At 42.3% G+C, this 72,089-nt stretch overlaps 2 protein-coding genes across 3 annotated transcripts; one reads left to right on the forward strand and one right to left on the reverse strand.

Moving 5' to 3' along the window:
• Positions 1 to 15,117: 15,117 nt before the first annotated feature.
• Positions 15,118 to 22,967, reverse strand: MRPL36 (mitochondrial ribosomal protein L36). 2 transcript variants are annotated; one of them, XM_089776457.1, is made up of 2 exons: positions 22,848 to 22,967; positions 15,118 to 22,664 (listed from the first exon to the last, which is right to left on the reverse strand). In XM_089776457.1, exon 2 carries the CDS (start codon positions 22,659 to 22,661, stop codon positions 22,341 to 22,343), a length of 321 nt encoding a protein of 106 aa, XP_089632583.1. In that variant the 5' UTR covers positions 22,662 to 22,664; positions 22,848 to 22,967; the 3' UTR covers positions 15,118 to 22,340. The 2 variants fall into 2 exon arrangements, with proteins under 2 accessions (XP_089632583.1, XP_089632582.1); XM_089776456.1 differs by having other exon boundaries at positions 22,810 to 22,960.
• A 28-nt stretch (positions 22,968 to 22,995) lies between these two features.
• NDUFS6 (NADH:ubiquinone oxidoreductase subunit S6) lies at positions 22,996 to 38,874 on the forward strand. Its single transcript, XM_075921520.2, has 4 exons — positions 22,996 to 23,179; positions 26,693 to 26,746; positions 35,212 to 35,334; positions 38,726 to 38,874. Exons 1-4 carry the CDS (start codon positions 23,039 to 23,041, stop codon positions 38,792 to 38,794), a joined length of 387 nt encoding a protein of 128 aa, XP_075777635.1. The 5' UTR covers positions 22,996 to 23,038; the 3' UTR covers positions 38,795 to 38,874.
• Positions 38,875 to 72,089: the final 33,215 nt, after the last annotated feature.

Consider the following 72,089-nt stretch of genomic DNA (forward strand, 5'->3'; position numbering starts at 1 on the left):
GCCTTCAAATTTCCTTCTTCTTGTTGGAGCCATGATGGGATCTTTTCTACCACCCACTTACAGAACGTGGCTGTCCCCCTACCGGGCACCAGGGGGCGTGGCCGTTCGCCTGCCAGGCGCCAGGGGGCAGGGACACTTGCATGCCCGGGGGCGGCCCCCCCCCCATAGCCACGTGCCTAGGGCCGGTGCCCCCTCCAAGGGCTGCACGCCCAGGGCCGGCGCTCCCTGTGCCAAGCGCCGCGCGCCGGGGGCCGGCGCTCCCCCCGCCAAGCGCCGCGCGCCCGGGGCCGGCGCTCCCCCCGCCAAGCGCCGCGCGCCCGGGGCCGGCGCTCCCCCGCCAAGCGCCGCGCGCCCGGGGCCGGCGCTCCCCCGCCAAGCGCCGCGTGCCCGGGGCCGGCGCTCCCCCCGTCAAGCGCCGCGCGCCCGGGGCCGGCGCTCCCCCCGTCAAGCGCCGCGCGCCCGGGGCCGGCGCTCCCCCCGTCAAGCGCCACGCGCCCGGGGCCGGCGCTCCCCCCGTCAAGCGCCGCGCGCCCGGGGCCGGCGCTCCCCACGCCAAGCGCCGCGCGCCCGGGACCGGCGCTCCTCAGGCAAGTGCCGCGCACCCGGGGCCGGCGCTCCCCCCCCGCTGGCGCTCACCGTGCACCATGTGCCCGGGGCCAGCCCCAAGCACCGTGTCGGGGACCAGGTACATTCTATGCCCGGCGTATAACACGACCCCCGATTTTTGGGGGATGTTTTTTAGTGTAAAAAGTCGTGTTATACGCCGGAAAATACGGTACTATATGACCAGTTTGAGAATTACAAGTCAACAATTGTACAGTGCATACACTTTTTAAAGGGCTAATCATAGGGACAATTTGAACTGAGGTCAGCAGCAAAGTAGAGCAGGCAAACATTTGTTCTGAAAAACAATATGTGTTGGAGGTGGTTAAAATTTCAACTTCTTCCACATTATTATTTCTTCCACAACTGGGTATATTTGTGATACCATTAACATTGACCATATTAATCTCCACACCAATGAAAAGAATGTCTCCAATTGGAACAGTATAAACATACACATCTGTAGTTTAATTGCTGAAATGGTGCCAGAGTTTTCAGCACTCTGCACTGAGCTTTATGTATGCTAGAAACTATAGTTTGATTTGCTACACATGCCAAAAAAAATCTAAAATTGTCAGGCCAATGGTCTATCTAGCCCAGTATCCTGTCTTCCAACAGTGGCCAATGCCAGATGCTTCAGAGGGAATGTACAGTACAGGCATTCACTGAGTGATCCTTTAGCTATTGTCTACTCCCAGCTTCTAGCCATCCAGAGGCTAGGGACATCCAAAATATGGGGTTGTATCTCTGATGATCTTGGTTAATAGCCATCAATGGACCTGTTGTCTATGCACTTATCTAATTATTTTTGAACCGTTTTAGTTTTGGCCTTTACAATATCCCCTGACAATGATTCTCAGAAGTGATCCTCCAAAAACTTTAGCTCTGTCATGAAAGCCATTGAAATCCTAAATTCCCCATGCTGGAGGGTAAAAGAGTAAAATTTTCTCTGAGACCTCAGTTAGCTGCTCATGACTGAGGGAGAGAGGAAGAAAGGGCTCACAAAATTATTTCGCTTATAATCTCTTTCACACTCTGCCTTTTGCCCCCAGGGGCTGAAGGTGTGGGAAAACTCCAATGAGTAGTAGTGCTAGAATGCAGTACAATATAATATCATCACATCTTTGTTTTATAATATCAACAACTATAGCATTTTCATTACAGTAAACTTCCGATAATCCGGCACCTTTAGGACCCAGGGGGTGCCGGATTATTAGACATGCCGGACTATCGGAAGGGGGGGCTATGAGGGGGTCTAGGGTGGTGGGGGGGGGATGCCACCCGAGACCCCTCATAGCCCCCCCTTCTGATAGTCCGGCTTTGCTGCAGGCGTCCCCAATTCAGCCACTGCTGGTCAGTTTCTGCAGCAGCTGAATCGGGATGCGTGCGGCAGAGCAGCTGGGGTGCTGCCGGGTTGGTCCGGTAGCACCGCCTCTTGGCGCTGCGAGACCAACCTGGCAGCACCCCAGTTGCTCTTGGGGATGCCTAGGGCAGAGCAGCTGGGGTGCTGCTGGGTTGGTCCCGCAGTGTCAAGGGGCGGCACTACTGGACCTACCCGGCAGCACCCCAGCTGCTCTGCCCCAGGCGTCCTCAAGTCAGCCGCTGCTGAAACTGATCAGCAGCTGATTCCGGGAAGCCCGGGGCAGAGCAGTTCTGTCTCAGGCTTCCCAGAGTCAACCGCTGGTCAGTTTCAGCGGCGGCTGAATCGGGGACACCTGGGGTGCTGCCGGGTTGGTCCCGCAGCGCCAAGGGGCAGCACTATGGGACCTACCGGCAGCACCCCTGCTGCTCTGCCCCTGGCTTCTCCGATTCAGCCACTGGTCAGTTTCAGCAGCAGCTGAATTGGGGAAGCCAGTGGTAGAGCAGCTCCAATGGTCCAGCTGCCCGGAGCACTTCTGGGTTCCTGATGATGCCGGACCATCAGGAGTGCCGGACCATCAGATGCCGGACCAATGGAGTTTTACTGTACTAATCTCAAAGCACCCTATTAAGGAGGTCAGTACCATTATCCCCATTTTACAAACTAGGAAACTAAAGAAAGAGTGGGGAAATTACTCCTCCTTTGATTTTTCCAGCTAGGACAACTGTCAGTCTTCTTAACAAATTAGTTTATTTACCAGCATTAGTTCATGCTTTCGCATTAGTATACGTAAATCTAGGATACCGATTTGATTCCCCCCGCCCTTTGATACTATCTTGTCTGTCATTTATCCCTGCTATTACAGGTCATGCTCTCCCCAGATTCTGACCCTTCTCCCCAATCTCTAAGTTTTTCACTTTACCTGTGGTCTCTGGTCACTTGTCCCCATTAAAGCTAGTTTAAAGCCCTCCTCACTAAGTTAGCTTGATTGCAGTCAAATTTGCTCTTCCTCAATAGGTGGACCCCATCCTTTCTTAGCAGTCCTTTTTCCTATAGCAGCATCCCATGATCAAAGAAAAGTGATAGGGAATAGCCAGCATGGGTTTGTGAAGAACAAGTCATGCCAAACTAATCTGATAGCTTTCTTTGATAGGATAACGAGCCTTGTGGATAAGGGAGAAGTGGTGGATGTCATATACCTAGACTTTAGTAAGGCATTTGATACGGTCTCGCATGATATTCTTATTGATAAACTAGGCAAATATAACTTAGATAGGGCCACGATAAGGTGGGTGCATAATTGCCTGGATAACCGTAGTCAGAGAGTTGTTGTTAATGGTGCTAAATCCTGCTGGAAAGGGATAACAAGTGGAGTTCCGCAAGGGTCTGTTTTGGGACCCGTACTGTTCAATATCTTCATCAATGACGTAGATATTGGGATAGAGAGTACGCTTATTAAGTTTGCAGATGATACCAAACTGGGTGGGGTTGCAACTTCTTTGGAGGATAGGGACATAATTCAAAATGACCTTAGCAAGTTAGAGAAATGGTCAGAGGTAAACAGGATGAAGTTTAATAAAGAGAAATGCAAAGTGCTCTACTTAGAAAGGAACAATCAGTTCCATACATACAAGATGGGAAGCGACTGTCTAGGAAGGAGCATGGCGGAAAGGGATCTAGGGGTCATAGTGGACCACAAGTTGAATATGAGTCAACAGTGTGATGCTGTTGCAAAAAAAGCAAATATGATTCTAGGTTGTATCAACAGGTGTGTTGTAAGCAAAACTTGTGAAGTCATTCTGCCGCTCTACTCTGCACTAGTTAGGCCTCAGCTGGAGTACTGTGTCCAGTTCCGGGCGCCACATTTCAAGAAAGATGTGGAGAAATTGGAAAGGGTACAAAGAAGAGCGACAAGAATGATTAAAGGTCTAGAGAACATGACCTATGAAGCCTGGCGTCATGAATTGGGCTTGTTTAGTTTGGAAAAAAGAAGATTAAGGGGGGACATGATAGCGGTTTTCAAATATCTAAAAGGGTGTCACAAGGAGGAAGGAGAAAATTTGTTCCTCTTGGTTTCTGAGGACAGGACAAGGAGTAATGGGCTTAAAGTGCAGCAGGGGAGGTTTAGATTGGACATTAGGAAAAAATTCCTAACTGTCAGGGTGGTCAAATATTGGAATAAATTGCCAAGGGAGGTGGTGGAATCTCCCTCTCTGGAGATATTTAAGAACAGGTTAGATAGACATCTGTCAGGGATGGTGTAGACGGAGCTTGGTCCTGCCTTGAGGGCGGGGGGCTGGACTCGATGCCCTCTCGAGGTCCCTTCCAGTCCTATGATTCTATGAAAGAAGCTAAAAGTCTCCTGGTAACACCATCTTTGCAGCCAGGCATTCACCTCCAGGATGCATCTCTCTCTGTCTGGGCCCCTATCCTTAACCAGAAGGATCAAAGAGAACACCACTAGTGCTCCAAACTAGTTTACCTTTTCTCCCAGAGCCCTGTAGTCACTTCTGATTTGCTGAGGGTCATACCTTGCAGTATCATTAGTGTTCAGGGATGAGTAGCATGGAGTTGTAATCAAAGGGCTGGATGATCATTGACAATCCATCCATAACATCTTGGATGAACTGGCAGACAGCATATCTGCCGGGATGCTCTGTGCTTTCATCCCCCTCAGAAGACATTTTCCAACAACCACACTACCTTACATTTCCTCCTAGGAGTGGTGGCTGCAAAGTTCCAAGCCTAGAGGAAACACAGCTTCTCCTACTCTACTTTAGGAGGAGATTCCTCATCTCTTGTTGCCAGTGGTCGGTGGGTTGGGAGTAGGGGTAGAACACTATCTGCTGCCAGAAGTAACCACCTACCAGTGTCCTCCTTGTGACAGAACCATTTCCTCCCCCTCAGTAGTATGACAGCTGTCCTTTGTAGCCAGATAGCTTCCTCAGTCTTGGATATCTCCACACGAATACTCTAGAGGAATTCTTCATGGGCATCTCCTCCTGTAGGTCTCCCACCTGCTTTCTGAGAGATTCCACCAGCTGACACCTTTCTCATTGGATGCCTCCCCCAGCCTGGTTTTTGGTGAGAAGGAAATGTAGGCCACAATTTGCAAATCCACACCAGGAACTGGGTAGAAGCATCCATAGTTAAGTTGCCTGTCTGCATACAGGTGCATATGGTGGAGTCAGGAGCAGTGCTGGCAAAGGTGATGAGGCCTTTCCTAACCATAATGATTATTTTATGCCTCCATATTATAAACTCCCTCTCAAACTCCCCTGGTCATTGCCCCCTTATCTTGAAATAAGATGAGCAATTTGAGCTATGCAAATTTCATAGCTTATTTTGAGTTAATTTTGTAATAGCTTATTTCAAAATCTGGTGGTGTCTACATGTCGGAGTAGCACACCCGTTATTTTGAAAGCTATTCCAAAATAATGGGTGTGGTGTCAAGATGTAGAAAACACTATTTTGAAATAGCGCCACTGACTAGCAGCACCTTTAGCTCTGACCTTCTCTCTTAGGTTAGTCCTACTCCATCATTGACACACAGGGGAACAGTGATCACAAGGCTGATGGAGGCTGATCTAAGATGATCAAGGATGATCCCGAAGGCTCAGACAGTCCCCAGACGCACAATCCCAACTGACCCTGTAACTGAAATAACCTTAGGGTGTGTCTAGACTACATGCCTCCGTCGACGGAGGCATGTAGATTAGCCAGATCGGAAGAGGGAAATGAAGCCGCGATTAAAATAATCGCGGCTTCATTTACATTTAAATGGCTGCCCCGATCTGCCGATCAGCTGTTTGTCGGCAGATCGGGGCAGTCTGGACGCAATGCGCCGACAAAGAAGCCTTTCTTGATCGACACAGGTAAACCTGGTTTCACGAGGCATACCTGTGTCGATCAAGAAAGGCTTCTTTGTCGGCGCATCGCGTCCAGACTGCCCCGATCTGCCGACAAACAGCTGATCGGCAGATCGGGGCAGCCATTTAAATGTAAATGAAGCCGCGATTATTTTAATCGCGGCTTCATTTCCCTCTTCCGATCTGGCTAATCTACATGCCTCCGTCGACGGAGGCATGTAGTCTAGACACACCCTTAAAGAGAAAGAAAAACACAAATAGTCAAGCAAACTCACTCCCCCAAGTTTAGTTCTTGCACCTTGTTTGCTCAGCAGGAGGCTCTCCTTCTCCCCTTCTCAAACTTCCCTGTTGGCAGTCCCTTGTTCACTAGACCATGTCTCTGCTTCCTCTATAAGAAATGATCCCCAGCTTCCAGGACTGGCTTCTGTGCAGGCACAAGTGATGGGGTCACAGAGGGTTTCTGTGTCAGAACAATGGCAGACAACATACAGCGAGGGAGGGAGATAGAATGTGCAGTGCAGATGCAGGCTTTGTTTCCTGCTGGTCCTTGATGTCCAGGTCCCGTTTCCACTATGTCAGGGTTCCAAATTCTTACTAGGGATCTCCAAACCAGCAGTGCATGGGCAGGAACCCTTCAAATAACAAGAGTCACCGCACAGAAACATGTTATGTTCCCAGAGGTGGCAAGCACTGTGTAAGCCACTTCATATATGTGGTGCTTTAGAAACCAAGTTCAAGGGCTATTCAGTGTTATGTAGAACCACATAAACCTTGTGCTGGGATGATATAATGTATCTCACATCTGGGTTCTTGCAGCCCAAAGGAATAATCCTTATAATAGAAGCTACCTCTTCAGAATGGGAAAGATCAGACACTAGCATCTCACTGAAAGAAACAATACTTTAATAGTAAGAGTATACAAGGAAAAAACGTGACTCGAAAGACTCTTTGCCCCATAGTCCCCCCTGTACCAAAAATTAACGAGCTACTCCTGGGCCAGGAAAATCACTATAGATTTTCTCATTTGATAGGCAGATTTTATATTAGCACAGCCAACAACCTTATCTATACTCAACAATACATCCAGGATACATAAGGCACACACTGAACCCTGTGCTTATGGGTCAACCTATTCAATTCATCTGAAGTGAATGACATGCAGAAATCTCCCAAGTCTTTAGGGAAATGGGGGATGGAACCAACATCCCTAAAATACAGAAGCAGCAAATAACAAAACAAAAATAGAGACTACCAGAAGCCCAGCTAGTGCACACGGCACATAACAAACACAGCCTCACCCTTAGAAGTTCCCACAATCCTGAGAATGAACATGAAAATACCAAACAAGAGAATGACCCTATAGCCTGATGGTTAATGCACTCAAGTAGGAGAACTGAGGTCCAATCCCTCTGCACCAATGAATTTTACATTATATATCCACAGTGGAACAGCTTTAACAGAAGGGACTGAAGGAACCTCACCTCAGAATATCTCATAGCCCAGAGTTTAGGGATCTCATCCAAGAAATGGCAGATCCTTATTCAAATCCCCTTTCCTCTGCAGGTGGGAGAGGGAGAACTTGAAAAAGGTCTCCCACATCGCTAGTATCCTAACCATTTAAGCTAAAAGTTATAAGGGACCTCTCTCTCCAGGTCCCCTGCAATTTTGTGTAAGCTCATCTGTAGTGGCCCAGACATCTGTAGACACACTCTGAACTCTCATACCAGACCAGGGCCCACTGTAAATTAAGCAGTGGAATATCTATCTTTCCTCTTTTGTGAATTGCTCTGGGGCTCAGGCATCCAGACACCTGGGCTACGTCTACACTGGCCCCTTTCCCGAAAGGGGCATGCTAATTTTACAGGTCGTAATAGGGAAATCCACGGGGGATTTAAATATCCCCCGCGGCATTTAAATAAAAATGTCCACCGCTTTTTTCCGGCTTTTAGAAAAGCTGGAAAAGAGCGTCTAGACTGGCGCGATCCTCCGGAATAAAGCCCTTTTCCGGAGGATCTCTTATTCCTACTTGCCAGTCTAGACGCTCTTTTCCGGCTTTTCCCCAATCCGGAAAAAAAGCGGCGGCCATGTTTATTTAAATCCCGCGGGGGATATTTAAATCCCCCGCGGATTTCCCTATTCTGACTTGCCTGCTTTACATGCCTATTCTGTCTTATGTGGCCAGTCTAGACGTAGCCCTGGAGTGGATTTGCATTGCATATACTCAGAAGTAGAAACATAGACATGTAGGGAACTTTTACAGCAAAAGTTTAAACACCTAGTAAGTTTAGGCACCTACATGGTCAGCAGCAGTTGAGTGGGTCTTTGTGAATCCCAGTGGGATCCGATTCCGAGATTTAGGTGCAAAAGATAGCAGTTAAGTATCTAAATTCTTGTGAAAATCTAGCTCAATGTTTTTTAAAGTGTGCTCCGCAGCAGATGGAGGTGTGCCAAAGAGAGAACAGAATTCAAAACGGCAGCCCAAAAAGGGACAAGCCTCTTTTCTTTTTTTTTTCCCCTCAACAACTTTTCCCTGGGGGTTTTTTTTTTCCACAACAAAAAAATCCTTGGTGTTCCCCATAAAAATTTTTTAGTGTTCCTCAGTTTTTAAAAAGTTGAAGAAACATTGATCTAGCTGAACTGAACAGAATTCTTTGTCATTATTTTATTGGCTAAACCAATCAAGACAATAAATTGAAAAGAATTATCACTAATGTTACTGTGTTTACCATTAATAAGGCTATTGATATCAATGTTAATCCTTTAAATTAAACACACTATGATATTTTGAGGGCGTTATGAGTAATTTCTTTTCTTACACTTGGAAGAAAAAAGGATAAAAGCCTCAAAATGCAGCCACTAGTGAGAATGTTAAGGCAGGATAAGTTCCTGTTTAACTGGAGCAGGATTACTTATTAATACAAAAGTCATCAGAAGAAGCTGTTTATGAGTAAAGAGGCTCAGAATTTGGTATAGAAAGTCTGCTTCATGGGCTAATGTATTTGCCTATAAATAAAAGCAGTGACAGCTCCCCTGTCAGTACATGCTGATGGACGGTTCCTTTTTCTACCATTACAGCCTTGTGAATGTGGGAAAATTAATTTAAGTGGTAGTTAATTTCTAATGAATTCCATTCAAGCGGTTAATATGGTCCCTTGATGTTATGGTAACCTTCATGGATCATTGCATTATGTAAATAAATTCTACTTTATGCTGCTTTATTAAAAAAAGAAGATTGGCGAGTCTGACCAAATCTGTAATCTACCTACAGAAAAACTATAAAGAATTTACTAAAAAAATTGATTATTGTGAGTAAAGTAAATTTTCCCAAAATGTTCAACAAAGCAAATCATTTATCTTTTATCCTCACAGAGTAATTCATGCTTATGTAATATTGACAGTATTATCTGTATTTGGGGCTAAATCCTGCACCCGAATGTTGTCTGTATAAATGAGCCGTGAAGAAGGGATCACTATAGGGAAAGAAATCCTATTTCCAAAAACGGGCTCTTTAGTGCAACTGAACAGTTGAAGCACACACAGATTTTGGTCAGTGAGTCTGCACAGTCATGAATCACTAATCATACCTTGGCACTTCTCAGCTTCTCACTCATCGGGGCTGTGTCCGGACTCAAGGGTTTTTTCGAAAAAAAGTAGCCTTTTTACGAAAAAACTTCACTTGCGTCTAGACTACAGCCGCGTTCTTTTGAAATTAAATCGAAAGAACGCGGCTTTTCTTTCGACGACGGAAAACCTCATTTCACGAGGAAGAAAGACTTTTTTCGAAAGTGCTCTTTCGAAAAAAGGCGTTCTTGAATGCAAACAGGGCTTTTTCGAAAGAGAGCATCCAGACTGCCTGGGTGCTTTCTTTCGAAAAAGCGACTTGCTTTTTCGAAAGTACTGCTTGCAGTCTAGACGCTGTTTTTCAAAAGAGGCTTGCAGTCTAGACGTAGCCCTGGGGAGCAGCTGCTATAAAGTACTTGCCCTGCAAGGAGTGCAGAGAATGCATGTGTTCAATTAAGGTCTTCGTACCCCTGTGAGATCAGAGGAGAGGAGTCAGATTTGGTTCTTAAGGTGTCTATTGAAGTCAATGAGATTCTTTCCAATGACTTCAGTGAACATTAGATCAGGTCAGTAGCACATAACTGAAATGAAAAAGCTCTTTAATAATTAAGCAATTTATTGTACAATATTTCATTTGAAATGTTAATAGATTTCAGTGTTCAAATTCATGCGAATTTATGCCAGTATATGATTGTCAGTTTTTGGTTGGTTATGCCACACTTTTTGCTATCAGCATAGTGTATTATCTACCACACTAAAACCGTGGCATACACAGGCTAATTTGTCCTTTAATATGCATTAGCAGGCAGTGACTCAACACTAGGAAGGAATCTAGAGCTTATAGCAATGGGTTAACATGTTAAAATTACACCTTGCCTGTCTCCACTAGGAGTTTAACATGTACAGTGAGCCCTCGCTACTTCGCGGTTCGACCATCGCGGATTCACGACTTCGCGGAGGGGCTCCGGCGGGGGAGCAGCCCAGGCGCGCCTGGGATGCCCCCCCCGCCGGCTTCCCCCGAGGCTTTGAAAGCCGCGGAGGGGCTCCGGCGGGGGAGCAGCCCAGGCGCGCCTGGGATGCCCCCCCGCCGGCTTCCCCCGAGGCTTTGAAAGCCGCGGAGGGGCTCCGGCGGGGCTTTCAAAGCCTCGGGGGAAGCCGGCGGGGGGGCATCCCAGGCGCGCCTGGGCTGCTCCCCCGCCGGAGCCCCTCCGCGGCTTTCAAAGCCTCGGGGGAAGCCGGCGGGGGGGGCATCCCAGGCGCGCCTGGGCTGCTCCCCCGCCGGAGCCCCTCCGCGGCTTTCAAAGCCTACTTCGCGGATTTTCAGCTATCGCGGTCGGGTTTGGAACCTATCTACCGCGATAAACGAGGGTTCACTGTATTAGCTACTATTTGTTAAAAGTGCGCCTTTTTTTTCTAGTAAAGTCAAGGCCTTTTATATGTACAATAACTTAGACCATTTAAACAGGGGGAAAAAGAGTATCACTCTTTAGTTTCTAAAAAGCCATTAAGGTCACTAATCAATCCTGGAACAAGATGAGGTATTCATATAGCATGAGGATGATGAACTACTTTCCAGTCCATTATTAACTAAAGGGCATGTTCAACAATAACTATTAGGGACAAAACTTTTTAACTCAGCTAGCCCAGATGACCTGTGCCTAAGAGTCTTAAAAGAGCTGACTAAGGAGCTATGTGGCTACCTGTGTAATTCTTAATAAGTCTTGGAATCACAGAGAAAGTCCAAAAGACTTGAAAAGTTCTAATATTTTGCTAGTATTCAAAAATGACAAGCAGGATGACCTGAGTAGCTATAGGCTAGACATCAATCTTGGCCAAAAGCATGGAAAAACTGACCTGGGATTCAATTAGTAAAGAATTTATAAATGAAATATTTCAAACCTAGTTAATGTGCATTTATGGGAAATGGGTCTTGTCAAACAAATCTGATTTCATTTTTAAAGATTACCTATTTTGTTGATAAAGGCAATGATGTAAACATAACATACTTAGGCTATGTCTAGACTGCAGGAATGACTCTGCTGTTCTGAAAATAATGTCAGAAAAGCGGACACGTTTTTTTGGTATCCCTGTAAACCTCGTTTTACAAGGAAGAAGGGATGTTCCAAAAGAGGTTTTTTTCTGTAATTTGGCCCCATATAAATGGGCCAAATTTAGGAAAAGATTCTTTTGGAAGTAAATCGGAAAAAGATACGCAATTTGCTTACCGTAAATTGTGTTTCTTTTTCTGATTTATCTTTGTAGTGTAGACAGAGCCCTAGACTACTGTAGGATGCTTGATTTGGAACCTCATGATATAAGATTAAAATAGCTAACATTGTGTAATATCAGTTTTCTGATTAAAAAATCCTTTATTAAAACAGACTTAAGGTTGCCTAGTGACAAATTGTGCTGTCTCTGCTCTCAAACATCTGCAAACTAGAAAATAAAGAGTAAAGGTATATAAACTTAACTCTGCCCCATTGGAGCTGACAATAACAAATGGGAATTATCTGCATTCAGTGAAGTTGCATTCTCTGTGCTAGGTGTAGCTTTACTGAATGTTGTAGACTCACAAGGCAGAGCTTATAAGAGCTCCAAAACTTCTGATTATGCTACAGCCCCTAATTAAGGCAGAAAAGGAAACAGGAAATTGTCCATACAACTGAACTGTCTGCTGTCATGGAAATACAACCGTTTTTTAGAGAATAACCATGGCCTTCTTTTCTTAAACTTCAGCCAGTACTCCTCACTAAGGTCACATAATGGCTTTGTGCTACAATCTAAGAGTCAGATGATTCTCTTTCTGGTGGGCAGGAAATTAGCATGCACATCGTTTACTGAAATTATAATTTCCCAGTAGTACTGACAAGTTGCCAAGACTCTTAAAGAAGCCAGTGTGTGTTCAATGCTTAAGAAACTCACTATTTGTCTGACTAACAGGAAATTATGATCAATATCCTATCTCCCATTTTTTTGGGATGGTCATTGAGAAGTTTGTGTCAGGGCATCTCTTGTAGTTTTATTGTAAATTTTGTGATAGTTTCTTAATCCTCAGATCCTGGGGTTAATTATGTGAGATCCTAAGCTTCTGTTTTAACTGGAAAGGCTTATAACCCTCCTGGTGACAGAGATCTTGAAAACAAGATATCGGAAGGCTCAGACACCAGAAAATAATCCAAAATGTTTTTAAGATTCCATAATTTTTAAACCAAATGCTTTCATTGTGAACTCTTTTGTTGGCGACGCCACAGTTGAATAAAACAGCAGGAGATGGGGTAAAAACGATACTGATTCTGTTAGTTGATATTCATCTTCTAAGAATACCTCTGATAACGAGAGGCTAAGATTTTGTAATGGATAATTTTAGTAAAAATTAAGGTCATTTTATGGGCAGTAAACAAGCATTAATGGAAGCCTGAGACCTGTCCCTACCTTTCACTGAACCCCCCAACCCCCCCCCCAAAAACAAACAAAAAACCTGTTACAAAATGGGTGAGAGAGGGTCCAAAATCACTGCTGCTTCAGCTCTGGAATCACCCAGGCACTCACGGTGGCTCAGAGATTTAGGCTTCTCTGTCAGATAGTGCTGGCTTGACACTGTGGAGGCCCCTTGCTGTCCATCAAAGCTGGGAGCTTGGGGTGATCCTGCATCAGTGTGGAGCTCTGGAGCTGGCTCCTGTGAGCTGCAGGGTCCCTCCATGGCCCATGTCAACTGGGAGCTGCAGGAGCCACCTGCCACAGTGCCTGGGAGCTGCATGGTCAACCCTGCAGTGGCTTGGAGCTCTAGGGCTGATGGCTGAGAGCTCCAGCCCTGCCATCCTAGGGCTGAAGCAGAATCTCTCTCAGAGGTTTCTGGAAGTCACAAATTCTGTGACCTCCATCACATAAACTTAGTTTCAATAATGAGATTGTTAACTCATATGGACCTGCTCTTGAATGGCTCAGTTCACTTTCTGAGACAAACAAAAGGGTATTTGTGTACTATTGCTCCTCAGGCCAAAGTTCTGTCTCCCATGGGGTTCCATAAGAGCCAAGATTGTGATCTGTTCTGCTCAGTGTGTGTATATAGTACTGCTAGAAGGGCTAACGCAACACAGGCTGCAAGTTATTTCATATTTTGATTCCAAAAGATGTGAACAAATTGCAAAATGTCTACAGGAAAGTGACAAAACTGGCCATGTTCAGTTAAGACAAAGGGACGTGATAGTTTTCAAGTACATAAAAGGCTGTTGTAAGAAGGACAATAATCAATTGCTCTCTGTGTCTAATGAGAGTAGAAGTAGCATTAACTGACTTGGTCTGCAACATGGTTAGAAGTTAGGAAGTTAAGCCCGGGGAAAGCTAAGCACAAGGATAATTAAGCACTGGACCAGCTTACCTGGAGAGATTGAGATAGCTCAGTCACTGGAGGTTTTTAAGAACAGGTTAAGATTTTTGCTAGGGGTGGTCTAAATATACATGATCCTACCTGAGCATAGGTCAGATGGAGTGCGGGGATGGTTGTAGACTATGGGTGGGCAAATTCAGTCTGCAGAATTAGTCCCTGGCAGGTTCTCACCTCTATATTTACCTGCGCCTCTGCAGGTATTGAACGACTGCCTCTTTCGTTGGCTGTGGATCACTGTTCATGGCCAATGGGAGCAGCAGGAAACGGTGTCCCAATCCATAATGCTTCTCACCACTCCCATTGGCCAGGAATGGTGATCTGCAGCCAAGGAGAGCTGTGATCCCGATACATGAGGAGGTGCAGGTAAATATAGTGGCAGCAGCCTACCAGAGACTAACCCTGGTGGGCTACGGTTTTTTATTGCTCACCCCTGGTGTAGACTAAGGGTATATTTAGACTGCAAAGAAAAATCCACAGCAGTTAGTCTAAAAACCTAAGTCAACTGACATGGACTCTGTGGGCTGGGGTAGCAGGGCTAAAAATGGCTGGAGCTTGGGCTCTGAAACCTTCTTTGCTGAGTCTTGGGTGATGACTTTCACTAGCAATCTTACTGCTGGAAAAACACAGGCACTCAAGACCTAGGAAACTTGTATGGGCATCAGGCTGTTTAGGGCATGGCTATTAGTTGACTTTCTGGTCAAGGATTACAGCAGTGTTGTAAAATACGCAATTTTGAGCAACTATGCCATTCTCTAATTAGACGTATTTGAAACGAAAAGTAAAATGAGGATAGGTAAGAGAAGAGAGGAGGAGAGGCAAGAGAATAAATAAGGTAGGAAAGGAAAAAGAACAAACAAGACATGGCAGAGAAGACAAAGTCTCACATCCCAGCCGATATTTGGAATTTAGTCAGAGGTGGAAATTCCAGTGTCATCTAGGTGTCGTCTGGACTGATCAGGACAATGACTAGGATTAGGATGAAGGACTGTTCAGAGAGATCTCTCTTCTTTACTTAAGGATAGAATCTCATGGCAGACTGAAGGAAAAAGTCCTCGTGGCAGACAGAAAACCACGCCTGCAGTGTAACCTCAGCCTTAGGCTACTTATTGCTTCAAGTGCCTTTAAGGAAGTGAGGGTGATTCTCTTGTTGTGTGTTAGTTTTATTTAAACATTTTTCTGAGTGTTATTTTAACAGGTAAGTTAATCTCTTACATTCATAACTCTCATGTAGTTTATCACTGTGTGATAGTATGAAAAACAATTAGGTTAACTAGGTAAGTATCTAGGCAGTTAGGAAGCATTACATATTGCATACAATAAATTTGATACACTCAGAATCTTTTTTACCTTTTATTCATTAAAGCAATGAGTTACTCGTTTGCTATAACAGTGGTTTTAAATGCTTGATTGAAATATAGTGATGAAATTCATATTTAGGTTGTATAACATTATTTCTCTTGCGTTTTATAAAACACATTTTAAGAATATGACATTTTTAATGTAAAAGACATGAACCTAATGAGAACAGGATATGAACAAATTAAAGAGAAAAAGTTATTTAACAGAATGTAAACCACAAAAACTTTATAATTTATATTTGTCTGTAGTTAGTAAAATAAGCAATTCGTTAAACAATAAATATCCTAAGAGGTGGATAATTTACAGTGGTGTAGTGAGGAGGGTGGGAGGGGGAGGGAGAGTTGCCCCCAGGTGTCACTCCAGTGGGGCGCCAATTTAGTCCTCCTCAACTCCCCGTCATCCCTCTGCTTGCCTGCTCCTCCTCTGTCCGCTGCCGCTGGCTGGAGCCGCCTCCTCCCCACCCCCCAGCCTGACCCTCCTCCACCTCTGTCAGAGGGTTATTGTGTGTGGGGCGTGGCCCCAAACTGAAGAGGGTGGGGTAAGATGCGGTATAAGCTCCCCCACCCAGGGTCCGGCTCAGCCATGCGCCAAGTTCGGGGTCCTGCCACATGGTGGCAGTGGTGGGGGATGGGAGGTGGGGTGCAGATTTTGCCTCCCCCCCTGGGCGCATAACACCCTCACTATGCCTCTGGCCTGTAGGACTGGCAGCCATGATAGCAAAGCTTATATCTGTAGCCACTTTTATTTCCCAACGTTTTTTTCTTTAAGGATCCCATAAGTGAGTTGTGGTTAGAATAGCCCATCCTCTCATTATTTTGTCCACCAATGAGGTCTAATTTCTGGTACAATTTTGATTCTTTCATTTCCAGTTCCATGTTTTTCTTGTTGATCAAGCAGGATCTTAGCATTAACCTTGAATTATATCAGAGGCCCTTTTGTTTTGTCTTATTCATTCTGTCTCACTTTTGCACCTTTTCCCAACAACACTTGTATAAGTTATTGAGACCCCTTACATATTTATGCTCACTTGTTACAGTTGAACTCATAATTAGGGTAAATTTGGAAGCCTAATTATCACAGCAGGCAAGTTCTTCCTGCTGCAATGGCTATGTAATTATCTATAAATAAAGTGGAACAGATGCAACAGGAATGATTGAGAAAGACCCACACCAAAAAACTACCACCTGGGGGCTGGACCTAGGGCACTGTTTGACAATGTGGGAGACCCTAATTCAAATCCCTTCTCTACATAAAGCAGAGAAGAAACTGAACTTGGGTTTCCCATGTGCCGGGTGAGTCCCCCAAGTGCTAAGCTAAAGGCTACAAGGGAGGTCTGCTCCCCAGTATTTTGTGAATATAGTCCTCCTTTGTTTTTGGCAAACTGACCACAATTGAAATAAAAAATGTTGAGGTTTTGGTTAAAACAAAACAATCCGTTTTGACAGTACCAAAACATTTCAGTGTTTTGGGTTTGGTGAAAGCTATTCAGCATACTCGACATAAATCTGCAGATAGTTGCGGATTGACTGAAACTGCATTTTCTAGTCAAGAAATTATTCTACAAAAACGTATCAGCCAGCTACAGTCCAAACAAAACAGAGAATGGTGGCAGGTTTTGGGAAACAGTTGGGAGCTTTGGTGGAATTTATATCAGCATCTCAGGGAGACGGAATATGATTATCATTTGTAATGGAGATGTGAACTGTGGGCATGTTATAAGAGTCTAGACTACTCCTAGACGCACTGGTAGTAGCTAAAGCCTGCACTGATGTTATTCTCAAATAATATAGTCAGCGTCTATACTACAAGCAGTTATTTTGACATAATGTCAAAATAATGGTAAGCTGGAGGACCTCTTACTTCAACTCCTGGAACCCTCATTTTACAAGGAGTAAGGGAAGTCGGGGGAAGAGTACTGTTTCTCAGACTTCCTGCAGTGTAGACAGTGCCTAAAGCTGAAATAAGCTTTTTTGACTTAAGCCATGCAATTGACATAGCTCGAGTTGCGTAGCTTATTTTGACTATAGCCCTGTTGTGTAGATGTGCCCTTAGAGACCCAAATTCAACCCTTTTGTTGTTATAGTTTTTCACATAAGCATGACAAGATTCAACTTTCAGGCTCTTAATCTGTGCTATAGGCCAAAACATCATACAATGGGTTTAAAAGAGAGTTGGCCTTGCAGGATCCTCAAGTGCTGCCTCTGGTATGCCTCCTGGTTATGGGTCAGCCTACTGGCCTGGGTGCGGGAGGATGTCCTGGCAGGGTGGTGCGCCCTGCACTCACAGCTGCTGCAGCTGTGGAGAAACAAGAGAAGTGGTCAGTTATCCCCGGGCCTTTCTTAATTTTGCAATCCAAATGTTTTGGTTTTGTATTTTCCTAGCACTTATTTTTAAAGGGAGAAAATGATAAGCAATGTTCTACGTACAACAGCCCCAATCATTCAGCAGCAGAAATGTTTAAATCCTTCTCCTTGAGCACTCTAGGGGTATGTTTAGACTACATGGCTCCATCGACGGAGCCATGTAAACTAGTTTACCCGGCATAGGCAAAGAAGTGGGGATTTAAATAATCCCCGCTTCATTAAAATAAACATGGCCACCACACTGTGCCGACGATCAGCTGATCCAGCACAGAGGGGCAGTCTAGACGTGGATCTGTTGGCTGGGGAAGCCTTTGCCGACCGATCCCTTATGCTTCGTGACATACCCTAGGTGTGTATAACTTGAGCTGAAGTTCTTACTTAAGTAGCTGGAGGTGCTCAACCTCTGTGGACCAGCAGTGGTGGTGAGTAACAAACTTTGTCCCATAAATCATCCTCACCCCATAGGTTCTATTTTCCAGATGGTCTAGTCCCACTGTCTAAACAGACCCCATCCAATTCTGAAAGGCTCTAACTACTGGATTTCATATGTTGCTAACTCATGTGGGTCTGGATAGCACTGATCATTGTTCCTAGCTCTAGGTCACTCAGGTGTATTCCCCAGATGCACACCCCACACATAGCACCCCTCTTGGCAGTGGGTCCCCAAAGCCATGCATCTACACCCTAACACCTGTCTCAGCCTTTCTGAACTCCCCAGTTACTTCAACACATTTCTCCCAGATGTCATCTGGCTGTATGAGCTGTTGTTCTCAGTAATACCCTTCAGGGACCACATCACAGTAACTGGCTTAAAGGAATTTCTTCAACCCATCTTTTACTCTTAAAGCATAAAAGTAACAATTTACTTCTGAAAGCTTTCACCTTCAGTCTGACCTCAGCTTTTTTTTTTTATGAATCTCTGGTTTGATCCAGCTTCTTCTGGGTTGTCTGGTTCTGACAATGAAAATTTCATTAACTTGGAGAAGCGTTCTTTTAAAGTGTCTTGTTCCTCTTTCAGATGGAGATAGCTCTTATACCTAACTTCACAGTGCAAGAATTCCAAACCTTCTCGCCTACTTCCCAAAACCTATTTTGTTAGAGGTGAGCCATTCAAATGTAAAGACAAAGCTGGAAGAAACTTCATTGTTCAAGCAGATCAAAGTTATTTAATGCTGTGGACCCCTAGTTTGCCTGGTCACACCTTTTCTACATGTTAAGTTCCTGCTAGAAAATGATACTAACACTATCTGTCTCTGTGAATTTTAAGAAAATTAAATTCCTAACTTAGAGATATATTCTAGTATCCCCACTCTGTGTTCTGTGGCCCCCACGCCCACTGCTATTTTAATTTTGTGTGTCCTGAGGTTCAACTTTCCATGGAACACTTATGACTAGGGCCTTACCAAATTCACAGTTATTTTTGGTCAATTTCATGGTCATTGGATTTTAAATACAGTAAGTTTCATTAATTCAGCTATTTAAATATGAAATGTCAGGGTGCTATAGAATTGTAGGGGTCCTACCCAAAAAGGAGTTGGGGAGAGGTATCAAGATTATTGTAAGGAAGGCAGGCTTGTGGTACTGCTACTCTTACTTCTGTACTGCTGCAGGCGGCAGTGTTGGTCCCCCACTTCAGAGTGGGGCAGTTGGAGAGTGATGGTTGCTGGCCAGGATCCCAGCTCTGAAGGCAGAGCTGCTGCCAGCAGCAGCAAAGAATGACAAGGTATTGCTATCTTTTTGCACCTCTGCCTGTAGAACTGGGTCCTCAGTTGGCTGCTGCCCAGCTCTGAAGGTAGCAGCAGAGAAGGGTGGCATGGTATGGTGTTGGCACACTTATTTCTGGGATGCTGTTGGCGGGGCTCTGTCTCCAGAGCTGGTCTTCCAGCCAACAGCCACCACTGTGCACCTGGCCCAGCTCTGAAGGCAGCACAGAAGAGTGGCAATACCACAATCCCCCTTAAAATAACCAAGTGATGCCCTGCAACTCCCTTTTGGGTCAGGACCAAATGAAGAAACTCTGATCTCCCCTGTGAAATAAGCAGGGCTCCACAAATAATGCAATCTACTCGCCCGTGGCAAGTAGATTGCAACCCGGAAGAGCTGGGTTTGGGCGATCTGCGTATGCGCAGAACGATCTGCACATGCGCAGATCGCCGGACAGCGTGGCTGGCAAGCGGGGCTCACCACGGTTCGGCGAGCCCTGGAAATAAGAATATAGGGTAAAGACATACAAAAGACCAGATTTCATGGTCTGTGATGCATCTTTCATGTCCATTAATTTGGTATGGTTCTACTTATAAAGCACTAGACAAATTTGCATAAAAAAGCCTTGAAGATCTTGACTATTGGACATGCGAAAACATTCTTTGTGAAACCTGTGAGGAAATTGCCAGTCACCTTCTAACTGGGCTACATTTGAATAGATTTATAGCAACCAACAAAAGGCATACCCTGAAACCTGAAGTAATCAGTGCCACCAAATTTCAAAGAATTGCTGGAAACACTGCAGGTGTTGTAACTATTTAAAAAAACAGTCACAATAATCTTTTATAAAACTTGGAGAGACCAGAGCTATTTCCCCGCATACACTGGCTATGTCTACACTGGCGGGTTCTTGCACAAGAACATGTCCACATGGCCATGTGCTTTTGTGCAAGAGCATCCATGGCAGTGTGGATGCTCTCTTGCGCAGGAAAGCTCTGATGGCCATTTTAGCCCTAAGGCTTTCTTGTGCAAGAATCCCGTGCCACGGGTCCACACTGCCCTCTTGCACAAGGCAGCTTACACTTGTTAGAAAAGAGCATAGCTCTTGCGCAAGAAGCCCTCTCTTCCGATGCCATACTGTAAATCTTCTTGTGCAAGAGCAGGCAGTGTGGACGCTCTGCGGAAGAACAGTCGTTCTTGCGCAAGAACCTGCCAGTGTAGACATAGTGCTGTATAAGGGATCACATCATTATAGAAACCCATGTAAAATAATATGGATTCTAATATCATAAAGCTCATATCTACTATATATTTTAGAAACTTTGTGTGTCCCTCTGTAAGTCCATTTGTTCAAGAACTCTTTCTGAACAGGAACAGTTAAAACTACCAAATTTGGTATGCAGTTTTCTCTTATAATTTAAAGCAAGGTAATGGTTTGGTTGTGCCAGGACAATGGGATGTGCCTAGAATTTATTTTTTCTCTCAAACTGGAAAGGACGGGGTCTGGTAGTAGGAAGAGTTATACTATAGAATGACCAGAGGGTGGCAGCATGGGCCCAGAGTTGGGGACCAGAACTACAACTCTATTGGGCCAGCAGAGGATAGGGGTGGAGAAAGGGACAGCTGCTATATATTTCAGAGTTTGGGTGAGTCTAGACTACAGGGTTTTTTCCAAAGAAGTGGCCTTTTTTCAAAAAATTTCTTCTGCGTCTAGACTGCTGCCATGTTCTTTCAAAAGTAAATCAAAAGACCGCGGCAGTTTTTTTTCAATCACAGAAAACCTCATTTTATGAGGAATAACGCCTTTTTTCTAAAGTGCTCTTTCGAAAAAAGGCACTATGTAATGCAAACTGCGCTTTTTTGAAAGTACTGGCTGTAGTCTAGATGCTCTCTTTCGAAAGAGGCTTGTAGTCTAGACATACCCTTTGTGTGTGTCTGTGTCCCCCACAGCCAGAGGATATGCACCCGTTTTCCAGCTGCACCCACTCCAGTAGCCACAGCTAGGTGCTTCTCACCAGGCCCGAGCTACTGTGGAATGAGAAAGGGCTGGAGTTGTCCTCTTTCCCTGGGGCAGCATGGGAAACCCTCATTCCCAGCCCCACCCAAGAACAATGGTTAACTGATCACATCCCTAGTTTATTACTGCTCAGGCCTTGTCCATGCACAAAAGTTTTACTGCACTAACAATATGAGTTAAACTAATAGGCATGATTAATGTTAATGATTTTGCGCAAATACTTTTAACGCAAGAGTTTTTGCGGTAAAGTATTTGCGCAAGAGAGGTCCGATGGCCATTTTAGCCATTGGGCTTTCTTGTGCAAGAAATTAACGTTGCCTGTCTACACTGGCCTCTTGCACAGGAACAGTTGCGCAAGAGGGCTTATCCCTGAGTGGGAACGTCATAGTATGTGCGCAAGCAGCAATGATTTTGTACATTAGAACATCCGTGTTCTTGCACAAATACTCGTGGCCAGTGTAGACAGGTGGCAAGTTTTTGTGCAACAGCAGCTGCTTTTGCGCAAAATCTTGCCAATGTAGACACAGCCATAGAATGCAGCCCTCATCCCAAAACACATTTATAAAGGTAAAGATGTCTTCACACTCTGGGTTACACCAACAAATATTAGTCAAAAATAAGTTGGTTGAACCTGTGAACTTTACAGTGAAAACTTTGCTCCACTATCACTTAATCCCTAATGTGGTAGAAAAATTCAACTAGTTTACAAAACACTTTAATGATTACTTTCACATTCACTACAGAAAGTAGGAAACCACCATCATTTGAGATTTTTTTCCATTTTATTACGGAGCCTCTTATAAGAAACTTGTTACAGTTTGAAATCGCATACCAACAAGAATAAAAAATCCCTGGAACACCCAGGAAAATTAGTACTAAACACACGTTTTATTTTTGGTGTTTAGTTCATCTAATAAGGACAGTCATTTATGCCACTTTCGCTGATTAGGGGCCATAGCGTTTGGCATCTCCGGTGTATCAGCAATCTTTATGCTCGCCATTTCATATGCAGGATGGTTTAGCATTTTGCTTCAGACGCTGGCTGGATTTCGGAGGGGCAGCGACACAGAAAAGCGACTCCGCTGTCATTAAAAGGGTGGGTGGGTGGGGGGGGGGGCTACAAGAGTCGCTGCTTGTGCCGGGGGTGGGTTTTGCAGTACACGAACAGCCGGCCACGTCTGCGAACAACGAAACAGTCCTTGCAGCGCCTTCGGATCACCCCTTTGGTCTTCATCCCCAGGGCCGGCTGCGAGGCGGGAAGCTGGCTGCTGGCGAGCAGCGCGGGGCCGGCCGGGCGGCGGGGCAGCGGCGCGCTCGCTAGGACGCGCCCGAGGCCCAGGCACGAGAAGGGCAGGCGGGGGGCCGCGCCGAGCCGCAGGTAACGCAGCGGGGCGGCGGCCGCGGCCAGCAGCGTCTTCGCGAGCAGAGCCGCCGCCATCTCCTGCGGCAGAACAGACGCGTCAGCGGGACCCGGCGACCCCTTCAGCGCGCGGCGCGAGCAGCCCCCCACGGGGGCGGGGAAACCCCTCCACCCCGGCGCGCGCGAGGCCAGCCCCCCCCCTCCAACGGCGCCGCGCGCCCCTGACCTGCGCTGGCAGAAGCGGCGGGGGCCGCGGGAACTCACAGAGATGGCGGCGCCCCAGCAGCGCCGCTCGGTCACGTGAGGAGAGCGGTGCTGCCCCCCCCCCCACAAAGCGAGTCTGCGGCTGCGCGGCCGCAGCGCACCCCACGAGAGGTTGCCGTGGGTCACGTGCTTCAGAGCGTGTCGCGCATGGGCAACGTCACTAATTTGCTCGATCACGTGGCTGAGTCAAAATGGCGGCGCCCGGGTCGACCTTCCGTGGCTGGCTGTTGCTCAGGCACCTGGCTCCGTGCCGCGGGGTCGCTGCGCTCCCCCGGCGAGGCTACGGCGCGGGCGTGTCCGCGAGCGGGGAGAGCGTGACGCACACGGGGCAGGTAACGTTGCTGCGCGGGCGGGGCCGGGAGCGGCGCCCCTCGAGCCGGCGTGTGGGGGGAGCCGGGCCCCCAGGCGGGTCTGGGCGGCGCTGCCCTGCAGGACGGGGCCGTGTGACTCGCGCTGCTTTGTCTGCCTGTGCAAGTCGGGCCGTGCTTGTGATTTCGGGGATTATCCACCCAGCCGCTCCCCGCGCCTGCCCAGCTCGCGCTTGTTCCTGCGCTGGGGTTAGCGTTTGTCATGGGTTGCCCTTTTCAGCAAGCCCCTCCGCTGACGTCTGCAGTTCGCTATCTGACGTTGTTTTTTCACTGCTCTGCTTTTCACAGCCCTCACCTGGGAGGAGGCAATACTGTATGGCCCCATAGCCATAGGTCCCCACCATGTATCCCTTTCTTGCTCTCTGCACAGGCTCTGACTAGTAATTTAGCTTTGCATTGGTGGCTGACACTACAAGTCTGTTCTTTCACAGTATGGCTTCCCTCCTTGCTATGGATTCCCCCTAATGCTAGCACTTGTCTCCCCTCTTGGGTTCACCAGCTGAGACGTGTCACAGAGCTAAAGATAACCTCTGCCAGTGTTTGATTTGCACAAGTATGGTAGGCGTGACTGAATGGCTACGTCTACACTGGCACCCTTTTCCAGAAATGCTTAAAACGGAACAGTTTTCTGTTACAAGTATTTCCGGAAAAAGCACGTCTACATTGGCAGGATGCTTTTTCCGGAAAAGTGTCCGTGCCAATGTAGATGCGCTTTTCCGCAAAAAAGCCGCGTTCGTCATTTTTGCGATTGGGGCTTTTTTGCGGAAAAGAAATCTCTGCTGTCTACACTGGCCCTTTTCCGGAACAGTTTTCCGGAAAAGGACTTTTGCCCGAACAAGAGCAGCATAGTTTTTCCGGAAAAGCACTGATGATTTTACAGTAGATCATCAGTGCTTTTCTGGAAATTCAAGGGGCTAGTGTAGACAGCTGGCAAGTTATTCCGGAAAAGCGGCTGATTTTCCGGAATAAGTGACCAGTGTAGACACAGCCAGTGAGTTACTATGTTGGGATTAAGAGAGGAGAGTGAAGTCTCATCTGATGATCCCCAGGTGAATTTTTTTTTATTAGGACCTAGGTGGCAGATCTTAAGGATGTAATAGGAGAGTGGATGGACAGGGCCACTAATGCGGAGAATGGAATACTGGGTGGGAGATAAGCAAGCTAGAGCTTAATTAATCTTTGTGGGTCTGGCACCTAACATTTGTGAGCCCCTTCTGAGTGTGGGCCAGGCACGATGGTGCCATTGGCACCGTTGTAATCCTGGTACTACTGGGATGGGGGTGAAAGCATGTATTCAAATCTAAAATAAGATATATGCACAACATTTGATTGAAACCACCACTAAGGATGTTAACTATTGACTAATTGAATAGTCGATGCTGCGCAGGCATTATTCCATTAGTCAATAGGGCACCTCCATCTTTGAAGTGTAGCAGTAGCTGTAAGTCTGTTGCTACACTTGAAAGGCGAAAGCACCATGTCGAGCCTGGGATGAGCTGGGGACTTCTCCACTGATCCAGGGCTCCACAAGGCCCTACCACTTCGAAATGCTGCAAGGAGCCTGATGCCGGTTTCCCTGTGGCATTTCAAAGTGGCAGTGCCGGATGGAGCCTGAGGTCATCGGGAGAGTCCCCAGATGATTCAGAGCCGCATGTGGCACTGCGGCTTTGAAACACTGCATGCAGCCTGGGACACCCCAGATGTCCCCGGCTGCACATGGTGTTTCAAAGTGGCAGCGCTGTGTGGAACCCAGGGTCTGGCCCTAGGCTTCAAGCAGCTCTGCTGCTTTGAAGTACCCTCTCCTCTTCTCCCTTCCTTGCTTTCTCTTTTTGATAGAGGTAGCAAGGGAGGAGGAAGCGACTAGTCCGCTACTCCTTCACATCCCTAACCTCCATGTAGTCCACAGACCACAAACTAGGCTAGCATTAGTATAGCCAAGATACTTGTGAAATTAATGTATTTATGTGGGAGGAGATGGTTTGATTTTTTTATTTGTTAAAGCATTAACGGTCTGCTGGGGGTCTGGAACACATCATTTTGTTATAACCACTCAAGAGAGAGAGATGGTAGAGTCATTGTGGATAGTTCTCTGAAAACATCCACTCAATATGTAGTGGCAGTCAAAATAGAAATAGTGTTAGAAATCATTTAAAAAGGGATAAAGAATAAGACAGTCTATATAAAAATCCATGGTACGCCCATATCTTGAATACCTGCATACAGATGTGGTCGCCTCAACTCAATAATATATATTGACACTGGAAACGGTTCAGAAAAAGGCAACAAAAATAATTAGGCATTTGGAACAGGTGCCATATGAAGACAAATTAAAAGACTGGGACTTTTCATCTTAGAAAAGAGATTAAGGGGGGATATGATAGAGGTCTATAAAATTATGACAGGTGTGGAGAAAGTGAATAAGGAAAAGTTATTTACTTGTACCATTAACATAAGAATTAGGGGTCACCAAATGAAATTAATAAAACAAACAAAAGAAAATATATCTTCACACAGTCAACCTGTGGAACTCCTTGCCAGAGGATGTTGTAAAGTCCAGGGCTTTTACCAGGATTCAAAAAAGAACTAGATAAATTTGTGGAAGCTAGGTCCATCAGTACTTATTAGCCAGGATGGGTAGGGATGATGTTCCTAGCTTCTGTTTGTCACAGGCTGGAAATGGATGACAGAGGAGGGATCACTTGATGATTTTTTCTGTTTACTTTCTCTGAGGCATTTGGCATTGGCCACTGTCGAAAGATAGGGTACTGGGCTAGATGAACCTGTAATTTGACCAAGTATGGCCTTTCTTATAAATCTATGGAACTTCCACAACTTGACTACTGCATTCAGTTCTTGTCATCCCACCTCAAAAAAATAAATATTAGAATTAGAAAAGGTACAGAAAAAGGCAACACAAATTAAGGTTATGGAACAGCATCTGTATGAGACGAGATTTAAGACTGGACTTTTCAGCTTGGAAAAGAGACAACTAAGTGAGGATATGAAGTCGTGACTGGTGTGGAGAAAGTGAAGAAGGAAGTGTTGTTTGCTTCTTCATGTAACATAAGAACCAGGGTTTACTGAATGAAATTGTTAGTGTATTAAAAACACCCAAAAAGTACTACTTCCCCTAGTGCAGAGTCAACCAGAGTCTTTGCCAGGTGCATATTGTGAAGGCCCAAAGTATAATGGGGGTTAAAAAAAAAAAACTAGTTAAGCTGATGAATGATAGGATCATTACTGTGTTTTTTAGCTAAGATGGTAAAGAGTAAAACACCGTGCTCTGGATATCGCTTGCCTCTGATTGCCTGTTTTGTTCATTCCCAGTAAAACACCTGGCATTGACCATTTTTGGAACACAGACAATTTCATTTTTGTATTGTACCACCAGGAAGTTTTTATTGTGAGTTAAATATTAATGTTTCTTAGTCCTGGTAACTATTTTCTAATTAAGATACAACTTATTTTCTGCTTCAGGTTTATGAAGAAAATGACTACAGGAAGGTTCGATTTGTTGCACGACATAAGGAGGTAAAACACATTGTGTTTAGATTCTTCAGGATATGATTTTAATTTTCTTAGGTAATAATACCTTAAATATTCAATTTTATCAAAATACAAAATGTAATGTCCACAATTTTTTAAATTTGTGGCAGTGGAATTGACAGATGTTTTGTGATGTCTTTGAACAAGTTGCTGCTCCAGCTGATGTGTTGTACTTTGCTTTGATGTCAGACTGCTTTATGTACTCCTCTGTTCCTAACCCTAACTCCTACTCCCTCACAATATTGTTATTCTGGAGAATTTCCTCTTAAACTTTCTAAAATATTTTATATATTGGTCACTAAATTTCAATATATACTATTCAATGAAAATCAAATTCTGCCAAACTATTCTATGGACATAATCCAATATAAAAGCGTTCAGAGAAAGTAACAGTGAGTCGATATTTGACTCATTTATTATTTCAATTGTGATAGCACCGAGTCTCCAGTGAGATCAAGACCTTATTGTGCTAGGTTCTGTAAGAACAAATATAGAGTAACTCTATTTCATAAAGAATTTTAGTACTGATTATGCTTATAATAATGAAGGATCTTTCTGTGGAAGTTTACTATGTCTTGGTCTGTCCAGCAGCAGTTCCAAATAAAGAAGAGTATTGATCACAGCTTACTGCAGTTAAGATATCACAATTTTTTTTCTACAACCTCAGTTACATAGATAAAGTGTCTGTAGTTTTGTGTGTGCCTGAGTCCATGAGCATTACATATATGAAAAGTACTCAGGAGACTTAATTAGACAATATATAACAAATTAAATATAACTGAGACTAATAGGGGAAATGACTGACATTTATAGGGTTTTAAAAATAAATTACAACATTGTCAAGCCTCAGTTCAGCAAAACCGTTAAACATGTTCATTTAATGAGGAGTCCTATTTGAAGGCCAATGGATCTATTTATTTGCTAAAACTAAGTACTTACATATTTGCTAGACTACTGCGTCCTGATCTTGTAAACACAATGAAATCAATGAGACAACGTGTGTGTGTGTGTGTGTGTGTTTGCAAGCTGGAGCCTTAGTTCTAATATAACATACAGTAAATACAGTGTTACTACAGAGGAGTGAGGTTCTGGAACAGCCCTGTAATAGTAATGGGGCAAACAACTTAACTAGTTTTAAGATAGATCTTAAATTTATGAATAGGATTACATGGCGGTGTTGCTTGTGTGAAACACTTGTCTGGTCAAGTAGCTGTTGGAGCTCACAAAGTCCCTCACATGTCCCTGAATTCCTTTGATAAAACTAGGGAATGTCTAACTTGACATTCCTAATAATTTAAGGGTTAAGAACAGAAAAGAGAAAATTAGATTTGGGGACTTCCTTTATATATTTTAGAAAATTAAAACTAGATACAAGCCCATTGAAAAATAAATCTTAATGGCATCATCTTTAACTTTCCTGGACTACCTCTTAATTATTAAAGTAGAAACTTACAATGTTCTTTGGGTGAAAGGAGAAATCAGACATTATGAAAATAAATCTTGCTTAGACTACTTATTACACTTTTCTTAAAATCCCCTTATTTGTATTGGCTTTTCTTCTAAATCTTCAAGATGATTGTTATACTATAATAGCATGCAGTTTTTGTTTACGTTCACATCCCTAATTCACATATACACGATTAACCAATGAGCCTTGGCTCATCAGTTACTGTGCATGATTACAAGAAGCTCTCCTTCTCTCCTGCAGTGCTGCCTCTGATACAGAGATAGCAGCATGAGTGGGAGGGGCAAGCAGCAGCCTACTGATACAGAGGCTGCAGCGTAGGAGGCGGATTTGGGGGTGGGGGGGGCAGATGTCTTTGCAGGAGCCGCCTCCCTCTCCCTTCCTCTAGCATGTAAACTTTCAGTGTGAAATTTTCAGTAGGTTACACATTTGCTTAAATAATGCATTTTAACATCCCTAGCTTGAATTCATATTTATCCTTCTGGCATGAGTGGCAGAATACTGTCCTGGAGAAGAACTCCAAATCAGTCCTTCAGGCCCAGCTTTTCTACATTTCATTTAGTAAACATGCTAACTATACTTTCTAAAAGCAGAAGTGGTGTGCTTTTAATAGATTAATCAAATATATACAGAAGCACTGTTTTTGAAGACCTTCATGTTTAGTACTGTTACAGCATGATTGTATCTTTTGTTCTCAGGTACACATTCCTTGGTACTTTGGCATTTAACTACCAGTAGAGTGAATTTTGGGAATTGGCCAGTATTGGGGAGCTCTTGTTCAAGTGCTCTAGAATATGCATTGCAATCTTGAAGTCTGAGATCTCAGAATATCCTAAGTAATACTGTATCTAATTTCTAGCACTTCTGTTTATGCTGAGGAGGTATTTTTCTGTGGCTGTTGTTGTTGTCACCTGATGGACTCAGAGATGCTTTACGTGACTGTTCAAAGGTAGAAACCAAAATGATGGTTCAATGGGGATTCTTAACCAGAACTACCCTTTTCCAACTAGCAGAATTGAAAGATTTGGGCAGCCTTAGTTATGTTCTTGCCCTGTGACCAAGGGGAGCATAGCACTTGGAATAGAACCCACTCAGTGTGTGGATGGAATGAGTCAGTACTGTATAGCTGGGCTGAGAAGGTATGACTGCCCACCTTCTGAATGAGGAAGACTGCTTTTTCTTTGTGTAAGCTATCCCTGACATTGCACCAACCATTTTACTCAGAAAAGAGCTACCACCTCTGACGTGAAGCAAACTGCTAATGTTTTCTGATTACTGGCTACAAATATTTAACATTACTTCCCAGTGCATTGTTTTGATGTGAGCAAGTCTAGAGTTGGCTATACTTTGATAAAGCTGGAATGAAGTTGATTTCTTTCCATTATCTTAAACGGATAGGTCATAAGGGGCCCAGTGTGGAAATGAATCCTAGTAACCTGACAGTATGTGGTGTTAACTTTTTTGGTGTACAGCATCTGCATTTTTAATTAATCCAAAAGTGGCTGGAAATTCTGGAATTTGGAATTTAGTATCCCCAAAGGTACTAAAATGGAGAGCATATCTTTTTTCCCCAGAATATTTAAGGTACCATGATTTCTGAGTCTCAGAAATATTGATTAAAAATTGTTAAATATGAGGTACAGTCGACTTCCGATAATCTGGAACCTTTGGGACCTAGGTGGTGTCAGATTATCGGATATGCCGGACTATCAGGAGGTACTATGAGATGCGGATACTATGTACAGTAGTGTGCAGCACTGGCTAATCACTTAAACTATTAATACAGTAACTTAAAACACTTAATACAGCACTTGATTCACTTAAATGCAAAAATTATACACTTCAGCACTAATACAGTCTGTAAATTATTTACTTAAACACTCACTAGGTTCTTGCCATTTTGATGCTGGACTATCAGGAGTGCCGTACAGTTGGATGCCGGACTATTGGAGTTTTATTGGAGTTTTAATGGTTCACTTTTTTTCCTAGGTTTTTAGATGAGATGTTTCATATAGATGGCAACAAATGTGCATGCTCTGCTAGGTTTGTTGAAATAAGCAATTGAAAATACAAGAAAAGGAAAAGGGATATAGTTATCAGATGAACAAGTAACATTCAGATCACCTGCGTCCCCAAGTAACTAACTTAATCATTCATTGCAATCTGTAATACTGCAAAATAATTTAACGTATGTCTTAACTGAAAACAATATAAGGACTTGTAAAACCACTTACCTTTTAAAACCTATTCAAATGTTTTTAACTCTCCCCCTTTTTCCTCATCCGTTACAAAGGTATATCTGATTTCTCTCATGTAATTGATCATAAATGTCAAATAACCCTAATAATTGATCAAAAGTTAAAGATCTTCTGCAGACTCCTTATCACTAACAATTTTGTACTTTTAATGCTGAAGTCTAAAAAAGCAAAGACATTGCATTTTAGAACAATGTGCATTTTTAGCTGTAATTTTCAGCCAGTATTTTCAAAAGTAGCCTAACTTTAGATATGTCAATCAATACTTAGGTACTTAAACGGCCTGACTTTCAGTGAAAGTTGCTGAATTCTCAGCACTTTGAAAATCATGTCACTTAAGCACATGCTTAAATTTATCCCTGTTCAGAGAAATATGTATTTAAAGGGTTTGCTTCCTCATAGTTAAATTTATATATTTAAATAAGGATTTAAAAGCCTAATTGTAGCCTGCTGCTTTTGCACATCTTGGGCTTTCTGTCCAAATGCTTTGCTCTGAATAGGGATGTAAAATGTCAAGTAATTGGCTAATCAAATAGTCGATGCAATTTGTATCGACTATTTGATTAGTCGATAAGGGGACTTCTGCTTTTGAAGTCACTTCAAAAAGTGGCTGTTGCTACACTTCAAAGACGAAAGCTCTGCGGGGAGCATGGGGACCGCAGAGGAATCAAGCAATGCCCCGCTGGCCCCGTGCTGTCCGTGGTGTTTGAAAGCGGCAGGGCCGTGTGGAGCCCAAGTCCAGCGGAGGGCTCTGAGTCCCCAGCTGACCCTGGGCTCCGTGAGGCACTGCTGCTTTGAAATGCCGCAGGGAGCCCGGCGTCCGGCTTCACGCAGCCTATCTGATAGAGGCAGCAAGGGGGGGAAGCAACTAGTTGACTAGCATGTCAGCTATCCGATAAGCATTCACATTCCTAGTCCTGAACAAGAACAACCCGTGATTCATTCGTCCAGTTAGACTCTTTGAAGAGACAGTGAATAGATCATTAATAGGATCCTACCAAATTCAGACATGAAAAATGTGTAATGAATCGTGAAATCTGGTCTCCCCCATGAAATCTGGTCTTGCTTTGTGCTTATATTCTATGCTATATAGCAGGGGTGGGGAACTTCAGGCCCAGGGCCCAGATGTGGCCCCCCACTTCCCTGGTTCCAGCCCCTGAGGTTCAGTTCCCCCCCTCAGCGTTGAGGAGCATACTCTGGGTCTCCAGCTTGATTGAAATTGGGAATGTAAGCGACTAGTCGAGTCACTCCTTGACTACTCATTTTCCCCAGAGGCGTCAGGGTGGGGGGAGTAGGAGCTGGTGTTGAGGGGAGCAGTTTACCCCAGCACCATCTTGGCGGGGGGCGAAAGGGGGCAGAGGCGCAGCGGGGGACCTGGCACCAGCTGGGACTGCTGCAGTCACGGCTCACGCCAGGTCCCCAACTGCTACACCTCTGCCTTTTAAATGTAGTAAGAGCTGCCTGGCTCTTACTATATTTAAAAGGCAGAGGTGCAGTGATGAACTGCTGAGTCCCCGCTCATGCTGCCCCAGGGAGGTCACCCTGCTGTGGCTCTGCAGTTTAAATGCTGCAGGAGCCGGGCTGCCTACACGTGCAGCTCCTCCTACATTTAAATTGTGGAGTCACAGCAGGGGTAGGCGCCCCACCCGCCCCCTCCATATAGACTAATTGAGTAGTTGATGGAAACTCCCAACTACTCGATTAGCTAATTAAATGCTACTTAACATCCCTAATTCAAATCCTGCTTAGGTTATAAAACTTAGATTGTGCAATTATTTTTATTTTCTTTGGTGAACATCTGTGCTCTACACAAATCAGTTATAATCATTTAAAAATCTATCTGTAATTAATCAACATGTTTTATGTTTTACCTAAAACACTATTTTGTTTGAAGTGCTTGGGAAACCTCAGCTCAGAAACAAAACTGATGCAAGTACTCTCCACACTGAGGCAGATATGGACAGGGTTATAAATATCTATTGGTAAGGTTGGTTAGCTCAGGGGAGCCAAGTTGGGAAACTGGGGGGAATTGGCTGGAACCTTTTATTGTTGGCTGAAAGAAGCAGTCATGTAACTTAGCTGGGTGTGTGTCTGCCTGTGGATGTCTATGTAAATGCAGTACCTATTAATTTTGCAGCTAGTCACAGCATCACAGAGTGCAAGAGAATTCAGGTTGGTGAGACAGAGGGCTCAGTGGCATTCCAGCTTTAGGTTGCACCTGGGGAAAACCCGTTGTATTACTCCATGACAAAGAATAGTACAATTGTAAAGTGAGGAATTCTACTGTTAGTAAATTTGAAATTAAGATAGCCTTTTCATCTTAATTCTCCCCACACCATGCATGTGCATTATTTTATAGGCATGTAAGTGAATAGTCGAGTATTTGTCTACCTCATAAGGGTAAGCTTATGGCCAAGCTGTAGGAGAGGCAGCAAGGGGACAGCGGGGGGAGGGGGACAGTTGTGGGAAGGGGTAGAGGAGCCTGCCGCGAAACAGTCTATACCTGTGACAGCCTGAGGCTGCTCCAGCAGCCACTATCTGTGAGATTTCTTCTTTCATTCCCCTCCCCCTCCCCCTGCCCTGGGATAAGGGCTGCTGCTGTGAAATGCAGCCCTTCCCCTCCTCCTGCCCCCACCATCCGTGGTGGCCCTGGCTGGCTGTGGGCAGAGGCTGCTCTGGCAGTAGTCCCTGCTCATGGCCAGCCAATGGTGCCGCAAACAAGGACTGCTGGACCTGGTGCAAGCTGGGTCTGAGCAGTTCCAGCTTGCACTGGTCCAGGAGCTCTGCATTTTAAATGTAGTAACAGCCTGTCAGCTCTTACTACATTTAAAATGCAAAGTCACAGCAGTCCAGAGCCTGCATGAGTGGGGACTGCTCAGTCCCGGCTCATGCCAGTTCTGGGAACTATTCTCACTGTGGTTCTGCAGAGTGGCTCCCTTTATCGACTAATCGTGTAGTCAATACAAGTTTGTATCGACTACATGATTAGCCAGATAACTGCTCCTTAATAACCTTATTGTGTTACTAGCCTTAATTACTTGATTACTTATTGTTTTTCCCTAGGCTTCTCTCCTCACTCTGTTCTGGTTGAACTGGATATGAGGCAGTTGCATAATGCATGAGGCAGAGATTCTCATGGCTAAGGAAATTGTTGGGCATTGACTGTGTCCTGGGAGAGAGATGGGTCTGTTCCTGCCTTTACATCAGCTATACTTCAGAGCCTTATAGCTTTCTCTCCTCCCTGTTACATGGAAGGAGGAAGGACTTCTTCCATGCCCACTCTTAAAATTACCTAAGATCTCTTGTATGAACAGAACATGCATAGTTCACACATGCATAATGCCAAGTGGGATTCTGAGACCCTGCTTCAGCAAAAAGATTTGCTTATTATGGTTATTTGAAACTTGAAAATGATCATGTTTTAAAATGCAGTGTCTAATTTCCACACATGGATATTTGTGGTCAAAGCACTGAAACTTGGTTCACAGCCACACTGAAACTTAGCTACCAAAAAGTTCAGTCTTGGATAATTAATTTGACTAGCTGCATTCATTTTCTTCTTGAATTAAAGAATTTAAATCCTTTGTGGAAGAAATAATTTGGGGACAGGGCATGTGTTACCGTTCTGGCATATGGCAACATGTAAAATAACTACTTCTGTCTAGCTCTTCTGGGTTCACCTGATACGAGTGTACTTATGTTATGCTTCTTATCTACCTTCCTCCCCATGAGTAGCTGCATTTTTCAAAAACAATCAAATTGTATGTTTTGAATAATACTTTAAAGATATACACACAGCAGATACTGCCTTTTTTGATTGGCATTGCAGAATCTTATATTCTTTGTGTATATAAAATGGGTTTTCCACATAATACCCGGTTTCTCTAGTAAAGTAGAAGCCAGCATCCCACAAGTAGGTATTAACTGCTGCTATAACTTTAAGTATTTCTCCTTATGTTCTTATTTTAAATTTAGTACAAGAAGCTGCACTTTATTAGCTGTTAAAGTTCGTGTTCAGCACTGACAGATGTCCTCCATGTATCTTTTCTAGACTTTCTCCCATTTGGTCTCTGTGGTCAAAGTTTTAATGCCTGTTTGCTGTCCAGGAGATAGTGTGTGTATAAACATATGAATTACTTGTGTTGAATTCTACATTTGCTCAGTTGAACTTACAGTCAGTGGAAGTTGTGTTCATATATCAGGACAGAATTTTTCCTTGGTATAAAAGCAGAATTCACACTCTAAGTGTATTCGATCAAAGGTAAGTGGGTGGACAGATAGATTTGTGATAATATTTTAATGCAGTTGAACAGATCTAAAGTTACTTTTAAACTCTGCTGCAGGTTGAGGTAATTATTTTAAATGGGCATGAGCTATTTATAAAATATGAAATTTGTTTCAAATCTATTCTTTTAAAGAAGTTTCTGTACGCTTCAGAATTCACTATATTTAAAAAATCTTTTTCCTAACATGAAAGTTGAAGCTGCTATTGTTCTACTAAAGCGAGGAAACTTACTCATAATTTGGTAGAAGTTAGATACGCTTTGCTTGATATTTAGTATGTGGCTTGTTCTCTTAATCACCAGTGATTGTGCAATATTAAAAAATGGTTCTTTAAAAAATTACTATACATATTTTGGTTTCTGAGACACTGAGATGGTGATCTTCTGCTTTGTGCCTTGTTGCAGTAAACCTTAGGAAAAATATTTTCTCTTGTTCTGTTGTTGCAGGTAAATGAGAGCTTTGCAATTGACTTAATTTCAGAGCAGCCTGTGAATAAAGTTGAAAATCGAGTGGTATCATGTGATGGTGGTGGAGGAGCTCGGGGACATCCTAAAGTATACATAAATTTGGTAACTCAACTTTAATTTCCTGTTTTGCTATCTTGTATCACGTGTAGTGTAGTTTATTTACTCATTTATTTATGGTAGATAAAATCACTCTTGAAGTTTTGGCTTAGTAAGTTGCAAAGGGGAGAGAGACTCTCACTTATTATTTCTATAATAAAATAGGTGTGCATGGCACTCTAAGAATGTACGGGTGATGTTTTCTGCTCAGAAGAATTTAGTCTTCAATGATAGATTGTGACCCTCATCAAGGGCATTGAAATTAACAGGCTTCTTTCTATCAACATCAACTAGTTTGACTAGTTCCTGGGAAGAGGAAGTGAAAGGAAGATCAACTAGTAACAAACAATGCCTTATGAACAAGAAGTAGGAACTTTCATTAGGATATTCCTATCCTGAATATCTATTCAGATTCATGATATTTTCCTTTACTTCTTCCAGTTAAGATTTTTCTTCAATATGCTTTAATTTTAAAACAAAGTTCAGTTGATTTAGTAATTATGTAAAATGCTGGTTTGACAGCTTGAAGACTCAAGCCCCTTATGACCAAAGAGTGCAGGTTCAGTATAAATTTCTCCTTCCTCTTTTGCAGTTCATAAGCACTGATAGTTTCATGGATGCTGCCCTGTCAATTCATGTCATTTTAGAGCACGGCTACTCAACAGGCGGCCCATGGGCCACATGCGGCCTGTGGCCTGTTTGTTTGTGGCCCGTAGTGCAGGTTGGATTTATGCAGGGCTCAACTCACACCCCATGGGTGAGAGCCAAAACAAAAAAGTAGTCAATATAATGGTCTTCTGTTGCTATGCATTTTAGTAGTTAAATTCCTGGATTGTCATTACTCATTACAAGTGCTGTCATATGGGTGGAAATCGGGTAAATATAGCATTTTATTATCAGCAGAACTGACATAAATGGGGCCTGTGTGTTGTATAGTCTTGCCATAATCTTTGTATTCGTGCCTGTCAGTGTAAAAGAAGCTGTTTGCATATATTTGCATGTATATGCAACCACACTTAAGTTGCGGCCCTCGGCATGTGCTGCGAGTATCATTGTGGTCAGCAGGGCTTCCAAAGTTGAGTAGCCCTGTTTTAGAGGAACCCTCTCTAAGTGAAAATAGAGTATGATTATTCGTGGCCTGATAGCAGCGATAACATGCTGGGTGCTGTCCACATAAACAAAACATGGTCCCTGATTCTGAGTTTAAAATCTTCTTTCTCTGTCTACTTGATCTCTGGCTGCGATGACCATCAATAACTCTTGTTTATAAATTGGTGGTTTTATTTCATTTCTTCATCATTGTGAGTTTTCCCAACATGAGGGGAAAAACTCATACTTTATGAAGAAAACACATACTGGGATTCATTTTATAAGCATATTTATTATTCAAACTTAGTGTCAATTGCTGTCTAAAATAGAAAGGTTTGTGATTCTGTAAATGAAACAAGATAATGGAATCCCCATTCGATAAGGCATATCTCAGAGTGGGTATGAAAGATTGAGATGTTTTTACCAACTAAATAGTAATTTTAGTTCCCAGCCCTTTGTGTGGCTTTGAATAAACTGTTGCTAATATGCTGCAAACTTAGTGAACCTGGACAGAAGTGTAGATATTTTAATTCATAGTTCTGAATTAATTTCTTTTCTTCTGTCACTTAACTTTCACAGTTTCTCACTGTTCAGTTCAGTGCAACAAATCACTTGTATAAATATATATTTGGGTAAACATCTGGATCTTTGGTTCTAATGATGGAAGAGAAGAAAATTTCAGATTTATGTTTCATCATCCCATGTCTGTCTCTTCCTACCATGATGTGTAGTTGGGCTAGTCATGTAGCATACTAATGGAAAGGTCCCACCGCTTCTTTCAGTAGCTCTTTGATTTTGCTTTAAGTCACTATGTCAGCAAATACGTAACACCAGTATTGTAAGTCTGCCTTCTGTCAGCACTCTTGTGAATTTATTCCTCCTATTTAGAGCATCTTATGTAAAATGCATGCTATGTTTTGATCAAACATCTATGCAATTTTCTCCCAATAAGTTCTCATAATTTTAACTTCATTTGTTTTCTGCAAATAGCACAGACCTCGTTTTTCTTTACTTTGTTGGATGGCATCATCAGCAGTGTAGACATGGTATTCTGTGGCTTCCTTTTCAACGCTAAGCAGGAATGCAATATTCCCTGTAGGGATGTTTTCAGTCGTTGATTTGTTTTTTCCGACCAGCCAACTTGCATTAATGTCATTGCTGATCTGTGTTTTTCCTCTTTTTCATCACTTGAAATACCTGATAGTGGATCTGGAAGCTAAAAATATCCAAGGCAAAGTGCTTCAGTCCATTTTTAAAAATTATTAGTTAGCATAACTGGAACTTTTTCTCAAGTTGAAGTACAGAATGTGCTTGTTGTATGTATTTGGTATAATCACTAATGGCTTTTTTGCCATTTTGGGGGTTAAAGATTAATAGAGATGTCTTCTGAATGGACTAGCTGCTAAAGAGAAGCTGGAGAGCCAGTAACAAGTACTTAGCTTATGTTTTGTGGATGAGAATGGCATGAAAATGTCTTGCTGGCAGAATAAAACTCCGTGTTCTATGATCAGTAAAGAAACTAATTCTATGATGCCTTTGATCTTAAACCCCGCCCTCACCCCCCAGCAAACCCCAGAAATCAATTTTCTGCATTTTGAGATGAACTCATCAAGGTCCCTTCCAGTCTTATGAGTCTGTGAATGCTTTCTCTATTGTTACTTATCAAATCTTGGCTATATTTGCCTGACTTTCCAGAGTTGCTCTTCAGGATGTCCCTCAGAATTCAGCCTCTGATCTTTCCTCCTTTGTTAGCTACATCATAGGATAGTGCTATTGTCTGAAATCCCAGTGTCGACATGGCTTAAGAGAGCTGCTTTCTGCTATTTTGAATAATCAACATATCTTGTTGAAATTCCAATCAGTGACAGCTTGCCCAGTGAAGTTACTTTTGGAGGTAATGCTGCAATTTGTGAGGTTATATAGATGTCAGAGGGTCCAGTTTTACTTAAGAAGCCTTTATTACTGTTGATACACTAAGAAGAAATAACAGTGTGATTTTTTTTTTCAGATCGTACTTTGAGTTTCTAGTACTGACATTTTTTTAAAAGAAGGGGAGAAATAACTTGTAAGCTGGGCATGATGTGGAAGTCAAACATGACCTTAATACCGTTTTTAATCAATTTTCACTGTAGATAGTATAATTGAAATATGTAAAGTTGACTGTACTTGAATAAGGTTGGTAATCATTTTAGGAAGAAGATAGGTAAATATACAAGTAATTTTGTGACGTACAATTTTTAAAATCTGCAGTAATACACTTTTATTTTATTTGGCAAGTCTTGTATTTTTTTTCTTTTTCTTTTTGCAGGACAAAGATACAAAAACTGGAACCTGTGGTTACTGTGGACTTCAGTTTAAACAGCAACATCACCATTGAAAAATCATCCCTTCATGACTTGCAGAATTGTCAGGATTTCAGTGTTAAAATATTAACAATAAACAAAATATAAAAGCTCAGAGAGCCTTTTTTGTGTTTAAAAACAAAATCTTGTTTGTGTAAAGATATACCAGCTTAACATTTGAATATTGAATGTTAATAGCTTAACATTTGAAAAACTAAGGGCTTCTCTATGGTATGGGTAATGCACCCTGCAGATGTTGGGGCATGATTTTTACAGAGCATTAACATGTGGCACACTTACTGGTCTGTGTTGACTCTTGTGATACACAGTAAAGTTTCCATTGTGCTCTTTAATGTAGTGTACAGTACTATGTTAAGGATTACTAGAGAATTTTTTGTGTTCCCTAGCAGAGGCTACTTCAAGGGCAGAAATCACAACCTATAGTGTACATTATCCTAATATGTATACAGCCCGGCGTGTGTTTGGAGAGATGAATGATTCAAAGAAGTTTGAGGTAGAAATTCTAATCTCTGTTCATAGAAAAGACATTGTGCCATGTTATATTTTTACGATCTGGGATGCCTCTTAGTAAAATGTCTTGGAATTGAAACTGATGCTGAAATCAAATGGAAATGGAAATCTGATACTCTCTCCCTTCCAATAAGTTAAATAAATATAATTTATTTTCAAGCCTGAATTATACCTGGGTTTCAGATTAGAATATATGTGGTTTTGATAATTCTAGGTATTTGTCTCTTGGCTTCATTTTTACTCCTGTTCATAGATTGGTTACTGTGAGTGAATTTTCAGCTGATAAAAATAACTAAATTTAAATCCATTTGGTCTTTTGTTGTGTAGGAAAGAGATTTCTTGTTGTCAAAGCTAGAAGTTTTAAACAAAATGTCTAAAATACAGGGAAAAGTTTTGACCACAATTAAATTCTCTTTATAAATACGAAAAACAAACTTTGTGTTTTTCAAAAAGATCATTATGGTGATAACCAGTAAATCTTGGTTACTTTCTATCTTAATTGCTAGATGGTGAAGCAGATACAAATGCAATCCGATTAAATTAGTATTTTATACCCACTTAGCACTGGTCCAAATTACTTCCTTTGGTGAAATATAACAGACAATTAGGCTTTTATACATTCCTTTAGTTTCAATGTGAATTAAGTTCAAAGAGTAGAATGTTTAATTCCACCACTTTATCCCTTTATATGTATAAAACTGGAAGTAGAATAATAATTTTTTCTTCATAATATTGAGTGGAGGGAGCAAAATGTTCAGGTCTTTTTTTTTCCACTTGTACAGTTGGAATAGTTGAGAGAGAACTTATTTCTGTAAGGCTGAACAGCATTGCAGTGCCTCAGAATAACCTTTCAAGATTCATCAACAGCAGAGGAGAAATTAGACTTACATTAGCTATCAGAAAGAATACCCATGTATTTGGTGGAAAGGTACACTTGAATTCTGTGGCACCATACTGTTGAAAAAAAATTGTAGGCTTTTACTGACTTAAATATCAATTGTATCATTCACTTGGTACTTTATCAAAAGAAACATGATTATTCAATTCAGTTTGCTGTTTCTATACTTTTTTCTTTATATACATATTTCTGGACTTCCTACATACCTGCCTTCTAGAGGCAGTAGGATTTGGTAGCTGGGACTTTAGCACATAAAAAGGAATAGGGTGCAGTACTATTTTCAGGAATAAGCATACTGGCTTGTGACCTTGGCTTTGGCTTTATTAAAATACGTTTAATTTACCCAGTTTACCACAGAATCTGGTGCAAATGCTGGAAGAACCAACTAGGGGTTGTGCTTCTCTTGACGTGCTGCTGGCAAACAGGGAAGAATTTATAGGGGAAGTAGATGTGGATGACGACCTGGGCAGCAGTGACCATGAGATGGTCAAGGTCAGAATTCTGACAGAAGGAAAAAAGGAAAGCCATAGTATACAGACCCTGGACTTCAGAAAAGCAGATTTTGACTCCCTCAGGGAGGTGATGGACAGGATCCCCTGGGAGGCTAGTATAAGGGAGAAAGAAAGAAAAGTATTTTAAAGAATCCTTATTAAGGGTTCAGGAGCAAACTATTACAATGTTCAGAAAGAATAGCAATATTGGCAGGCAACTAGCTTGTCTTAACAGAGGAAGCTTTGGTGAACTTCATGAAGGGAATATACAAGAAGTTGAAACTTGGACAGATGACTAAGGAGAAATATATAAATATTGTTCATCCCTGTAGGTGTGCAATCGGGAAGGCCAAAGAGCAATTGGAGTTGCAGCTAGCAAGGGATGTGAAAGGTAACAACAACAGGTTTCTACAGATAAGAAGAACAAGCAACAAGACGAAAGTCAGGGAAAGTGAGCGACTTTTAGGCTACATCTACACTACAAGGTTTTTGCACAAAAACAGCCGTTTTTGCACAAAAACCGGCAGAGTATACACACCTCAAGCACGTTTTTTGTGCAAGTAAATCGACAGAGCAGAGGGCTTTTGCCAGTAGAGTTATTCCTCTCCCTACAAGGAATAACTCCTTTTTGTGTTACAGCTCTTGTGCAAAAAGGCAGGTGTGGATGCTCCGGAGGGGTTTCTTGAGCAAAAACCCCTCCAATTGGAAAAAGCACAGGTGCTCTGATGGCCGTTCTGTGAATGGCCATCAGAGCTTTCTTGCTTCAAGAGTGTCCATGCAGTGTGGACATTCTCTTGCACAAAAGCACATCACTTTTGCAATGTGCTGTGAGGTCTGGACGTGCTTTTGTGCAAGAACTCTTCTGCAAAAGGCTTCTTGTGCAAAAGCCCTGCACTGTAGATTAAGCCCTACTGAACGGGGAAGGCAACCTAGTGACACTGTGGAAAAAGCTGATGTAGTCAATGCTTTTTTTGCCTTGGTCTTTATGGCCAAGGTCAGCTCCCAGCCTGCTGCACTGGGCAGCACAGTATGGAAAGGAGGTGAGCAGCCTTAACTGGTGAAAGACCAAGTTAAGGACTACTTAGAAATGCTGGACATGCATAAGTCCATAGGTGCTGAGAGAGTTGTGAGCTGAGCCATTGACCATTATCTTTGAAAACTCATGGTTATCAGGGAGGTCCTGGACAATTGGAAAAAGGCAAGTATAGTGCCCATCTTTTAAAAAAGGGAAGAGAGAATCTGGGGAACTAGAGACTGGTCAGCCACATCTCAGTCCCTGGAGAAATCATGGAGTGGATCGTCAAGGAATCCATTTTCAAATATTTGGAGGACAGGAAGTTGATCAGGAAAAGTCAACATGGATTCATGAAGGACAAGTCATGCATGAACAACCTGATTGCCTTCTATAATAAGATAACTGGCTCTGTGAATATGGAAAAGAGGTCCGTGTGTATTAAATCTTTTACCTTTATTTTAGCAAAGCTTTTGTTAGGGTCTCCCACGGTATTCTTGCCAGAAAGTTGAAGTATGGCTTGGATGTCTATATAGTGGATAGAAAGCTGGCTAGATTGTCAGGCTCAATGGGTAGTGATAACGACTCACTGTCTAGTTGGCAGCTGGTATCAAACTGAGTGTCCCAGAAGACCTCCCTCGCATTTTCTGAAAAGCTTATACCTTTTAATGAGCTTCTTTCATCCTAGCCTCTCAAGCTCTTTACAAAAGCGGGTAAGTATTTTTATTCGTAGTTTGCAGATATGCATCCCTGTTAGCGTGGAGTATTGATAAGTTACGTTTTGCAGGTATCAAGTTAGTCATGTGAACATGAAGGGATGAGCAGCACTCTTTGGAAGCAAGTGTAGAGCAGATTGAGCTCTTCCCTTTGAAAATACCCTTCTTGGGCACGGTATGTGATGATACTGCCTGCTTCCTCTGAGGGGACAAGACAGCTAACTCTGCAATCAACTGCTCTTTACTGCTGAAAAATTCCAGTCCTAAACAGTGATTTGGTCATGGTCTAGAATGGAAGTAAATATTGTATACTTCCTCACTACTATGGAAGCAGGAAAAGGGGATTTGTATCCAGTCATCTAGGTTTGTCAGTAGCAGAACAAGAGTTAGGCTCACTCAGGCCTGACAATGCGAGAGCGAGACATTAACAGACGCTTTCTCCACTTGGCTCTCAAAAATAAGGATGGAATGCTGACTCCAGCAAGGACCTTGAGATGAGGTAGCATCTGGGAGGAACTAAGATAACTGTTAGCCCTTGGTATATGTAATGGGAAAGTATATATACTGCTTCATAACTGCTTGTATTCGATGATCTGCCTAAGGGATGATCTCCCAAATCAGGCTTCCTGTGCAATTGAACAAAATAAAACTGCCTCTGGCTGCTTGTTGCTTACAAACACAGAGTGAAGGCTTGTTTTCTTTCACACTACTCAACTAGTGTAAGTAGCTGGAATTCCAATTTTGCACAAACATTTTGATTTTTTTTCAGATATTCTGTTTTGGGGTAAGCTTGGTTTTTTGTTTGTTTCCTTTGTAAGTTTGTCTTTTCATTTTTGTTCTTGAATCTTCCTTTTTATCTAATTTCCATAGTGTATCATCTCATGTTGCTGATAACAGGATGTTTGAGAAAGTAAAGCTATATTTACAAAGATGGTCTTCATGGCAATGTTCACCTGGCTCAAAAGCTGTATTTGAATTAGGGGCACAGTTTCATGAAGAACAGACTCTTCAACAAAGCAGACTCTGCGAGTTCAGGCTGAACAGTTTCACTTTGATCACACACTTAAGCAGCCACCTTTTGCTGAAGAACATCTGATGTAACACTAGTGACTAGCAAAATCCATTCCCTGAACACTGTTAGGATCCAGTTTCAGGTGGTCATTGTTGGGTGTCCATGTGGGGTAACGGAAAGCAAAGACTTCTGGGTCTGAAATGTGTTTTTCCCCACCTCCTTCAAATATTATGTAGTTATGGTGATGTAATGGATATGGTTTACAATCCTATGGCAATATGGCTCAGTATTCTAACGGATGTCCTCTAGAGGGCTACTTTATTACTTGTTTCTAGTATACCTCCAATTCAGGAGCAAGACTAGGGCTCTGACATCTCAGGATGTGTGTTTTTGTTGTTGTTGTTGTTGTTGTTTTTTAACAAAATTTAGGTGGGTTTTTTTTGTGGTTCTCCAATTTTATTGAAATTACAACTTTGAAAAATTTACTTAATCATCTTAGCTTAAAGTGATCTGAAGTGGGCCACTTAAAGGGATTTTGAAGAGTTTACACAGACAGGTACAGGGCTAGAACTGTTAGTCTTATATGTAGTAAGACGTCAAACCTGTATTTTCTCCTATAGTTGAGGGTGAAAAAAGCCTTTTATGAATATATGTATTACAAATGGGGAGAAAAGAAGCTGGGAAATAGAGCTCTAAAATGAAGTTATGGTGAAGTGAACTGGGCAAATGCTGCAAAATCAGAGTATTCACTAATTTAAATGAACTTGTTTCAGCTGTAATCATGTATGTCCCTTGTGTTAGCTTTCCTCAAATATTTAAGTGACTGTGCTTCAGGGACATAAATGAGTGCTGACAGCAGAGTTCAGGCTTGCATCTTTAGAGTACCTATGGATAATGCATTTTAAACTGGCATGCACCTTCAGTGATTTTATTTGGGGTGGAATACAGTTTGACACAGGATGTCACATCAATCCCCACCCACTACAATCCTGGCACAGAATTACTTAGTGCCTGAAATCGGACAATGGAGCTACAGCTACACAGAATTAATTTGTGAATGTAATTAGAGATAATTTAAACTCTAGACCCAGATAATAAACCTTACATTAGCCTAATTTTTCTTGGAGTAATACCTTAGCTGCAGCAAGTAAAAGGTTTGCAATTTCATAAGTTTCCTTAGGTCCTGTTTAAATGCTACATTTTTCAACCTTATTCAGGTTCCACCGACATTGTCATTTTCTCCTCTTGAGTATTCTAGCCCTGGTGACATGAAACCTCAACTTTAAAGTTCCAACCCATTGTCCTATTATAAATTCCAGTTTCCACTTTCAATGTATTAGCCTGAAATGGTTAGATTTGAGGTTTACTTCAAAACCAGACTTTAGTGTGAAACTAACTACAAAGCTGAAACTCATATTACAAACTTGACACTATCAGACGGGTTCTGATTAGAACCTGGGAGTGGCTAGCTCATTACAAAAAGAAATATCCCTCTTTTGGTACTTACTTTCTCTTCCACTCTTGGGAGTGGGCCACATTCACCCTGATTGAATTGACCTTGTTAGCACTGGTCCTCTGCATAGTAATGTAGCACTCCCATCTTTACATGTGTATATGTATGTGCCAAACTGAAGTTTCCACTGCATGCCTCCCACAAAGTGAGTTCCAGCCAACTAAATCTTATGCCCCAACACATTTGTTAGTCTTGAAAGCAGGTGTGAGGAACCTCAGGTCTGGAGGCTGGATGCGGCCCTCGGCTTGCCTCAATCTGGCTCCTGAAGCTCAGCATTGGGGAGCTTGCACTGGTGCTCCAGCCCCCCTGCCATCCACCCACAGAGCAGGAGCACACAAAATCTAGCCTAGGCCTCCCTAGGCTCTGGTATGCGAGGGGAATGTGGGGAGTGTCTGTCGTCTTCTCAGTCAGGGGTTTCTCGCTTTATTTGCGTGCCGGCCCCCCCACCCACTGATTTTTTTTTTTTCTGTGTCAGCTGCCCCGACCCAAAAATGGTTCTCCACCCTGGCTTTAAAGATCCACAGGACTCCTCATTGGATTTTGCTGAAACAGACTAACACAGCTGCTCTTCTGAAACTTGATAACCATCTAGGACTCCCTGCAAATATAAACTAACAACTGCTTGGTTGTTAACACAGATGGTATAAATGGGAATGAACCCCAGAGACCAACCCTTACAGATGGGATTCACAAGAATGACAGATAAGGACTATATCATGTCCTTCAGATAATAGGATGATACAGGTGGGAGCCAGGATATCAGGAAACAGGAATGCTAGTGCCACGTTCTAGGAACCTTGGGACAGGTAAGGAAATCCTCTTCAGTGCAATGTCTTCTTTCTTCTGCTCTTGATCACTCTGTTCTGTGTGCTGAGCATGGACACAACCCTATCTGATGGTGTAACTGGTGAGTGAATATAGAGTAAAAAGACCTTAATAGATGTTGGTTCTTTCTAGTTCTTGAGTGTTTGCTTATGTTCGTTCCACATGTTTGCCATGTGCACAGGTGCTGGAATTTTTTCTCTTAGCAGTACCTATAGGGCAGTGCCCCTAGCAACCTCAGGAGTGGCAGCACCATGGCATGGAAAAGGGGCACTGTACTCCGCTCCCAACCTCAGTTCTTCTTGCCAGCAGGGACAGTGCTGGAGCCTTCTTCTACCTCATGCGAGTTTGTTTGCATCATTCAGCCAAAGGGCCTGTTCCTTTCTCTGTTTTGTTTTCCTGCAAATAGTTCTAGTTAGTTAGACCCATTAGCAGATAGTTAGTGATTGGTCCAGGATGGGACTTTTGCCCTGCTTCGGGCCTGCCCCAGTCTCCTGGGGTTAAGCCCAGCAGCCACTGAAAACGTCCTATGCCATCAGTGACCCCTGCAGCAGCTGCCTGTAATGGGTGGGTGAAGGACCCATTCGTGACAGGGATTATATTTGTGAATTGTTTAAGACCAGGACTAAACAGGAACAAGGCTTCATCCTGATGTAGTCGGCACTGATCCCGGCACTGGAGAATCATTCCAACTAGGCACCAAGCACCATGGCATCAGTGCAGAACACTCCACCGGTGCCAGCCAGCACTGGGTACCTCTCACCAGCTATCTTGAAAAAGGCTGAAAGATTCTAAGGAGAGATCTCCCACCTCCCGTAAGAGAAAGGGAAGGACCAGAGGAGAGTCATGACCTTCACTGGGCAACTTGACTTCCTCCACCACTGTCCTGGAGGTTGAGTGGTCCATCCCACCCCAACCAGGTCTGATATACTAAACAGCAGAGTGAAGAGGAGAACTCAGATCTTTATGCCATGTTCTATTGCTAATAAATAATTTTTGTGGGGTATATGAGACAGGAGTCTATGGGAAGAGAAAGGATGGTCCCATGTTTAAAGCACTCTCTTAAAATTCTCTGTGCTCAGGTCTGAGGAAAATGACATTTAGGCTCCTAAGTCAAGCACTTTTGAAAGAGTTTTCTGGTATTACACAGCAGATGCATATAATTAAGTTTTTGGAGGCCACATCATTTAACTTCTCATTGTTCTGAGAGAAATTGTTATTGTAAGTGTGAAAGTTCAGATGAAAAAAGTACCTGGCTGTCCAGGCTGTAGCTATCCAAGAATGCTCCTTGTGCCCTTCCTGAACATCAGAGGATCAGTCCCCAAAGTCAGCTTAAAACATAGGAACGTGGGGAATGCTGAATGACTTTTACTTTCCTCATAGAATACCCGTTTAATTCTAGTCTCACAGGGATGCCCAGAGATACTAAGATCATCAAATGCCGTTCCTTGCTCCTAACACAATCTGCCATTTGTCTTGTGCTCAGTGGAACTCTAAGCCCAAGTCATGCGGTCCAATGGGGCCTTCAGTTGGATGCTTGTAGCAGCGTCAGTCAGGAATATAAGTGCTGTAAGTCAGAGATTTCACTTGAGACATTAAGCTGCCGCTCTTCCTTGCTTCCAGCTGTATGAAATCAATGAAGGAGGCTGACAGTACATTACACTGGGAGGTGGGGGTGGGGTTGAGTCTCTTTCCTGAAGGTCAGATCACTAAAGGGAAGTATGTCCATTTCCAAAAGAAAGATGAAACAAATTAACAAGTTTTTGATAACTCAAATAGGTTGGAGTGAAGGGCATGTGACTGTGTATTACTTCTATTTTCTCAGCTTTTTACTATTCTTGTTATTACTGTATCTCTAACACTCCTGGGCTACATCTACATTGCGCTTTCTTGCACAAGAACATATGCAAATGAATATTGCGGTGCCTCATTTGCATACATAATGAGCTTCCATTATGCAAATGAGCGGTGGTCATGAATATTGCTGTGCTTCATTTGCATACTTAATGAGCCACCATTTTTGTGCAAGGGGTTTTTGTGCTGTGCCTCATTTGCATAACTAATGAGCCACCATTTTTGCGCAAGAAGGAGCGTCTACACTTCTCATTCTTGCGCAAAACCCCGTCTTGCGCAAGAGCCGTTCTGCCTGAAAATAAGTGGCAGAGTGGCTCTTGTGCAAGAGGGGCATTTTGCGCAAGGAGTAGTATAAACTGCTCCTTCTTGCACAAAAATGGTGGCTCATTAGGTATACAAATAAGGCATGGCAATATTCATTGATACACCTTATTTGCATATCTTGCGCAAGAATGCGCAATGTCGATGTAGCCTTGAACGTAAGTTACAATCCTGAAACCTCATCAAGAGCACAAGCATCATGGGTACTGCTGAATTATTGTAACATAATTAAGGGGGTTCGTCCATCTGAATAGGTTATACTCACCCTATCTGGGCACAGAACCATATTTGACCTACCACAATGAACAGAACTCCAGTTTAAAATCAAGTACTGACTTACCACAGCAAACTGTTCATAGTCATGTTGGATATTGAAAATAACCAACATCCAAAAGCTTAGAAGTTATTGATGGGATCCTAATCATGACTAAAGCCAAGATGATGGCTTTTTTTTTATACAGTCTATGAGCAGAAAAAGGGTTGATAAAATTTGCTGAGCCCTTAGTCCTCAGTGAAATAATTGATCTATCTTCAAAACTAATTCTACAGAGTTGTGTTGGAAAAACAGCCATTTTTCTGACAAAACTTCAAATACATCTGCACTGCAATCATGTTCTTTCAAAAGAAAATGGAAAGAACAGAGGGTTTCTTTCAGCATTGGTAATCCTCTTTCTACGAGGAAAAAGTCTTTTCCTAGCACCTGCCACGGCTGGAAGCAGGCTAGCCACAAGTGTGTGCAGGCTTGACCCCAGAAACCCTGAAAAGTACTGCTCCCGAGGGCAGTGCTGTGAGCCACAGGTGTGTGTGCAGACCCCAGGGAAGGTCAGGCTGCTCCTGTCTCCTTTGCTGCCCATGGGATCCCACTGTGGCTGGAAACTTCCCGTGCTTGCTTGTCTGTGGGCCTGGGGCAGAGGGGAAGCGGGCAGCATGGTCCCCTGGCTGCCTCGGGGCCTCTGTGAAGCAGAGCCTGCTCTGCAGGCCACATGGCCTTGCTCCTGGGACCTGAAAACGTGCCAGGGTACAGGAAAACCTCAAGTGCCCACATGTCAGCATCCTATGTGACATGCAGCAGACCTTGGTGCAGAAGAACTGGGAGGACTCAGAGCGGTGGAACTGTGCCTGGGACCAGCTCATGCCGTGGTGTAATAGCATGTGTGCCATCATGAGAGAAAGGATGGTACACCCACCTGCTGTTGCTCCTCCTGCCTACCGCTCTCTTACCCGCTTCCTATGCCCATTTCCCCTCCTTGTCATGCAGTGCCTCTGCTCCTTCTCCAAGCAATGCCCACGCCCTCTCCCCAAGTGATGCCTTTGCCCCCTCTCCCTGTCCCCCCGCCATCCCTAATCCTGCTCTAGCCCCCTTTCTGCCCATCCCCCTGTGTTCCCTGGATACACCCAACCCCATGTCCAACGAGGTCCCCACACCTGAGGTGGCACCTCCAGCTGCCACCCACACCACTCGGAGTCCCCCTCCCTCTGCCCACCTTTTTTAATGAAAGATAATTAGTTTGATTTGTTGAAAACCAAATAGATGTCTTTATTGAGAGGTCAGGGAAGGGGCAAAGGGAGGGGTGGTGGTGAGGAAGGGATACGACAGCAAGCCAGAGACCTCTGTTGGGGAGGCTCTGGGGAGAGTTACTGGGGTCCTTGAAAACCTCTCCCTCAGGGCCTCCTGGCTATACTCCCTGGCCTGGCGGATGGCAGCTGTCTTCAGTTGCTTGAAGGCTCACCCCTCGCAGCTAGTGTCTGCCCCCCATCCCGGGAGGAAGGCCTCCCCTTTTCTCTCTACAATGTTGTGGAGAACACAACATGCCGTGACCACCTCGGGGATGTTGTGCTCCCCTACATCCAGGTGGGTCAGGAGGCACCTGAACCGCACCTTGAAGTGGCCGAAAGTACATCTTTGCTGTTCCTTTTCTGGGGTGGTTGGGAGGACTGCAGGATCTCCTGTAAGGAGCTGTATCACACTGTCACAGCTCATGCAGTGTACAGAAGAAAGTGTACTATTTGGAAAGTTATGTTTGGACATGGTGTGCAATGGTGCATACATTTTTATAGCAATAAAACGGTATTTGTAAAAGTACTTATAACAAGTAGGTGAAAGACAGATTCTAGTATAGGTCAATTCAGTAATGGTACTAGACATTAACTTTCTGGTTATTTCATATCAGTGAATGTGTGGAACCAGAGCAGATGAAACTACATATAAATCAGCTAGTGGATTCTATGTGAATATAAGATCATTGTCTATTCAAAGATATTTGGGGTTATTCATTTTCATGTTTCTTACTTTCATATGGTTTTCTGTTATTCATATTTATGAAAGGAGCACTAGAGAGGTAGTAATGTGCAAAGTATATGTATGCTTTTCATGTTGGTAAATCTTGTCTTGCATATAAGGCAGGTACTAGCTATGGTTTTAATATATGTTGTATTTTTTTCATTATGTAGAGTGGAGAACTAGATCTATCTTTAAAAAGCATTTTTTAAAAACAAGGCACCTTTTTTGTGAATGTAGATAAAATCAGACTAAAATGGTTTAATAACATATTTGGAAAGTTTGCCAGTGAAGCTAAAGAAACTCACATTGTCAGCTCATCACTAAGAACCCCATGGTGCCATCTAAAGTGACTCATGTATCATTCATTATAGCAGGCAGGGCAACATGAAAATGTGGTTCACTTTAGCAGTGTGTTCCTCCAGGACTATTAGGTTAAATGGATTAATAGTTTATTCTTAATGTTCCATTATTTTATTCTGTGACCTCATAACTCAAAATGCCTCAAAATAATTCAAACCTTTCTTGGCAGAAGATCACTTATGAAATATTTTCTTTCCAAAATGTATTAATTCTGAATATAAAATGTTAAAGAAAACTAATACATTCTATATACATGTCCTAGTATATATGTTCGATTTATATAAATATACACTGCTTGGCAAAATCCATTACTCACTTCTTCCCATTATACAGATTCCACTGAGAAAAATATTGCTAAATTCTCACTAAAATTCCAGGTTTACTATCTGTTCAATAGCTATTAAACTCTGCTAATTGGCAGTATGGAGTCCATTTTAGCAGTTCTTGACTGCCAAGAGCCATGGATAGCATTCCAAATAAAAAATTACATGTGCCACCAATTCAAATGTCTTGAGGGGTTAATGGAATTCACAACAGGTTATTTTAATTTTTTTTTCAGATTTTCTTATATTACAGAAAATATATATCTGTCATATGGCAGAAGTATTGGAAAACAATGCTATATGTTTCAAATTGATATGCCACAATACTACCTGTGAGATACTCAAAGAGGAGACATTTACAGTCTTTCATAGAGGAACAACCTAAGACAGTCTTCAGTCTCTGTTCCTACTGTTCAGAATGGATGTGTGTCCTTTCCTACAGTGAAAGAGGTAGAAGAAAGCAGTCCCCTAACCTATCAGCAGTCCATCAGAAAACAGCATATTGTAACATGCATGAAATCTTTCTTGGGATTATAATTGAACAAAGTGAACATTTTGGCACAGATCAAATTTACCTTAAAAAGTGTCTTGGTTAGATTTCAGTAAGGTACAGTATCTTTAACTGACAAGTCCAAGGACAATTTGTTTTGGGCTTGATAATCAGAGATACTATATCACAGAACAAGGAGGCAATAATGCTTCTCCATACAGCTCTGGTTTGACTAGATCAAGAATAAAGTGTTCAGTTCTGCACAATAACATACTAGAAAGACAAATTATGCTCTTAGGGAGGAGGGATAGCTCAGTGGTTTGAGCATTGACTTGCTCAACCCAGGATTCTGAGCTCAGTCCTTCAGAGGGCCATATTGGGATCTGGGGCAAATCTGTCAGGGATGGTACTTGGTCCTGATGTGAAGGCAGGGGATGGACTCAATGACCTCTCAAGGTCCCTTCCAGTTCTGAGAGATGGTATATCTCCATATATTATTATATAGGCAAGAGTAACAGTAATTACCAAAAGGAAGGAGAGGGATTGTTAAAAACAATTCTTTATAACAAACAACAAAACCTAAATATTTATAGCCTGTAAAAAACTAACAATGAAAGGCAATGAAAGGTGAGTGAAGTAAGGCCCTATACTCTGGTCAATGGCATTTCTGTTTGTGTCTCTGGCTGCATATGCTAAAATAACTGAAAAACTGTATTCATCCAATTTCACAATTTCAGTGAATGTTCTAAATATTAATGAGCAGAACCTTACTCAGCTGGGTATCCTGAAGAGATCTTGGCTGTCCCAGGGAATCTCCTCCAGGTGGAGTCAGTTGGGTGCCTTCTACAGTCTACTCCAAAGGGTTCAAAATCCCACGTTAAGGTTTGGGGGTAATTTCCCTTGCAGAAATCCAGTCCAGCTCCTCATAGGACAAACAGGTAACAGGAGCATTACTGGAAACTATATTCTTGTCCCTTGTGTTCTTGCAATTCAGCAAAGCTCTCTTCCTTTGTAGCGACTCTGGGCTGTGTCTTCTGAATTTGCTTTGACAGGCACTTGTAGCTCTTGGGTTTCTGGTGACTACTGTTAAGAGGGCACTGGGACTTAACTTCAGAAGAGAAGAGCAAGTCCAGGACTTCTTGGTAGGACTATGTGAAAGCACACAGTATGGTTGCTATAAGGTATGCAACTCTGAGTATGTGAACTCACCACCACCTGCAAAATCACCAACAGGCACCTAAAGAAATAATATCTGCTCAAAATGATCCTGGTATTGTTGAGGGAACACAAGTGCACAGGCCAATCTAGTTGTGAAACAATGCATTGTGAGACAGCAGTGGGAGATCTGCCACATATTGACTAGAGAGACAAGATGGGCAGGATAATGTCTTTTATTGGAAAAACTTCGGTTGGTGATAGAAACAAACTATCAAGCTACAATGAGCTCTATTTCAGGTCTGGGGAAAGTATTAAGAATATTATAGCTAAATACAAGATGGAACTGATAGAAAGTTTAAATTCATAACTTTGCATTACATAGCGCCTTTTTTCAAAAGAGCACTTTTGAAAAAAGGCATTCTTCCTCATAAAATGAGGTTTTCCGTGATCAAAAGTAAATCTTTTGATTTACTTTCGAAAGAACGCAGCAGCAGTCTAGATGCAGGGGAAGTTTTTTCGAAAAAAGGCCACTTTAAAAAAAAAAACCACACTGTAGTTGAGACACACCCTGTATAATTAAGCAAAATCATGGGTTAGCAGGATCTTAAGATGGTAGCCATTAACAATGTTGGAGGGAGTTAATTTCACAACTTTGAAAGGGATAAAAGTTTGCATGAAGGCTATATTGGGAAAGGTACAGACAGAACAGTTAATATGAGCCCTTTAGTGTAAAATACTTGGCCTGGGATCTTTCTTTAGATGAAACAGTGCTCAATGGGAAATTTTGCATTCATCCTGAAAACTACAGTGCACTGGGGCTAAGCACAGAAAGCTCTAGGGAGGCTCACAAGCACCAATCATTGAAACTAATTGCTATGTTTTCGATAGAGTTTAAGAGCAGATTCTCCAGTACTCCAAACCCACTCCAGGGGCCAACCATTTTCAAAGTCCCTCATCTTCTATTTATGCACCTAAATAAAGGCCAGATTTTCTAGGAGCTCCACCCTCTTCATGCACTAATCTTGCACTGTACTGAGCTCTTTTGAAAATGTAGCATCTATTTGGGAGCCTAAGTAGGAGCAGAGTCATTTGAATCTAGCTCAGCTGTGGGTATTGAGCTCTTTTGAAAACTTTGGCATCAACTGCCTTCACAGACTGCACTGAAAGCACTATCTCCTACTTACATTTTCAATGACAACTATTTTAGAACCTTTTATAAAATTGAGTGATTCAGCTCCAGTGGGCTTATCCAGGCCTGAAAATGCTACTTACATGACTTCTTGAACATTATGTTCAGAACTTTTACAATATCAACTGCTTCCAGCACGTTAGGAACTCTAGCGATGACAGATAGCTAAGGCATTCATATTTGACAGAGCCTCTTTAGTCATGCTAAACCAAGTTTGATTCCTGAGAGGCTAATATCAGTATTATAGTACTAATTTATTAGACATGTCTAGATTTAAAATTTTATTTTTGTGCAGTTGTTTAAAATTTAAAACGATTAAGTCTAAACCAATTAAATATCAGTTGATCATTCTCCAAATGTACAAAAAGTTGTATAAAATATGCACAAAGACTCTTTGGAACTTTTATAACAATTTATTCTTCATATAGATGATCAGTCTTTCAAATTGTCATGCCACACAGTAAATCTTAGGAAGAAAAAAGTTGAGCTACAAAAGGGATTGAGCTACAGAAGGGATGCACTATAGAAAACTGATCTAACTAATTTGTAACTAAAATCATTGGCCTGTTTCTTGAATTTTGTTTCCTGATAATGCATTTCAATTGACATATCCATATTCCTATGGGAATTTGTCATTTTCATAACTCAGGTGAGGTCTACACTGTAGCTTTTTTCTGCAATTTGCTTAGTTTTCTCCAATCGCTTTTCTGGAAGAGGCTTTTCTGCCATTTGGCCCTGTCTAGACCAAATGGCAGAAACGCCTCCTCTTTCAGAGGAGTCCTTATTCCTTGTAGAACAAGGTATACAAGGCTCCCCGAAAGAGCGTGTTTACTCTTCCACAAAAAAAAGCAGAAGATCAAACACGTTCCTTGGACGTGGTGGGTATCCCGGAAAAACCCTGCAGTGTAGACATAACCTCAGACTCAAAAGCTATGAGTTACTTTTCAGCTGTGTAGACATGAATAAACATGTATGCTGACAATAGAAACTGATTAAATTAAGATAAAATAATTTGAGTGATAGGATTTGCCAAAAATATGTTGTCATTTTTATGCACAAATGCTATACCTTGCATTTTTACAGGCTTTGACTCTTTTACTACAAATCAAGTATCACATCACTTTAATGTCTGGCATGCCCTCTATCAGTGCTTATGTTTTCTACTTGCGGTGCCATGACCTCACTGTTCTAATAATCCTCTTCCATTTTATAATTTTTTTCTACTATTAATAATAATTATATTAAAATAGCACCCAATGGCCTCAAAAATATTTTGGGCCCTATTGTGCTCAGTACATGCCATACATGGAGGGTCAGACAACTCCTGACCCAAACAGACACACAAGTGGAAAAGCATGGACATGAAACAGACACAGAGAGCTGAAGTGACTTGCCTGTGTTCATACCGTAGAAGAGTAACAAATCTGATAACAGAATTTAATACTTCTGACTCATCAGTCCAGTGCTCTACTAAACACATTGCCTCTCTATTTTAACAGGTATGATCCTGTAACATAAAACATATATTGCTCCTAAGATTTGGGCTGTGGAATAACACACAGTTTCCCTGCCTTATATTTGTACCCCAGATGATTACAGAAGGAGAGATAGTTGCTTAATATTTGTACTATCGACAGAGTGCTCTTTACAATGGAACTTGGAATTTCCAAGGAATGTTGATTGCTTAGAAAGGCTGGAGGAGGCTGGGGCACAAGGAAAAGGAGGCTTCAGTCTAAAGGAGGAGATGCCCTCTCTATGGTTTTAGGTCCTTCCTCTCTGCCTCTGGGCATTAGGGATGGCTCTTTCTCCTCTAAATTGGGCAGGAGGAGAGAACGAGAGCTGAGAGACAGTTAATTCTCTTGCTAGATGTTTATGCCATTGGGTTTTCAATTGTGTAGGGACAGAACATGGTTCACTCAGTGGATGGTCCCTGGCTCTGTTCCCCAACCATAATGATATGAGTGAGACATACAATCACAGGGTTAGAAGGGACCACAAGGATCATATAGTCTAGTGGTTTTCAATTAGGGGTACGCAGAGGTCTTCCAGAGGGTACATCAACTCATATAGATATTTGCCTCCAGTTTTGCAACAGGTTACTAGAGCACTAGCAAGGTCAGAAAAAACTAAATTTTATACAGACAGTGAACTGTTTGTATTTCTCTATATGCTTATATACTGAAATGTAAGTACAATATTTATATTCCAATTGATTTATTTTATAATTATATGGTAAAAACGAGAAACTAAGCAATATTTCAATGATAGGGTGCTATGATACTTTTGTATTTTTATGTCTGATTTTGTAAACAAGTAGTTTTTTAAAAGCGAGGTGAAACTTGAATGTATGCAAGACAAAAAAGTCTCCTGAAAGGAGTACAGTAACCTGGAAAGATTGAATCACTATGCTAGTCTAACTTCTGGGAAAAGGTAGATTTTGTTATGTCTAAACTGTCCGAAACAGATAACCAGCCAACAACTTTTTCCTAACCTCTAGTGAAGGTGTCAAGCATCAGAGGGGTAGCCGTGTTAGTCTGAATCTGCAAAAGCGGTGAGGAGTCCTGTGGCACGTTATAGACTAATTGAAGTGTTGGAGCATAAGCTTTTGTGGGCAAAAGCATGTCATCTGACGAAGTGGGTCTTTGCCCATGAAAACTTATGCTTATGCTTATGCTCCAGCACTTCAGTTAGTCTATAAGGTGCCACAGGACTCCTCGCCGCTTCTAGTGAAGGTGATTCCACAATCTCCCAGGCTGCGTCTAGACTGGCCCCTTCTCCGGAAGAGGCATGCAAAGCAGGCAAGTCAGAATAGGGAAATCCGCGGGGGATTTAAATATCCCCCGCGGGATTTAAATAAACATGGCTGCCGCTTTTTTTCCGGATTGGGGAAAAGCCGGAAAAGAGCGTCTAGACTTGCGCGATCCTCCGGAATAAAGCCCTTTTCCGGAGGATCTCTTATTCCTACTTGCCAGTCTAGACGCTCTTTTCCGGCTTTTCCCCAAGCAGGAAAAAAAGCGGCGGCCATGTTTATTTAAATCCCGCGGGGGATATTTAAATCCCCCACGGATTTCCCTATTCTGACTTGCCTGCTTTGCATGCCTCTTCCGGAGAAGGGGCCAGTCTAGACGTAGCCCCAGAGTCACAGAGCCTCAATTTTGAGAACTGGACTATGGAAGACTTTTAGGAATATATGAGGAAGCGGGGAGGGAGCTAGATGAAACTTTTAGGCAATTTTTTTCATAGAAAAATGCAGATTTGAGTTGATTGAAACATTTCACAAATGCATGTCGAATTCACCAACTAGTTTGTGCCAAAAACATTTAATTTTGACTTTTTCATAAGTCTTTGTTTCATATTTTAGTTCAATTTTATTTCAAATTATTCAAAAAAGATTAAAAACTCCATAAAATGAAAGGAAATGTTTCATTTTGACTCAAATATGTTTTATTTGGCCCCAAATATTTTTAACTGTTTTGGCTAGGTCATTGATTCCAAGAAATCTTTCATGTGCATATTGCTCTATTGGGATGGTTAATGGGGAAAGTTGGGCTGCAGTATCTTCAGTGTATAGATGACACTCGGCTCTACACTTATGTGACAAATGATCTAGCAGGAACAGTTGATATTGTCCCAGTGTTTGGTGAAGATTGAGGTATGGGTGAAAATGGACTGGCTGAGAATCAGTGCAGACAAGACAGGAGTGATGTTGGTATGTTGGTAGAAATTGTATCTGCTTTTAGTACTGAGGATGTTCAATTGCTATTGGCAAGTCAAGTCTATAATTTGAGGGCCTACCTTGATAAAGACCAAGTGGCAGCAGAAATCAGGGGCCTTTTATTATTTATACCTGGCTAGACGTATACAGCCTTATGTTTTGGATGAGGTTATTTCTTCTAACAAAGCTAGACAACTGCAATGTGCTGCATCCAGGTCCTAGGGGGCAGGAGACCTATTAAGCCCAGGCCTCAGGAGACAAAGGGGCCTCAAATTTTTACATTTTTCTACTGTTTATTATACACTTTGCAGTTATAAGAGACAACAAAAGAAGCTACATATACCTGAAAACATAGATTTAAATCATTGTGGGACCTCGGGCCTTCACCAGTTTTTTGGTCACATCTGAGTTTTCATCTGTGTGACTGGAGTAGCTTCTGTAATTGGTGATTCTATGTTATGAAACGTTTACAGTCTTTGCATAGTTTAGAGGTTTTGAAAGTCATAATTAATTCTGTAATCGTTGAGTGATTTTGCTTGGTCTAAGGGTGAGTTTAACCTTTAAATTAGATGTTCATCTATGCATATGAGTTTTTCGTATTCTTGTTTTTTCTTATGTGTCTTCATATACAATAACCATATCGGGCTCAGCTATAGGCTATTTCTTCATCCAGTTTTAGATTCACCTTTAAAGGCTTTTTTTGTGATAAACTTTTAAATCTAGTTGTTTAATACACTTTATATCTAATCTGGCAATCACCCCATGTTCATATTCATAATGCACCTGTTATTAGAGGAATTTAATAACAGGAACATGTTAGCAGACAAAATTTCAAAACTTTGAAATAAGGCTATAAAGGCCATAGTAAATAACTTCTCAGGAAGCATGCAGCTGTCATGGGGAGCAGAGGAAGAGCATGGGCTTCCTGAGAAGTTGGAGCTGGCATGAGTCTCCCCCCCCCCCCCCCGCCCCACACACACACCCTGCACAGGCAGGCAGCAGGGGGAAGGAAGTCCCCGGCCCAGTGTTTCAGAAAGCGTGTCAGCTGTTTATGGGAGGAGAAGGGAGGAGAGGGAAGGGAAGAACAGCCCATGCATTTCCTGAGACCTGGGATCTCCAGGTACCGGCCAAGCTGTCCCTGTCCCCTCCCCCTGGCCAGACTCCTCCCCTCCACCAGCACCCTGCCACTTCCCCCAGCATCCAGCAGCACCCTGCCCCAGCACCCAGCAGCACCTTCCCCCAGCACTCTGTTCCCTGCCACTACCAGCACAGTTGGGGCCATGTTACTGAGGCTTGGGGTTTTTTGGAGGCGGCGTTTTTTGCATCTCATTTGTGTGGCCCCAATTGACTTTTCTGTAGGTCAGTGACCACTGACTCAAAACAGGTTCCCTGCCCCTCTCATAAATAAAGACAATGCTGAAACATTTTGTGTTTAACATAATATTTTGATTAAAAATGAAGTCTGGCCAACAAGCCCCCAATTGGGGCCAAGCCCCCATCTGGCTGCAGCGTCATAATATCCCCAGTCCCCAAAACTGAGCCTATCATACACTGGAACCCCCTGTCCTAAGCCTCTCAAATCCCCAAACTCCTGAACCCCACATCCCCAGTCTTCTGACACAACACTCCTGCACCATCCACACACTGGAAATCTGTGTCCTGAGCCCATCATTCTCCCTGCCCTGAGCCCCTCATGCACCCCAGCACAAACTCCTGCACCCTCACAGCCACAAGCCTGTGGCTTAGCACTCCAACTTTCCACCTGACCCCAACACTGTCCAGTCTGGAGTCCTGTCCCTGGGATGGCGTACCGGCACCTATTTTCTCCCGGCATGACTGCTTTTTTTTTTTCTCAACAAGTTCCCCCACACCCATATGTGGCTTTTCGTATTCTGTCCACCACTATTTTGGCTCTTCGTCTCTAACGTCACCCCAGTCTAGACCATCCCTGATAGATGTTTAGCTAACCTGCTCTTAAATATCTCCAGAGAGGGAGGTTCCACAGCTTCCTCAGGCAATTTATTCTAGTGTTTACCTACCCTGACAGGAAATTTTTCCTAATGTCCAATCTAAACATCCCTTGCTGCAGTATAAGCCCAGTGCTTATTGTCCTACCATCAGAGGCCAAGGAGAACAATTTTTCTCCCACCTCCTTGTGACACCCTTTTAGATACCTGAAAACTGCTATCATGTCCCCTCTCAGTCTTCTCCTTTCCAAACTAAACAAACCCAATTCTTTCAGTCTTCCTTCATAAGTCATGTTTTTTATACCTTTAATCATTCTTGTTGCTTTTCTCTGGACCTTCTCCAATTTCTGCACATCTTTCTTGAAATATGGTGTCCAGAACTGGACACAATACTCAAATTAAATCCTAATCAGTGCAGAGTAGAGCAGAAGAATGACTTCTCGTGTCTTGCTCACAACACTCCTATTAATGCATCCCAGAATCATGTTTGCTTTTTTGCAACTGAGTCACACTATTGACTCATATTTAGCTTGTGGTCCACTATGACTCCTAGATCCCTTTCTGTGGTACTCCTTCCTAGACAGTCACTTCCCATTCTGTATGTGTGAAACTAATTGTTCCTTCCTAAGTGTAGTACTTTGCATTTTTCCTTATTAAACTTCATCCTATTTACTGCAGACCATTTCTCCAGTTTGTCTGGATCATTTTAAATGATGACCCTATCCTCCAAAGCACTTGCAAACCCTCACAGCTTGGTATCATCTGCAAACTTAATAAGCATATTCTCTATGCCAATATCTAAATTGATGAAGATATTGAACAGAACCAGACCCAAAACAGACCTCTGTGGAATGCCACTTGTTATGCCCTTCCAGCATGATTGTGAACCATTAATAAATACTCTCTGAGAACAGTTATCCAGCCAGTTATGCACCCACCTTATAGTAGCCCCATCTAAGTTGTATTTGCCTACTTTATTGATAAGAAGATCACGTGAGACTGTATCAAATGCCTTACTAAAGTCTAGGTATACCACATCCACTGCTTCTCCCTTATCTGAAAGATTCGTTATTCTCTCAAAAGAAGGATATCAGATTGGTTTGACATGACTTATTCTTTACAAATCTATGCTGGCTGTTACCTATCAGTCACTTTATTATCTTCCAGATATCTTTGCAGATTAATTCCTTAATTAATTGCTCCATTATCTTTCCTGGCACAGAAGTTAAACAGAAGTAAAAGTTAAAGTTAGTTGTTTTCAGATTCCAAGTAATATACCAAAAGATGCTGAAAATCATGCTTTTTCCACTCTCCTGCTGACAAGAACTCTTCCATATAGAGAGATCTACACAAGAGACTGGCTTTGCTGGAGCATGGAAGAGCAGGTCTGTACTGTGTACCCCATTTCATTTTTAACACTAATACTTTAAATGCATCAGTACTGTCTGATCCATCCAGTTGGAGCATCAGTAGAAGTAGGAAGAACTTGAAAGACCAAATACCTGTGCATTAAATTTCAGTATTTGTATATGGATATCAGCTAGTAGAGGAGCACTAGCTGACAGTTCAACTGAAAACTTACTCCTGCGTGAAATAAACACAGACATTGATACTTGGAAAAAACTCCTTGAGTGCTTATTGAATGTCATTCTTTTTCTTTCTGAATGGGGTATGGCTTTGTTTGGTTCCAGTCAATGTATGGGTGACCCTACAAACAGAAAGTTTCTTGGTATATTCGAGCTTCTTAGCAAGTATGACCCCCTTTTATCAGGCCACGTTAAGCGTGTTTGTGAATCACAAGAGAACAGAAAACATATGAAAGTCCATTATCTGTCTACCAGAATACAAAACGAATTTATTGAGCTGTGTGGGACACTTGTGCAAACAACAATTTGTGAAGAGATATAACATGCGAAATACTTTTCAATTATTATTCATGCATTTCCAGACTGTTCTTATAAAAAACAGATGACTGGTTGTTCGATATGTTAAAATTGCAGGAAGTTCATATTGTTTGATAATTTCACGAAAAAACTGAAAAAGAAACCACCCCTCGAGTATTAGAAATTCTGGAAGTCTTCAAATTAAATTTTCAAGTCTGCATTGGCCCAAGCCTATGACAATGAATCCAATATAGCTGGGAAGTACAACAGTGTACAAGCAGTACTTCTTGAGCAAAATCCAAACTGTATTTTCTCCAATTGTGGCAACCACACAATAAACCTTGTCGGCGCTGATTGCACTAAATCATTCAAGGAAGCAATCACATGCTTTGCAACAGTCCACCAATTGTACAATCTCTTCAGAGGCAGTTCTTGTAAGTGGGGAAATTCTGAAGCATCATCTGCCTGTTTCCCTTCATGGCATGTCGACAATGAGATGGTCAGTGTTAAATCAGTTGCACAGCATTTGCACACTGTGAAAGAGGCTTTAGGTGAGTTTGAATCTCTTACTCTCGCAGCACAGGCTTGCACTGAGCTTAAGTCACTTCCAAAGTATACATCCAAATTTGAATGCATTTTAGTGTCATCCATATGGACAAAGCTGCTAAAAATGATCCATTAAACTAATCTTGTAATTGAAGTACACAGTGCTACATTAGATGTTGAGAGGAATAACATTGAATGACTTCTTAAAGATATTCAAAAGATTCATGATCAATAGGATGCAATCCTTTCTGCGTCCAAATCAGTGGCACAGGGTATTGACATTTCATCTGAGTTTTCCACCAATCGCAGCCTAACATCTCAATCTGATTCAGAAAAGCACTATCAAGTAAGTGGTTTTTTGTTTTGTTATTATTGACTCCATCAAATCTGGTCTTACACATCGATTCGAGCCATTGTGACAAATTTGTACCCTTTTTAGATTCCTTTGGGAGTTCAGAGAACTAAGTAAAGAAGATCTATATTCTGCATCTGAACAGTTTCAACAAAGGTACAACAATGAAATTTCAAGAGATCTCTGTGAGGAGATTGTTTTCCTGAAACATATACATTCCACCAAAATCAGACTGCAAGCCAAAAGAACTGCTTCAAGAATATTCTATCTTGATCTCTTGACTGTATTTCCTAATATCACAATTGCATTACGTATTTTTGTCAGTCTCCCTGCATCAGTGGTTTCAGGTGAATGCACATTCAATGTGTTAAAACAAGTGAAAAATGACCATTGTTCTGCAATGGGCCAAGAGCATTTGAATGGGCTCACAATGCTTAACATTAACAGTGATTTTGCATGTAAATTAGAATTTTCTTCAATTATAAGTTTGCACACGACAAAGCCAGAAAAGCATTCCTAAAATGAAGAGTTTTGCTTGCAGTTGAAACTCACTGCATTCACCAGAGTGCTGCTGAGGAAGTGCAGTAGTGAAGACAAGTCCTAAGACTTAGGTGTGGGAACTCAATGATATAATATTGTGACAGAACACAAACTAGTTTTATTTTTGCTTTTATTTTAATCTGCTAGAGGTGAAACTGCATACAGTTCTTAATGTGTGTTCTGTTTTTAAACTTTCTGCATTATTACATCACTCATAATGGATGTTCAGAAACCCTTAAATAATAGTCCCATTGAATTATCTTTTCACTAACTAAACAGTTCTATAACTTTTTGTTGTAGTATTGATCTGTGACTACTGCAACTCAATTTACTTTACTATTTCAGTCAGAGTAAAAGAATGCTGTTAACAACATAATGCTTTCTGCTCTGGTCTAGCACTGGAGCACTGAGCTGAAAACAGTGTGACTGTCTTATAGTCAGGTCTGATATTGGGGAGTAATTTGGAATCAGTACAGATGGAAAATAGAAAACACTTTTGAAATACTCCAAATAATGAGATTCGCTTACCAAAACAGAACAAAATAATTAATTATTAAATACTTTGTGTTTACATTTTCATTAAAATGACAAAGCAAAAAAACCCATTAAATAATGAGCAAAAATAAACAATAAATATAATAATTTTAAAAAAATCAATTTGAGTCTGAGAACGGTGTTATATGTGTGGGATCTTTCAGTAGGCTATAGAATCTACATTGTTACTCCTGCAGAAGAATGTTAGCTATTTGTCCTGTAGCACTTAGGTGGGAGACTAAGGCACTAGTGATCCTCATAGCACTATAATTGCTTGCAGACTTGACCACATGCTTTCCATATGTATACTGAGGCCTTGGCTACACTATAGAGTTCTGTCAAGTTCTGGTGACTATCAAATACTGGTATAATTGTGTCACTTGTGCATATTCATACACTGCTCCTTCTGTTGGCAGAGCACATCCAGAGTTGATGCTCTAGCAGTTCACTGTGGGTAGCTATCCCACTGTGCTACTTGCCACCTTCTGCAGTTAGGAGTTGTTGGAAGATGGAATAGATCACAGATTTTCTCCTCCCATCATTCTATGGTCTTCTGTGTTTTTAAACTTTTTTCAATGGTCCCTGTTTACTGTTTACCTGCCCTCTCTGTCTGAAAGAATGGATACTGTGCTGTTCTTTTCTTTTACACTCACTATTATAAACAAATCATAGCTGGTCATGAAGTATATTATGAGCAGGAATCAGAGGTGCCTGAAATACTGTGCACCATGGAAAGAGACAACATCAGATTACTTTCAGTATCTGCATAGTGGTCCATCCCTTTTGGGCTTGGGAAACAACACTCAGTAGCGGAATTTCATGGCTATGCTGGTCTGAAATGATGAGCATTGGCTGCAGAACTTGTGGGTGTGGAAAGCCTCCTTCCTGGAACTGTCTGCAGAGCTTGTCCCAGCACTGCAGTGCAAGGACGTCAAAATGAGAGCAGCCCTCTCAATGGTGAAGCATGTGGTGATCGCTGTGTGGAAGCTGGCAACGCCAGACTGCTACTGGTCAACTGTGAATCAGTTTGGCACTGGGAAGTTGATTGGTGGGGCTTCATTAATTCAAGTGTTCAGGGAAATTAATTGCCTCCTGCTATGAAGGACAGTTTTTCTTGGCAATGTGCGTGAAATAGTGGATGTTTTTATGGCAATAGGATTCTGTAATTGCAGGAAGGCAATAGATGGAATGCACATGCCAGTTGTGGCACCAGATCATCTTGTGACAGAGTACATCAGTAGAAAGGGCTACTTCACAATGGCTCATTGTGATCCTGAGAGCATAACCTCTACTCCCAGGACTCATGAAGTTTTACACAGGAAAACTGAGTAGCAGCAGGAAGCAGTTCAACAGCAGGTTAAGCAGGTGCAGAATGACTGTAGAATATGCTTTTGGCAGATTGAAAGCACACTGATGCTGCCTTTCTGGATGATGAGTTCTAAATGAGGAAACTATTCTCATGCGCATAGCAGCCTGCTGCATGCTCCATAATATTTGTGAAACTAAAGGCAAAACATTTTCCCTAGAAAACAGATGTAGCTGATTTTGAGCAGCCAGACATCAGGGCTATGAAAGGAGTACACTGGGGAGCTATTTGAATCTGGAAGGCTTGGAGGCACCATTTTGACAATGAGCAGTAGTAATGTGTCTTTCTATAGAGCACTCTGCCATGGTTGATTAATATGCTGCCTTGCATGAAAATTTTGATGATTCCTGATTGTGATTTGTACTTAGCAAATGATCAAATTGTCACTGTATATTAATTTCAGCAGCAACCACTGTATATAGGAGACAAATAAATATTACTTATCTTTCAGAGCATTTGTTTTTATTAAACACTAATTATCAACACACACACAATGCTTGGTGGGAAGGAAGATAACAGTGAAGGGCAGTGCAGGCTTTCTCTTGCTTGGGGATCATTGAGTAGTGGAACAGAACATTGGCCGGACGGCGGGAGAAAGCTGTAGGACTTTAGTAAGGGGAGGGGAATGACAATGCTGTGGCTTCAGCACTGCTGTTCACACTTCAAATGCTCTGAACCTTACAATCAGACTTTAGCAGCAAAGCAAGAGGGGATATTGATGGGCAGGTGGGGATGACAACTTGAGTCCTTCTCTGTATAAGAACAAGGGGACAAACAGACAAAAAGGAAATATTTTACTACACAATACAGAAGGAACCTATAGAACATAAGACCTCCAGGTAAGTAACTGAATCAAACAGGATTCAAAACCATTTCATTCACAGTTATACTAGGTAGGTTAAAATAATTCCCTTAGCATCTTGCCTGGAAGCTGCAGATATTTAGTCATATGCCTGTATTTGCATGTGTATTTACATTTGACTACCCTTTCTAGAAACTCCTGAGGCTCCCAGAAAACACACAGTCCAGCATTTTCTGCCCAATCCCTGTACCTTCTCTGCTTGTCTTCCCTCTTTACCTCTTTTCAAGAACCAGTAGTTCCCTGAGTCTCTGCTAGATGGCATGACAAGCTACCTCAATAATAACAATGTGATAAAACAAACTTCCGAACACGTAAGCTTCAGGGATCCCAGGGAGACTGCTCTACTTATCACTCTTTGCTTATGTTTTTCTCCCTTTCTTTATGTATCTGTTATTGTTCAAAATTGTATCTTATTCTACAGATTGGAGACAACAGCTACACTTTCAATTTAATAATTTATACAAAAAATAGCTTAGTAAACAGCAGGAGCCCAGTTCTGCTCTCTGATTCACAGATGAAAGGGATTAAGTCAATGGATGTCAAAGCATGAAACTGAAGGCAGAATTGGTCCTAAAAGAGGTCCTGGCATCACTCCTCTCACCTTTCTTGCACTGTAAATGCTATAAACCAAGCCACAGTTGTACCTTTCCCTCATAGACTGTAAATCCTATAAACTTAGTTGCATCTGTAGCTTTCCCCCCTTACACTTTAAACCACGTACATTTAGATACATTTAGCTCCAACTACCTATCTCACACCTCATTTTGCCACCAAAATGCCATGCAGGAGTGGCAGAGATGTTACCTGAATGCTGATAGCAGCAAGCACACTTGTTTAAAAAGGATATTTTGCTTGGTGTTGTTTCTTCATCCTAATTAATAAATACAAGGAGCCTAATTCTCATCCTGCTTATACTGGTAAAAGAGAAACTCTACTGAAATCAATGGAGTAACACTTCTGTAAAGTTAGTGTTAGGGAGGGACAGAATCAAAATATTTAGACAGTGGCATTTTGAGAAATCAGAATTGTGAGCTGCCATTCCAATATATGGCATTTTCTGATGAGTTTAAGTATAGTTTATTGATTTTTTGTTATAATAAATATAGGTGCTTGAGTACTATGGCAATGGGCAGCAGTATAATACCCTAAAATAAATTAATCTTTAAGTTATATGGAGCTGCTTACACTTTTTCCTGGACTTGTCCGTAATGGGAAATGTGCTAAAGAAACAATAGATGTTTTAAAGAAATATGAAACTAATAAATCAGACTGGGGTAAAATGATCTTATCTTTCATCATGAAATCTAATAGACCATATTGTATTACAATCCACATCCATAGTTTTACCTTTTCTAGCCAGGATTGCTGATTAAACATCCTTCTAAAAGTTAGTAATCCTGTACAGATGACAGAGAGGAAACAGTGAGAAAAATAGTGAATATATTATAAATAATACTGACATCCATTTTCACTCCATTTCTCCCTTCTGAAGGGATGAAGAATAATTATAGCAATGACTCCTAATTTAGGATGAATACATTTTGTCCCTGAGTAGAATTTCAGAGCAGCATCTAACTAAAACCAAAGGAAAAAAGCATCTGCACTGTGGTGAAAGCAGGTTATTTACAGGCCATACAAAGAATTTCAATAGTATTTTTCAAAACAATGCAGAGGCTATTTAGAAATGAGTATATAAATCAAAACCTCAAAGCCCCTTTAAACTAACATCACATGTCAAAACCACTTTTATAGACAGAAAATATCACATTTTCCTTTATAGTGAACATAGAAAAACCTACATTTTGCTTGTTTAATATCAACATTTAAAATAATGTACCAGATATGTGATCAAAATTCAGTGAAGACTTTCCTATTAATATCTTCTTCATTGTTAGGAATGCTCACGTTGTTTGTAATTTTACACCATTATGATAAAACAACAGATAAGAAACAGACAATACATACATCACTTATAATATTGTCTATTTATCTGTTGTTTCATCATAACAAATCACAAGGAACAAGATACACAAATCATTTCTCCTTGGAAAAGGTAAGAGTAGAGCAAAAGGAAATAGAAGGAGAAACAGAAAAGTAGAAGATGACAAGAGGGCATCAAACAGAGTGGGAATATACTGCAACAATACTTTATTTTATTTCAATAAAGTATGTATTAACAATTTGTAATTTCACCTATGTAGCTCCTAAATATATAATTTTAAATTCTGATTTTAAATAATTAGTCAATATTTCTCTATATTTGTAAAGTTCTCCGTATGTGTTATAAGCAACTCTTATCAAATTTACCATTTCAATGAATTTCACAGCCTGGTCATAAAAGGATTTATTTTTACCTTGAGTGATCTATACGGGATGTACTACTATACATCAATCAGACAAGAAGCAAATAACATCTGATTACAAGAAGGGCCATTACAATACCAAACATTCCACCCTCTCTCTCTCTCTCTCTCTTTCTACAGTCCTGAGGGTGGTTACCAAACTTCAGAAGACCTGTTTAACTGATAGCTACACCAGGATAGTTCTATTGTACTTTTTTTTAAACAATACCCTTTTTGGTGCATAGTCTGAACAGTCTTCATGAGCAATTACAGGTGAATATGAGTGCTGAAGCAATATAGATTTGTAGAAATACTTTTTGTGGACTTGCCTTATTAACAACTTACTACTCCACCTTCTGGAAACCAAGATCAATATATAAGAAATTAGTGCATCTGATCTCTGAGAGAGGCAGAAATTATTATCTTGTTCATCAAAAATCTATCTTACATATTTACACAACATCAAAAGATTCTAGATGGGACTTCAGTGTGAACCACTGATATGAACAGAGGAACAGGAACTGAGGTGGGAAATGACTCAGGCAGCAGGCATGGGGTACCTGGCTCCTACGCTGGAGTTTTGAACTGCTGTTTACTAGGCACTAGGTTGGAAGCTGGGGGGAACCAGGAGAGCCCAGGTTCTCCTAACCTGGTCATTGGCTCTTGCTACTGGGTGGCACCAGGCTAGGTGATGGCAATGATGCATTCATTCCCAGACAAAATAACCTGTGAGAACTTCAGGGATTCCCACAGGAACAAAGAGACCCCATGCAGAGACACCTGGAAAGAAAACTTCACAAAGCAGGTATGTACAATGAACAGATGGATATCAAAACAGGCCATGATGCTGGGATTTTGATGATTAATCCTATTAAGGTGAACAGGAACAACAGATGAAAGCATCATAAAATGGGAAATTCATAATTTGTACTCACTCTCAACCAGACCCACCAGCAGGGTGGGGCAAACGGGGAAATTGCCCAGGGGCTCAGGCAATTTAAAAGGGCCTGGAGGCCCTGGCCACTTCTGCAGTTGTGGCAAGCAGGAACCCCACCAGGCCCTTTTAAATTGCCTAGGCAACCAATGGCATGGGTGTGTGGGTGACAGGTGGAACCCAGCTAGGCCCTGGTGCCATTCTTTCCACCAGCACCCTCCTCTCATGGCCAGAGCCATGAAAACCTGTCCCTCATCTCCTTCCTAAGCCAGGGCCACAATGTCCTCCCTTCTTCCTGGCTGGGAGAAGTCCCCAGAACCATCCCCTCATGAGGAAGTCAAGAGCCAGCCACAGGCCTCCCTCCAAGAGAAGCCCCAAGTTCCCCCTCACCAGAGGAGCTTAGGGCCAGCTGCAGCTCCCCTCCTTTCTCCAGACTCAACCTGCTCTGATGAAAAGGGTCTTTTCAAAGACACTTTTGGCATGTGCCAGGGCAGCTGAGTAGCAAATACTGATGGGTTGGGTCTGGGGATGTGAGGGGAGGGGAGGAGAGGCATGGCTACAGCTAGCATTGGACTCTTCAGGTGGGGGATAGAGCTGTGGCCAGCAGGGGGGTGAGGGGATCCCTCCAGGCAGGTGGGGAACAGGGCAGTGACTGGCCAGGGGATCCTCTTCTGGGGGGGTGCTTGGGGTTCCCATGGATGGGAGCTTGTGTTTTTGGCTGAGGGAAGAGTGCAGTGGGCCCATTTATTCTTCTGTCCTGGGTACCAGAATTGCTTTCAATGGGCCTGCACACAACCAAGGGAGTGTGATCATGTCTAAATATTCTGCAGTGTAATAACAGTAGAGTCTTAAAACATGGAAGGTAACTGCCCTGTTTAATCAGTACTGATGAGACATCAGCTGAGACACTGTGTCCAATTCCTCACGCCACGCTGCAGGAAAGATGTGGACAAACTGGAGAGAATCCAGAGGAGAGTAACCAAAATGATAAAATGTTTGGAAAGCCTGACCTATGAGAAAAGCTTTAAAAAACTACATGTTTAGACTTGAATAAAGAAGATTGAGGGGGACCTGATAGTTTTCAGATATATTAAGGATTATTATAAAGAGCATGCCAATCTATGTTTTCCATGTCCACTGAAGATAGGACAATAAGAATGGGCTTAATCTGCAGCAAGAGAGATTTAGGTTAGATATTAGGAAAAACTTTCCTACTTATAAGAGTAGTTATAGGCTTTCAAGGGAGATTGTGGAATCTTCATTGCTGGAAGTTTTCTAAACCAGTTTGAAAACATCTGTCAGGGATCGTCTAGGTTTACTTGTTCCTGCCACTGCAAAGAGGGCTGGACTTTTTGCCTTCTCAAGGTTCTTTCTAACCCTACATTTCTATGATTCTGTAAATCTGTCACAAACATGAACTGGTTAGCCCTTTGAGCAGCAAGCCTGGTCTAATTCAGTCCCAGCTGCTGCACCTTGATACCTCAGTGGAAACCTTCCTGGTCACCTTTGAGCGGATGGCTACTACTGCATGATGGTCCACCCTGGAACAGTGGACCTCCTGATAGCCCTGTATTTAACAGGTCCTGAACAAGCTACCTATTGAGGCCTAGACTCCACAGAAGCATTAGAATATGTTAAGGTAAAGGCAGCCACCCTTACCTACCTGGATATCAACTCTGAGACTTTTTGTCAATTAATCTGCAAAAAGAGAGACCCTCCAGCTTTGGATGGTGGTCTAATGCCTGAAGGAGCAGTGTTGTCACTATTTGGACCCAGAGAAGCAGACTGGTGTTCAGGTGGCTGAAGCTATTATGTTAGAAAAGTTCAACAATATTTTCTCAGTCAGCAAGAGGAAGTGGGTAAAGCACCATTGACTATCTACTATGGCAGCTGCCATGACCCTGTTGGAAAACAACGTGGCAGCTGAGAGTCTGGCATCATGAAGCCCCAGGTCAAGAGCTGCAGAAATCAAGACCTCAAGCAAACTGATCCAAGTGAGGATCAGGCTAGGAGGGGAGGCTGAGGGCAGATAAGCCACAGTGGGACAATTAAACACTGAGACAGACTGGTGTGGAGATATTGAGATCTCTGTAGGGGGGATATGACCCAGAAGTGAGCTAGATGATGCTGACACTGGAGGGAAATTACTTCAAGTGTGAGCACGAAGGGCATTTTAGGCCGGAGTGTCCCTTCATGGACTGTAGCTATGAGCAGGCGTGGACAGCAGGTACCAGAGTCTGGAAATGGAGCTTGCCCAAGATCCTACTATATATACAGTTCAACTGTACCAGAGTGACAGGCCTGGTGGACTCCAGGTGTAGCTTGACCATATTACAGACATGCTTACTAGAGTACCCACTTTGAGCTCTGGAAAGAGCAGCTCTGCCATGTAACCAGAAACACCCCCCAGACTTGAGTGTCATGATAGCTACTAGTACCCAAGAAGTTCTGCTGGAGGCTTCTCTACTTAGCCCACTCAGTGCCATGTGCAGTGCACTTGGGGAGGGAAGAGACATTAGAGAGAGTGACCTTTAGTTTTTTCCTGGTTGGAGATCCTCAGATGTCCATGACTTCTGGGCCTTGTGCCCTGAATGCCAGCTAGCAGGGACCAAAGGAATGCCCAAATCCCCCTGATTACTTATGAATATGTTGAATAGCACTTGTCTCAGTTTAGATCCCTCGGGGAGAGGGTATCACTTCCATTCTGAAAATTAACCATTTATTCCTACCCTTTGTTTTCTGACTTTTACTGGTTGATGATACATGAGTGAATCTGCCTTTTTATCCCACACTTCTTTCTTTGCTTAAGATCCTATGGTAAGGGACCTTGACAAAGGCTTTCCAAAAGTCTGCATGCATTATATCTACTGGATTACCATTGTCCATATGATTGTTGACCCCCTCAAAGGATTATAATAGACTGAGAAGGCATAAATGCCCTTTATAAAAGCTGTGTTCACCCAATATATCATGTTAATCTATGTTTTCTGATAATTCTGTCCCTTGCTGTAGTTTGAAGCAATTTCGCTGGTACTGAAGTTAGATTTATTAGCCTATAATTTCCAGTATCTCATCTGGAGTTTTTTCTAAAAATCAGTGTTACGTTAGCTACTCTCAGTCATCTGGTACACAGGCTGATTTAAGAAATAGGTTACTTAATGATTTTATATCAAATTATAGTTTCATTTTCAGCAGAATATATGTTTGAGACTTGCAGAGCATTTATGCAGATCTTAATAATATAAAATTATATTCATCCACCCGTTAGATCTGTGTTATTTTATGATGTGTACTGTTATTCTACCACTGTAAGCACAG

The sequence above is a fragment of the Pelodiscus sinensis genome, chromosome 2 (genome assembly GCF_052426305.1).
Source record: "Pelodiscus sinensis isolate ZL-2025 chromosome 2, ASM5242630v1, whole genome shotgun sequence".
Lineage (NCBI taxonomy): Eukaryota > Metazoa > Chordata > Testudines > Trionychidae > Pelodiscus > Pelodiscus sinensis.

Bases quoted from the DNA above. Each gene is read 5' to 3' on its own strand.
- MRPL36 (XM_089776457.1), bottom strand. From the start codon at position 22,661: ATGGCGGCGGCTCTGCTCGCGAAGACGCTGCTGGCCGCGGCCGCCGCC.
- NDUFS6 (XM_075921520.2), top strand. From the start codon at position 23,039: ATGGCGGCGCCCGGGTCGACCTTCCGTGGCTGGCTGTTGCTCAGGCAC. The intron at 26,747-35,211 runs GTAAAACACATT...CTGTTGTTGCAG, and splicing joins TTGTTGCACGACATAAGGAG to GTAAATGAGAGCTTTGCAAT. The intron at 35,335-38,725 runs GTAACTCAACTT...TTCTTTTTGCAG, and splicing joins CTAAAGTATACATAAATTTG to GACAAAGATACAAAAACTGG.